At 38.5% G+C, this 59,033-nt stretch overlaps 2 protein-coding genes across 4 annotated transcripts; one reads left to right on the top strand and one right to left on the bottom strand.

The window, feature by feature from the left end:
* Positions 1-692: 692 nt before the first annotated feature.
* KCTD18 (potassium channel tetramerization domain containing 18) lies at positions 693-7,125 on the top strand. The gene is made up of 6 exons (XM_010168157.1): positions 693-849; positions 2,123-2,334; positions 3,216-3,409; positions 4,485-4,579; positions 5,038-5,140; positions 6,591-7,125. The coding sequence occupies exons 1-6, from the start codon at positions 693-695 to the stop codon at positions 7,123-7,125; spliced, it is 1,296 nt and encodes a 431-aa protein (XP_010166459.1).
* Positions 7,126-10,707: 3,582 nt separating this feature from the next.
* SPATS2L (spermatogenesis associated serine rich 2 like) lies at positions 10,708-42,810 on the bottom strand. Of its 3 annotated transcripts, XM_010168154.2 has the most exons (11): positions 42,705-42,810; positions 38,870-38,919; positions 37,647-37,887; positions 35,904-35,912; positions 33,438-33,632; positions 32,914-33,049; positions 20,603-20,661; positions 17,108-17,217; positions 16,478-16,580; positions 13,133-13,353; positions 10,708-11,962 (listed from the first exon to the last, which is right to left on the bottom strand). In XM_010168154.2, the coding sequence occupies exons 1-11, from the start codon at positions 42,709-42,711 to the stop codon at positions 11,564-11,566; spliced, it is 1,530 nt and encodes a 509-aa protein (XP_010166456.1). In that variant the 5' UTR covers positions 42,712-42,810; the 3' UTR covers positions 10,708-11,563. The 3 variants fall into 3 exon arrangements, with proteins under 3 accessions (XP_010166456.1, XP_010166457.1, XP_010166458.1); XM_010168155.2 differs by lacking the exon at positions 35,904-35,912 and having other exon boundaries at positions 33,438-33,638; XM_010168156.2 differs by lacking the exons at positions 33,438-33,632; positions 35,904-35,912.
* Between the last annotated feature and the right edge of the window lie 16,223 nt (positions 42,811-59,033).

Here is a 59,033-nt window from a genome sequence, read left to right as displayed (position 1 = left end):
CGAGTTCAGCAGTTAATTCTGGTGAAACAACAGCCGGTGCCCGGGCACAAGGCGCGTAGTGGGAGTTAGTGCCCCTCAAAGGGCGTGCTCTAAAAAAACCCCGCAAAAAAACCCCCCAAAACCAACCCCAAAACCTCAAAACGTTTTGAATATTTTCTTCTGCTTCTTGGGCCAATTTCAAGGCAGACACAATTAAGAGTATTTATTTGCAACTTGGCATTAATGATGTGACAGCTTCAACAACTAGTTAAAGCAGCTGTAATTAAAGATCACATTTTAGAGAAGCCAAGTTGTTGTTAGTACAAAATTACTGCAGTTTTAGTGCATTATACTATGCTCAAAGCAAGATTTCCTAGAACATCCTTCTAGTGCTCTGCTCGCACATACTGACCGCAGAATTCTGCTTACCCATTTGTCTCAGAAGTGTAACCTCTGAGTTTCCTAACAAAGTAAAATGCCATAGTTTTTTATATTAAAGCTGTAGAATATTTGGCTATTTTAATATGCACTAATATGTCTCCAGAACTGTTTTCAAAGCTGATTTACAGTCTTGTACAACAAACATGTAGGAGCTGAGGTAATGCTTAGGTCTTATATACAGTAAATTCAGTCTTAACTGGCATTAGATTTACTTCTGTTTGTATGTTACAGGTTTGAATAGCTCGTAATTAACATAATCATTTGCAAGTGTAATGGAAGAGGGCAAGGCTGAAGATATCCAGGGTATTCTACGACTTAACGTGCGAGGATGTTTATACACTGCCAGGCGCGAGTCTTTGTGCCGCTTTAAGGATTCAATGCTAGCTTCTATGTTTAGTGGACGCTTTCCTCTAAAAGTGGATGAGTCAGGTACGTATGTTCAAGCTGTAAATATGACGTTCTGATCAGGGAGCTTTGTGGCAAATACATGCTTTTATATATATATATCTATGCATTATATAGTATATCTCTCTCCCCAATCTGCTGAGCATCAGTTGGCTTCTTTAATTCCAGGATGTAAAACAATTATGCATGCATGATTTTATACTTATGAGTAATTAATCTGAATTCCACAAGACTACTCATGTTTGCAAATATACATTTTTGTACATTGCTTAGCCCCGTCTCGTCCCAGTCCAAACTGAGGCTTTGGAATACACTTCATCATGAATATGAAAATAGATAAAATAGATAAAATTGAAGGCGTATTTGGCATTTAACTTGGATCCTGCTTATGACCCCCTAAATTCTCCAGAGGCATCTCATTCTCTTTGTTCATTACATAAGGAGATTTGGGTCTAATCTTTTTTTCAGAATACTTCATTACCCAGTGAAGATTGCATTTTTGACTACCATGGCTTGATATTAAAGCTAGAATAAAAGTATTAATGGGTCAAATTTCACACTTGCTTGTGACTTGGAAATCCTGCCAAAGTATGTCCAGTTTAAAGATATGATGGATAGAGAATAGTAATGCCTTGTTGTACACTTTTGACTGTTTAAAATATCTGAAATGTTTGTAAAACATTTGTATGGGCAGGGCTTTGCTACCATCTTTCAGTTGCATTGAACAGCCTATTGTATAGAGATGTGTATTCTTTGGGCAGTTTCCATAGTTGTCCTTGAGCCCAGCAGGCAGAGGAGAGAAAAAGATACAAAAAAATACCGTAAAACTTGAACAATATTCAGGGAAGATTAGACTAGATACGTACTGAAGCTGATGCTACTTTTAACTCTTTTAAATTGCCAAGATCCAAAATTGAAAAAATCTGTGCAATAGCAAGAAAAGATGTATCTGCAATCAGAATTAGAAATGCATCTAGGATTAGATTTTAGTGTTGTAAGTGGAGTGCGGTACAGATGAGGTTGTATGTTGGCATGGTCCTATGCAGACTAGTGATTTCACTGAAATTCCAAATAAATGTTTACTGCACTAAGAATTTTATCTTCAAATAACAAATATTCCAGGGAAACAAAACAGTACTTTTAAAAGAATTGAGACAGTGTACTTACTACTCCTATTTAAGTAAAACTAGTACAGAAGTTTTACAGAAAGGCTTTTCTCGATGTTTCGGTAGAATGTGACAAGTCTGTCTTTGGTTGCTGGAAGCAGTATTTTAAATAATTTTATTTATGTTTTCAGGAGCATGTCTAATTGATCGAGATGGAAGCCTGTTTAAATATCTTTTGGATTATCTTCATGGAGAAGTTCGGATTCCTGAAGATGAACAAATTCGAATTGCACTGCAGGAGGAAGCAGATTATTTTGGCATCCCTTATCCATACACTCTGTCTGACCATTTGGCCAATGAAATGGAGACATATTCTTTAAGGTCAAATACAGAGCTTAAAAAGGTCTTGACATTTCTTACATTTTTGAAGATGCATATCATTCATTAGCATCAGATACTAAAACTATAGTATATGCAAGTTAGTGCTTTTTAATCATCGCGTTAAACCACCAGTAAATTCAAGAGTTGCAGGTTAAAGAATCCTAGAGTTGATAATGTAGTCACAGTAGTTAAGGCTATCAGCTTTTCCCATCATTGTGATACAGAAACAGTTTAAATTTGACTCTGTTTTACATGCAAGTCTTCTAGAAGACTCGCACAGTAGGAATGACATTGTTTAGTTCTCTATTTGGCTTCAAATTTTACTTGAGATTGGATTCAATACCTTCAGGATGTTTGGGGTTGTTTTTTCAGTTTTACAAATCCATCCTAAAACTTGAAAGATAAAATGTACTTTGCCATTTTTTTAGAACAAGAAAGGAGAAAATAAAATTAATGTATTATTTAAAATCCTAAGGTTTGTCTACTTTAGAGTACTGTAACTTAAAAGCTAATTCTAATTAACTGATTGAAATTAACTCTTATTACCAGGCATGGCTGTGTTAGCCCTGACACTCATCTATCTTCTTTAAGTAAGCTATCGTTCCATACATTTCACATTCTCCCTTACTTATTTCCTTTTGAAAAGCAAAAAACATTTCCAGACCTTTCAGTTTCACTTCATATTAGGGATTTACCACACCTTTCTGTGAATTTCTTCTAGTTTTACAATATTATCTCTTAACATCAGATAAGAAATACTGCACAATTATAGATAAACTACATCCCTGATTTACTTAAAAAAGCTCACCAGTACAGTTAAAACTTAAATATGAAAGCTTATTCAACTAAAAATATTGTATTCTTACTATGTATTATATATTTTGTGTTTCACGTTTTTTCCAGGCTTTGTTAGATTTCTGCGATTCTTATGATTTAGTTTGTACCAAGCCTACAGTTTGGGTCCTCCACTATCTCAACACCTCTGGAGCAAGCTGTGAAAGTAAAATTATTGGTGTGTATGCAACAAGAGCTGATGGGACTGCTGCAATTAATAAGGAGCTAGGAACAAAAATTCATAGTAAAAGCATTTACAAACGGTAAGATAACTGTCAAACACATGAAAGCTCTATGAAGTGACAATGAACACTTACATATTATAATAGTACCTAAATATTATTATATGTAGCATAATAGAGCATTATTGTACTATAAATCTGTGGAAGGAACCAGCTTCAAAAGCAGCTGGCTAATACAATGGTCACATTAAACAAACAAATGAAAAAAGATAAAAACTAAGCATGGAGTACAAGAATTTGAAAGAGTCCACAAAGGTGGCTAGCATGCAGTTGCTGCAAGTTCTTACTATGTTTTACTTGCTATTTTAAAAATGTCTCAACCATTTAAAATTATTTTCTAATTTAGGACAATGTTTACACTAAATACAGTGAATGAATCCCCACCCAGAAAAAGTTCCAGACATATTCACAAAGTTGGTTGTGATTCATGCAATTGTATTGGCAGTCTTCTAAGACAGCTGAAGGATATATTTAACACTGAAAAGAACTGAAGATGAAAGGAAGTAGTTTTAATTCTTTAAAGGACACTTCCATCTCTACTACACTATTAATGTTTTTTTTATTACAGTAATTATAAGTTATTGGTAGACCTGTTCCAGCCCTGAGTGTCTGGAAGCAATTTGTCTTTCTGTTGGTCCCACAGTATAGTATAAGAAGTATGTTTCACTGTGTACCTTTTGAAACAATTATAAGATAGAGCTTTTGATGTTTTATTAGCTGTACAATTAAGATGCTTATTTTCCTAAATTTAGGCTGGGAACATTACACTTATTCCAACAGTATTTGGACACATAGTATCAGGTATCTGTCCTCCTATTGTGTGTTCTCTTTGAATAAATGATTGAGATTTAGAAGAATAGATTTTACTCCATTAATTGTGTAATTATTCTTTTATGAACATCTGTTCTTTCCTGAATACCCATTTTTAGCAACACAGACATGTAGATCATAGGAATATGGCTATTTACAAAACATTTACTATTAAGTCCTTATAGTTTCGATTTGGTAAAAAGAATGATACATTTAATCAGTGTTACATTTCAAGGACTCAGCTAGATTTACCACATAACTGTTACCTTTAAAACAATATTTCTAGAGAAGCTGGAAATAATGTCCAATACATCTGGAGCTATTACTCAGTAGATGAATTGAAAAAGATGATGGATGCTTTCGATGCCTGGGAAGGGAGAGGTAGAGTATTAATTTTTTTTCTTTTATTTCAGTAGCACTATGTTTTTACAGAAAAATAAGAAAAATATTTGCCAATTAACTATAATAAAAAGTCTGCATACATTTTCATTCTTTCAGTAAGTAACACATAAAATATCCCATAGTAGTGGCTATTTTGAGGGGAGAGGGGAGTGGGGCAGAGAAAAAGAGTCTTAAGGGATGCTCCAGCAAAGTGACAAGAGTTGACAGAAATGAGATGTTGTGAGAGACACCACATGCAAGCAGTGACACCCTGCTAGCATTGGGCGCTCTGGTGGAACCCCTAGAAGCGCGTTGGCTGTAAGCAACATTCATGTCAGGATAGTTTCAAAGCTGAAATTCTACATAATTAAATACATGCATTCATTTAGTCAGGTGTATACACATAATATTGACTAAGTTCTCGTAGCTCATCAGTACAACCTCCCTTTGAAATGCAGGTGTCAGCTACTGGAGAGTGCCTCAGGAGCTGATTGAATGTTGGACTCTTGAAGAATGCCCTTTGAAAGGAAGTTTGCATCATATGCCTCCAGTTCATAAAAGGTATGCCGATTTGCATGGGTGGCTTAAAATGAAGCAGAAATACAGCACAATCTTTTTATTTTTTTATAATTTCAAGTTCTTTGAATAGCTATGAATATTGAGTTTTGTTTTTTCTATTTACATTTTTATAAAATGTCTTGTAATCAGAGAGCTTAATTGCAGAACTGAACTTGCTAGAAACAAGTTACCGTTCTTAGACTGCTGAAACTTCTCTATTCTACTTCTTCAGCCTTTAAAACACCACTGTAGAGTGGGAAGGAGTAATTTCAAAAAGTAGAGAGCAGTATTAATTAAATGGACTGCTAAAAAAATTTTAACTGAAAAACTGAAAAGGTTAACTGATCTTCATAGCTGTGAGATGCCTTCTTTTTAGAAGGAATTTCTAGGATTTCTTCTTTGCAGTTTTACAGTGATACTTTTGACTACACCTCTATTCTCAACACATTACCTAAAAGCAGACTTTGCAGGTGCAGCTACACAGTTGATCTGAGCCACCCTACAGCCATTTTGCAGCCAGAGAGAAGAGGATCCTCCTGACCTTCCTTGTCCTTGTCCCTGGCCACAGTCATTTCAGCAGCAGCCACAGAGCCACAGAGCCACACCAGCACAATGATCCAACTGAAATCCCCTATCTCACCATCCCCACCCCCCCTTTTTTTGTTCCTTCCTAACGTCCTGTTCAGCTGTCTTAGCGTGACCTGATTCTATGGCATCATTTATTACTTCCTTAAGGAATTCAAATATTCTAGCTGTCCGTCCATTTTAATTTGCCAAGACTGAGAAACGTCATTTGTATACTTTAAAACTGCTCTCTACTTGTACCAATTAGAGTTGCTATGAGACTCCACAGGCTTTCCTAGATAGGGTTTTTTTTTTTTTTTTAAAATTTTCACTTGAAAGATTATCCATAATCATTTGTATTGAAAATAAATGTGAGAGGGAGAAAGAAGCAGTATCTTTCTTCTTCTTTTCTCAAATTACATAGTTTGGAACTCTGTTTTTGTTTATATGCAGTTGGATCTTACATTTTTTGTAGATAACAGTTTGGAACTCTGTTTTTGTTTATATGCAGTCGGATCTTACATTTAAAACACATCAGGCTAGTATTTAGTACTTGATGGAATCAATTTTAACATTTTCTTTCTGTAACTCCTCCAGCCTACTTTCTCATTTATTTTCACTTAGCAGTTTGTGCAGCATATCTCTTACAGTTTTTAATGTCTAATATTACTTACACAGGTAGAAGAGATTGATGGTGCTATTCATATAAATGCAAGCCTGATTGCAGTGATGAACAGTTGAGAACCACAGATTATACTGTTAACAAGCAAAAATTAAAAGAACTTCAGATTTGTGGATGGCTGTCGCAGGTTGTCTGTTTCGTAATAACGTTATAAAAATAGTTTATGTACACAGCTTGTTTCTTTAACTGAAGTTCTTTGTTTCACAGACGATTATTCGACTTTACTGAAGAGGAAGACTATTTACCATGTAAAGTGGGTCCCAAGCCAATTAGATTCTCAGGTCCCTCAACAAGTACCCACATCAAAGTCAAGAATTCAGCTGCATTAAAGGTAGCTGCTTGCAATGCTTCACGTTCTGCAGTGACTCTTAAACGACCCAATAGTGAAAGTTTGATGCTGCACAAAGTAGCTTCTGAAACTGTATCCACAACATCTACATTGGTGCCCAGCAATTCCCAGGTGCCCTGTGGAAGGCAGAGTGCTGACAGTGGCACCCCATGTCAAATGACATTCAAGATCGCAGTGTCTAGGAAGCCCGGAAGCAACCGTGTAGTAAAGCTGAAGCGAACTCCACTTTTTCTTGTGTCACCATCTCAGCCATCTTCTTCCGTGTCCAGTAAAACAAGTGAACAGGACAGTACTGCAGTTGAAATTCCTACTACTTCTGTGGCACTAAACAAGAAAGAACCAGCTGTATTAGCAGAGAGTATTAAGCTCAAGAACGATAAAGTGGATGCATAATGTTTGACTTAGCCTGACAGACTGGATAACCTTGCATCATCTGGTCAAAGTGATCATCATTTCACATGCAAAGATTTAATAGAAAATTATGATCAAAAAGTTTGTGAAAATCATAGGGAGAAATTGTTTTAAGTAAGCAATGAAGTGTGTTTTCTGCTTTATTTCTAAATATTTTTTAGATGTTGGGAAGGGAGGAAGAAAAATGGATTAAAAAAAACCTCCTCAAACACAAATCATGTGCAGTCTAATGTAACAGTATCTCACATTTGTATTTCTGTCAGGCTGTAATATTACAACTGACCTTTTTAAAAGGAGTACTTGCACAACATAAAAGACTTCTTTATCAACTTAACTACAGTTAACATTAACTAGAGTTAATTTCCTTAATCTGTATCTTTAACGTGGGGAAAACCAGATAACAATAAGTAGCTTTTATTAGATACAAAAGATTAGAATCTTTAAGGTAGTGGTTTTTCTTAAAAATAAACCTAAAGAGCAACAATTCTAAGGCTCTTCCTATCCCAACAGAAAAAGTTTCACTGAAAAAAGGACAAGGCAGAAATTATGGAAAGATACTATCATAATAAAATCTCCTGTTCTTTGAGCACACATTTCATCATTGACACTAAGTTCTTCCCAATCCACAAAGGACAAATTCTCACCTGATAAAAACAGGAGGCCAGTTACGCCATCAAAAACTTGGGAGTGAAGCTGTGTGTCCTTTAACTGTCCCAGTTACAGAGTCAGAGTGTAGTTAGAAGTAAAACTCTCTAAATACTCTGTGGTAATAAAGCCCCACAAAAACCTAGATTCATTTTGGGCAACAGCTTTTATTAAAAAGATCTTAAGCAGAAGAAACAGTTAAGCCTAACGTTACAGACCTTTCCTGCTTTCTGAGCTTTTTGGCTATCTCTCCTTACAGAATTTTCTTCTTGCCAAAAAACTCCGGCTGTTTATACCAGAATTGATCACTCTTGGCTGAAAAATACTTTGCAAATTCATGGGGTCACGTGATCAGCTGTGTAGCGTGCCCAGAGTTTGCATCAAGGATTTGTCCCTTTTCAACGTTGCCCCTTTCCTATATATATTTATCTTTTCACACATTCTAGTCTCTGGTACAACACACATGAACATTTTAGTAGTTTGTTTTACTAATCTGCCATAATAAAATAGCTGTATTATCTCAAATTTCTGGCAAATTTCTGTTTTATGCTCACATGGGTAATTAGTAGTGGTACTGGAACTGAGACCTCTGGATCCCATGGTGCCTCTGCTGTAGTCACAAGTATATGTACAGGATAAATCTTCATGCAGCCTTGTCACTACATGGGGAAAAAAGACTCTCAGTAAGAACTGCCAGCTGTACAAGCTCAGACAAGGTGTTCCCCTACAACAGGAAAGCGCAAGATCGATGTTTCCCTTCTAGAATTACTAGTTTCTCTTTCAGGGTGACATTTTCAAACACATTAAGTAATATTTTTTTTTTTAAACTTTTTCCCCAGACATGCCTAAATAACGCAACTTTTCCCAACAGCTTGGCTGTGTTAAGTTACCTTCTCTTTTTACTTTTCCAACTGCATGTTTGGTCCTTTATTTTGCTGTGTTCTGCCCTTACTCTGAGTTTAATCTTATACAGAAGATAAAAGGATCCAACTTGCCTTATAATCCTGCCCTTTAAGGTGTGTTTCCACTTCCAAAAGACCATGATACAAAATGCAGTGTGAATTCCATGTTTGTGTTCGAGTGATGCCAAACAGCTGTATTTGCTTTGCAAATGGAGGACACTTTTTAAAAAGATGGCTGTTCCAGAAGTCAAGCCTTGTCCTGCCCTGAATTCCCTTGCTGACCCCTGTACAAATCCCTTACGGTAAAAGGAGTATCACACGTAGCTAGCTCTGTGATTAGAAGATAAAAAACGAGTTCTGTTGAAGACAGGCCCAAAAGCTTTCAAGTACTTGGAAGCACTGTGAACAGCAAAACATTCCTAGAAATTGGCAGATAGAATTCCAAGCATACAGAGACAAAGAAATGAAAGATGAAAAGATACTGTTCTGACACAGCTACACTCCAGAGCACAGCCAAGTAACATAGTTAAAGCGTGTACAGCAATATAAGCCACACTTGGTGTGCTAAGACTACAGCATTCCCAGAACCAGCCCAACCACATCTACGCTTGCATCTCTCATCAAAGAAAATGTGTTTGCATCACAGTCTGAGGAGAAATGCTGTCTCTCACCTATTAGTCCTGGGTCTGTCACATACTGAGCCTCCAGGTTAGCTGGCACTGAAGAGCACAAGATGGTCCTGTTGTGCTGAGTTATGTTACAGATTTTATTATTTGCAGAAGCCTGCTTGTGAGAAGCTGACTTATGGAATAAAATAACTTTCAATAATCCTCTCAAGTGGAGAAGCCATTAAGGAAGGAGTAAAAGTCATTCTAGATAAGTTAGATATTCTTTTTTTAGGAGGGGTCACAAGAAGAGACATAAATACATTTCACAAATTATGTTAGGACAATATATAAGATTCCTGTGTAATATCTGCATGGAAATTATAATTACATCTCTTACAGTGAGCTTACAAACTGTATGGCAGCAGACAAATTTTGAAAAGTTACCTAGCTGATGGGTGTGTACAACACAGATTCTGGAACTTCAGCTCCATTTACTCAAAACATTCAGCTTAAAAGCTGACAGGTAATTAACAAGGGTAGAAGCAGTGCTTGCAATGCTAAGAAAGCCAGTGTTTACCCATATGTGTTTATTTTTCTTTCACTGCTCTTCCAGATGAAGATGAGTTATTTGCCTTTTAGGCAAATAATTGGTTTTACCAATATTCACATGTGGAAAACTGTACATAGATATCAAGAGAAATAAAAATAATCAAAATCACCCTTAAGAAATGTACCTCACTCTACACTTTGACATTATTTTTCAAGGGCCACAAAGGAAAAGTACAACAGTCAGTACTAAGGAAGTGTACAGTCAGCTAACAGAAATTAGGCAGGGGAAATTGGTAAAAAGCAAAAGCAAACAATAACCTAGAAATAAACTTTTAAAGATATTCAGGTGTTCTGCTGTTACTGACCTCTAGAAAATAGAAAAGAGACCTCTAGAATCTTTTACACCTTTGTGATTCTGACCTTTAGGCAGCTAGTTCACTTGATGCCAGGTCTGGATTCTGACACTTCACTATGTTAAATAATACTTTACATTAAAAGTATGTGCAGGATGGAGGTGGCTCACGTGAGAAGGTTCTGTTCTGTGCACTTGTGACATTAGAACCTAGCTAAAAGTAAAAGCCTAGTCCAATCCAAACTCAGCTGAAAGCCTCCCACTGATACCAGTTGAATTAAGCAAATACAATTTGAATAAAATCACAAAGATTAGGTACCGCAAAGCAGCAAACACCGGAATATTTTAGAAAGATTTTAATTTTTTGGAAGAAAGATGTTTTCTGAAATACAGAATTGGAACTTTAAGACTAAGTTAGATTTTTACTTTAATAGAAAACTCGGAAGGATGTAGTATCTGCTCAAATATGTATCTCCACATTCTGCTGCACGTTGCTTTAACAAACTTACTAGTCATAGCTCTTGTTACAGATAGATGGTTTCTACAGCAAAAATATAGAAAAATAATTTGGATTCAAGTCTAGAGCACCTGCAACTTTTCATATGCAAAAAAATAAATCCAACTAGTCATAGAAAAGTGGCTGATAAGGATGGAGAATAGGGCTGTGCATCTGAATAGCCATGACTATATACATTCCGAACTTAAGAAATGAGCATTTTTCTGCAGCCTCATAAAAACAGTTTGTTAATGAAAAGTATCAGTATGCAATACATTCAATACAATTTATACTTGATGTCATATTATGGAATAATAAGCTGAAATCAAATGTACTGCTTTTTCAAATGTTCTTGTATATAACAATACTCTCGGTGTATACAGTGTGCATGCATGTATGTGTATACATGCACAGAAATAAAGAAGTGTATAAAGATTTGCAGAAACATTCTACAGGATTATCTGATTTCATTGTAGTCCACAGCATACAGACTTCCTGGGGTCCTTCTAACACAGGCTGCTCTAAAAAACAATAATGTTGACTGCTATAAACACGTATCTACAACAGGTCTTTTGCTATGATGAATTTAATTATAAATTTATTTTTCCAATCTAGATTTCATTTCTCTAAGAAATAAATGCTGCTTTGGTAAGATTTTGTACTGTCATGACAAAATAACTGTGAACACATTGGGCAAAGCCTTGAAAGTATGAATTAATTTTGATAATTAGTAAGTAATAGAGATACCAACAAGTAGCAACAAATTTAAAAAGGCTATGTTCTGACTTATTTTCTTCACCAACAAGCATCTTGAGCAAGAAACTAAAACAAGAGATTAAATTTCTCTGCCTGCCATCACCGTGACATTTTAAGCCACCAAAGTCACAGCTGGCACTGAAAGAACAGTGGCATCAGCAGAGACCTCCATCCTTGCAGGGCATAAATTGCATTGTGACACCCTGCCAACTCTGCCTTGGAAAGGCCTGTGATCTGCGCCGTCTGGTGTATGATGCTTTCGTCGGGTCTTTTCTGAATGTGTCAGATTCTCTGTGGTCCTTGTAGTTGTGGATTGCTCTTGATTTCTCATAGCTCCTTTATTTTTAGATCTGAAGCTGTTATGCTGCTGTCTTCTGTGTTCAGATCTGGAACCACTCTTCATATTATTTTGATCTGCCTCATTACTGGCACCTTGTGACTTAAGACATCCATTGAGCCGGATGTTTTGGTGCTGTGGGTTGAATCTTCGTCTCTGGCTAGAAGGCCCATTCTACCCAGGAAGAAATTGGATAACTGTTAGGTTATCTGAATCCTTTGACCAGAACAAGAAATACAGCAATCAGAATTAACAAAAGTTGCAGAAAAAAAATGTCAGTGTAACCAGGAGAGGGAAAACACTATGCAGTTTTTATTATAGCTAGAGCTCTATTTCTAACACTTAAAAACTGAACTATGAGTAACACGCTACATCTGAGTAGCCTGGAAATATAGATGGCAAGTTCACCACTGATGCCAAATTAAAATCTGCCATGATTCAAGAGAATACAGAAAAGGGGATGAAATACTACACATCTCAACAGCAGCAGTTAAGAAGCACTGAAGAACTTGATACTGACCGATTTTTTCCAAAATCACAAAAATACCTTTCTTAGTAAAGCATTGTGTAAATACTGCATTAAGATTGCAGGAAGAACAGAAATTCACTTGTAAATTAAAGTTAAGAATGCACATGGTGAGAGAGCTGTCCATTGTGACATCATGCTCAGAGGAAGCCTTGATCCTCAGTGGGAAGTGGCTGAAGTGCTTTATTTGCATGACTGCTGGGGCAGCTGATTCCGTACATGCACGGACGTTATGTAATGCTCCTATGTTTCCCTTCAGGCACCTACTTGAGCCTAAAATTCCTACTGCGACAAAATTCAGACCAGCTTCAGAGGTAGCTTTACCAAAGCACAACAGCACCATGTTGTTCTGAGGTGCTTTTATAATGACATAGCTACCAATATAGCTCAATACTATAAGCTGTATTGTACAGCTAAAAGAATACGCTTTCAAACCTGTCAGGATTCCACTTTCAAAGTCTATCTAATAATCATGCTTCAACAGCCTAACAATTGATCATTTGTCAAGCATCAGGAATAAATGTTTCTCTCTCGTAGCATGTAGGGCAATTAACTATTATGGAGGGTTTTTGTTTTTCAGTCTATTAACTGCCATTAGTCACTTCTCTACACTGGACAATAGATTTGCTGGTATTTCCACCTTGTGTGTTCAAACTGCCTTGAAAATGAAGCTAGAAAATATATAATTGCATATTTTCAAAAATTATTAATTAAATATACAGATTGCAAACCAGTATTTGATTTTATATTAACAACTTTCAATGCTGCATATTTTTCTGAAATTTTTGAAATAATTTAGTTCATAACTGGTTTCTTACCTGCTTATTGATTGGGATTCCTTGGGAAGAAGATTCTGTAGGACTGGAAGGAAGATGACTTTGTACTTTAGAGTTGGCTGTTCTATTATCAGAGTTCTTGGCATTACTGAAGGACTTTCGGGTGTGCGTATTTTGCTTGCCAGTTGCTGCGTGTGAGGTCATTGAAGACAGCACTGAACTACATGGTGTTCTTGAGGAATAGTTGTTCTTTGGGTGAGAAACTGTAAAAAAAGGTATTCTGTGTTATCAGTTAAATGATCAACATAAGGCTGTACTCTTACTCTGCTTACAGTTAATTTTGGCAGCATCATTCCAGCCTTACTTTAAATAATGAAGTAGGCTAGATAACTAGAGTCAGAATTAGGCCATAGCATTTTACTTCTTTGAAACTTCCTCATCATGAAGCACTTCTGGAAATGAAAGAGCCAAAGTGGTGGAACTGTGGTAAAACTGGAAGAAGCCCAGCACAAGGCTAGGCTTTGGTCATCCAAGAAAACTTCAAAATTCCCATCGACTATTGGTTTGCTTGTGAACTTTTAACCCGTTTAGCTGAACACGTGCTGTTAGGACTGCCCCATGCACTGCTGTCCTATCAATAATGTTCCTAATGAGAGACTTCAGGCAATGAAGGAAGAAAAAAATGGGAGTGAAATGAGATGTATGCCAGTAACTCTCTCAACTGCTTGAGGCCAAAGGAAATTGTGCCCGCAGACACCACAGACTAAACTCAATTCCAAATTATTCTTTGATCATGGAAGGCTGAAGAGGCTGACATTTGCTGTCTATAACGTACTAGCTACAACACAGGTAACAGCCATGAAAGCTTCCTTAGTACATTTAAATATTATTTAAGAAGGAAAAAAAACCACCTGTTGCTCATTCCTCTCTCTAAGGAGGTGGTTAACAAAGGCTCTTCTGTACCATGGATATCTATAAAAACTGTAACTGAATGCAATGCATGAATCCACTTCATGTAGATCACAGCAGTCCACACAATCAGGAATCGCTATTGCTCATCTCAGTATATTCCTGCTCCCTTCTTAGTATTTTGAGATTACCTGATTTCTTAACCACTTCCATGTCTGGATGTGAAGTCCACCAAACAAATCCTTGATTCTTACCTTTCTGCACTTCCATAAGCTCTTCAAGCTGCCTGCTTCTGTACAACGCCCCTAAGCAGTCTCAAAGAGAACTCTAAGGTTATTTAAGTAAAGCTCTTGAGGATAATTTGCTGTTCTGATTTTTCTGATCATGGATTTTTCCTGTTTCTTCTTGGTACAGATGAGAAACCAGAGGCTCACTTCAGTGAGACACCTGTGGTTTTATCTAAGAGGTACATCTATTTTCCCAATTTTAGTACAGAGAAAGAAGATGCGGAATAATTTTAGCAACTGAGCATCATCTCTCACTTACAGCAACACCAGTTATTTCTCCCACTAGGTGTCCTCTTCAGAAAAACAATGCAATGATCTGCACAATGAACTGAATTTTCTGTCCTAAGTTCAGCGGAATTTGTCTCTCACTGAATTCTACTGCTCTTTCTTGTCTAAAACAGACTGCTGCACATGGAAGCCTATATAAAAATCCAGGTGCTTGTCACAAAAATGATTTTTTAACAAAAAGCTGTACAAGGAAGGGGTACAACCCACCACTGGGCATTCTGGATATGTATCAGTCCAATTATTTTTGTTTTCTTTCTGTCCTCCACTGTAAGTGTATGCTGTCTATCCTCTCCTCATGCTAGAACATGCTTTCCTTTGCACAAACTCTGTGGTTTTGGTTATTGCTTTTCTTAAGCCCTCAACAGTGGCTGTTCTTAGCTATAGGCCTGGTATAATCTCTGTTTAAGGGGTACTTGCAGCTCCTTGCAGGGCGTGGGCCTCATTGTGAGATGCTCCAAACAGAAACATCTTTTGCACTGAAGAGCTCTTACTAAAGACTTGGCAACAGCATGAGTTGCTCATCTAAGGTCACTAAGGGCAGATTAGAGCTAAGTTCTTCAGACAGCCAGTGCACTATCACTCACTGATAAGATGGCACTGCTTCCCTGCTAATAGCTGTTCTTTTGACTTCACTGACCTGATTTCAACAGGTCTACAGCAAACTATGCTTACGTAATGCTTTACTGAAATGAGGTGTAAACAATTGACTTGCAGAATTAACTGCAGCTGCAAGTTATTTAGGAAAGTAGTTCAATGAGTTAAAAAAAGTCTATGGTTGCATCAATAGCAGCTGTGGTTATATTAGTCAGGATAATCTTTGTGTAATTTTCAATCTCTTAAGCTTCAGGGTATGAGATAGGGTCTATGAGGTGACTGAACAATTAGGTGCATTACTGGGAAGCTTATACCTTCCTTTGATATATGCTGTGTTGGCTTCAGAGACAGGATACAGGGTTAGATGGGTCTTCAAAGTGTTCTGCAAAAGCAATGTTTATGGTCTAATGAATTAAACTGGTTACACCTCAAAGGAGACAGTTCTTTAGCTGTGCAGTCAGAAGACTGCATTGGCAGACTGTGTGATATTTTCTCTTTTTTCTATTTCTAGTAACTCCTTGAAAACATTAATTATTTTTCTTCCTGAAATTGTTTTCATTCTGTCAAGATGCACTAGTTCAAGTATTGTGTAAACAGTTTTTCTCCTGAGTGATAGTACTGGTGGGATATCATACGACAGGGCATCATTTGGGACAAAGCATTGTAACATTTACTTTTTTTGAGGAAAAAAAAGCATGATAAAGATGAGAAATAGGCTATCTCATATTTTGCAACAGGGATGTGACACTTGGAGCAGAAAATAAAAATGAATTTCCAAGTGGAAGGGCAGATTATTTGGAAACATGAACAAGGACTACCTTTAGCTCCTGAAAAACGCAGTGAATACTATTATAAAGCTGGGGAGTTACTTCCTAGCAGGAGAGATCTGAATTGGTCTCATAACATTATGCTCACACAGAGAAGCTTCCAAAGTACTAGTCATTCATAAATTACTGAATTTGAGTGTTCCCCAGAGCTGTCTTTTATTTCCACTTGGAAATCCTCTTTAGATGGAAAAGTCAAATTGATCTGAGTAATACCTGGAAATCTCTGACAAAAAGGGCACTGTGCACATGCAGATGGCCTGTGTGTGCAGCACATGTACAGTGAGTCTAACATGTTGTATACTGTAAAGTTGACTTGTGTGTGTTCAGCAAGCCTGCTGCATCCAGATATACCATTCATGTCAGGCTTGCCGCACACACACTCACTGGCAGTACACATGCCATTATTTCTGCTGGCATTTCCTGAACAGCTATGTGCATGCTACATTCCGAGAACTTCAGTGTGAGAAATCACCAGCTCTTACTTTCTCCACAGAGCTGAATTTGGGTCTTCAGCTGTTCTGTATCACAGGAAAATCGGGCAGACCTACCCAGCTCTTCATCATATTTCCGTTCACTCACAAAGTGCTGCAAAAATACAGACAAATTAACAGTGATTTGCTTTCTGAGCAAAAGACTACATGGATGGTACAGAAAACAAACAATACTTTATTTAACTTCACTTTAAGGCTCAGCAAACTCTTCATCCTTCCCTGCACACAGAATCTCTATGCAGAACCAAGTATTTTCCCATCCTTACCAAGTTACATGTCTCACAGCCCAGCGATGAGTGGATCACTCCTGCACTTGGGAAGTGGGTCATTTCATCAGACTACTTGCATTTGATCACTGAACCTGAAGCTACCAGGTTTATTTGTTAACTGAGTCAGATAAATGATACACAAACAGCAAAACTCCCCAGTGCTACACTTAGGAGGGTATGGTTTACACTGCTCAGAGGTGCTCTAATACTTTAAGAAGGTATGCTTTCCCCATGGAAAGCTGGTTACCCTTGCCCATAACAGGAAAGAACAGCCTGGACATGTGAACATGACAGCTTTTTCACGGCATTTATGCAAACAGCTAAAATACTCAAGCAGAAGTTAATGCCTAACCTTAATTTCAGCCCTGAGTTCAGACAGTTGTGCTTCAGCCATCTGACTGGCTAGGTCCGTCAGTCTCTTCAGCTCCTCAGCTTTCTTCTGCCGAGCAGTCAGGATTTCCACTGCCAAATACCAATAGTCAATAATTTATCCTAAGAAGGTAAGTTACTCTGTAATTCATTACTCTTTGGGAATTAACACGGCACATCACACGTGAGACACACACATATGGAACCCCCAACTTCAACTGGACTTCCAATATGCTGCTTGCACAGATTAAGTCAATCACTGAACTGCCTGATGTTGAAAAAGATCTGAAAATGGGATAGTCATCAGAAAAATCAGCGTTAAAACAATCATTCAACATTTAGGCAAACAGGGGCAGAGATATGTTGTTTTGACTTTTACAGTGCTTTATTTTTAAGCACAAAATCAGGGAGTCTTCCATGGAGACATGGAAAGAAGCACTACATTGAGTCAACAGCCTGTTTCTGAAGACACACTGTATTTTATTTACACAGGGGCATTTCAGTTTCTCTGAAAAAAATCTGTTCATATATTGTTTATGTTAAAACCACCAGCATTACAATTTTGCTTTCAAGTATAGAATATACACAGTTGCCATTTCTACAGCAAAGCAGTATTACAAAGGCCAACAGTCTTTATGAAAAAATACTAAATATTCACTACTGCCCATCTTGTGTATTTTACATATGGAAGGGGTAAATAGATACGTTCCTATAGGAAAAAAATCATCAGGAACCACAAAGCAACGGTCCACTTACATGCAGGATAATATGACATTACAATTTTGGTGGAAAATTAAATGTATTCAAACTCTATTACCTACACGGTGACTCAAGGTAAAAGCAAAAACTTATTAGTGGCTGGTGGGATCAGCACTTGTGGCAGAAGAGGAAAGACAGCATCTCAATATAAAATAATAGCAACCACAGTCTTTTGTCTAGAGCTTATGCCTACAGTCAGGGTGAGTGGTAGTTGCTGTAAACTATCCTAAGGCCACAGACTTGTGTAGCTGTGGAGATTCTGGCTTCTTTGCCTTCTTTTGGTACAAATTTCAAGAGCAGACTTGGCAAGTCACCTAACAAGCTCATACTTTGTAATACCATTTCTTAGGTGAGAATTAATGATATTTCACAGAGATTTTGTTTCTCAACCCATTATTATTTATCTAATCAGATGGCAACTTCTTTTGAAAGTATCATAGAATGGTTTGTGTTGGAAGGGACCTTTAAAGATCATCTAGTCCAACTCCCCTGCAGTGAGCAGGGACACCTTCAACTAGATCAGGCTGCTCGGAGCCCTGTCCTGCCTGACCTTGAACATTTCCAGGGATGGGGCTTTTACCACCAATCTGGGCAACCTGTGCCAGTGTTTCATCAAGTACAGCATGGTCCAGCAGGCACAGGGAGACAGAGCTGTGGCTGTACAGCTGTGTGGGAGCAACCAAACCATACAATAGAGGAGTGTGTGCCACACAGGGCAGGGAAGACAGGGAGTGGCTACAGTTCCTTTAGCCCTGTTGCTAAATCTGTGCCTACATTATGAGGCGTGTATCTATCTGATCCTTTAATTTCATTTTTGTGGAATATGGTCTACAAGTCTGAGCAACTTTTACCAGATTAAATGAACAGTTTACTAGTTGTTTTTCTTTGTCCAATATTTCAGCTTTATTACTTATTCTAGGTAATGCTAATATTGTTTTTCCCTGAGGCCAAGTGACTGCCCAGACCATATAATCTCAACTCATATACCGGCTCTTATCTCCATATGAGATGCCAGCCAAATACCCATTTTTAAAAAAACCTGAAATTATCACATTTGAAAATTTTCCCAGTATTGACAGTAAGAGTAAGATTATTCATTGTAAAATAGCCCTCCAGTGTAGCAGAGATGTGAAAATAAAGACAGACGTAAATCTTGGTTAGCATGTTACAGTCATATAACAACTTTCTGCCTCAAGTTTTGAAGGCACTTCATAAGCTTACAACAGCCTTGAGAAACAGTAGAAACTACACAGTTAAGACAGGTATAGGGGCCATCCGGTGTCATGTGTCGGCATGAAAGCAGGGAAGCAGAACCTGCCATGTGCAAACACAGCACTTCGCATCCCTGTAGATAAGAATTAGGTTGACTTTCCACAAAAATTACTACTATACCTGGCCAGGATTAATGAAGGGGCCCTATGATACCGTCAGCCCTAGATGGTGAATTTCCAAAATGTGTTTTGGTTTACGCACTTAGGACTTAGATCCATGTCTGCTGATATCAATGGGAATTTTACCATTGGTTTTCCTGGGAGTGAGTGCATGCTCTGTAGCTGATTATGGCTATCTGGTCTCTGCAGGTAACCAAAAAGCTGATGATATGTTTCCATCCACAACTCCTCCCCAGAATAACACAGAACTCCAAATCCACATCTATTTCATGTTAATACTACAAAAGTTGGCATACAAAATTCCAAGCACAAACTAGTGCCAATCTTTGCTGTAAGAACTCATACCTTTTAGTTGCTACACATATACAACTGGAAGAGACGTAGCTAGTAAAAGAGGATTTAGATTTTTTTTTCAATAAAAATTGAACTAGTATACGTTTGTGAACTAAGAGTTCCAAATGCAAATGAAACATTCAAAAATGTTACTTATATTTCTGAGCCTCCTTGGAAGGACTTTAAATTTGCAAATCAATAAAAGGATTGCATGCATACATAGCAGTGGTATTTTCTTCTGCCAGGCAACGTATCATTCTAACAACACTTTACTCTTCAAGTTTCTTAGTTAGTACGCTCTGTTGAAACATATCCCCTTGATTACTGGGCCATGAATACTCTATCTCAGATGGAGTATAAGGCAGATACTGCGGTATTCTAACACGTCTCATTTTTTTTTTTTCTTCCCCCAAACTAGAATATATATACCCTACCTATGCAAAAAACAGATGACATGAAAGCCTGGACTCAGATCAACTCCCACAGATTATTAAGAAAACAGATTCCAGTAAACATCTGGTTTTTATTTTTTTGTTGCTCTAATTCATAAGTTTGATCACTATCCCTTAAAGCTACGCGAGGCCACCCAATAACCTATTCCCCAATTATTTTCTAGTATTCTAACTCATATATGTAACATAAGCAAGCAAACAATGATTAAGAAATGGAAATTAAGTAACTGACAAACCAGAAAGAAAACAGTTTTCAAAAAGATTGGATAAGTAAGCAGAAGGAATAAATAATTTAAATCTAACTTCATATGAACTTTTGGCTTACCTTGATTTCATAATACTGAAATTTTGACGCAAAACCCTTATAGAAACTTTACAGAAACTATCCCGGAACATCAAAGACTTATTTGACTGTATACATACATGATGAAAGATGCTGGAATGCTGCTAACCAGATTTATGTACTGTGTAATTTTCTGCCAAACAAAACAAATGTTTCCATGGCTATTCCCAAAGTTCTCTGTGTATTTTTTTTTTACTTACTGGCTTCTTCTTTAACTTTATCAATTTCTGCCATTAATGACACTTCTTTGTCTACGATGCTAAAAAAAAAAAAAAAAAAAAAAAAAAAGAAAACACAACACAATTTAGTCCATGCTAGAACTCCATTAAAATCAAAAGCTATAACTACACAAAGATTTCAGACCTTAGATATGGGCAGTTTCAAAATTAATAAGACTTAAAAAATGGAAGCTGAAAAAACAGCTAGGCAAACTGACTACAAAAAATTAGCGATAATCGGTGTAGCTGACTTACACAAATATCCCACTGGCCTATTGATGCGTCTGCATGGAAGTCACTCTGGTTTACCTCTTCAGCACTGCCTGGGCATAGCAGTCCTCAAATGACTAAACAGTCTCCTTCCTCATTAAGCCAGATATACCACTGCTGCTATGCAAGTTAATACAGCTTAGCTCTCAGTGCAATATTAAGAATAAACCAGAATTAAAGCCATGTGGAAAGAGGTCATGCTTTTCCTTAGAGATACTCTTGCAAAATATGTCAGGGTATACAAGAAACTGGTTTGTGATGTTTACATTAACCTATTTCTGTAATAGAGGTCAGCTTCCTTGTGTCCCATTCTCTCCAGGACTGGGAAGGTGTGGTTCCACATTTACCTTGCTTTCCTAAAGGTCTCATGTGCCTCTCCTTTCACAAATCTCTGATGCACAATCCCTGGCAGTGCTTGTAAGCTGTCAAAGTGCAAACTGATCAAGTGGGTCTACTGAGAGCAGACAGTGGGCCTAGTAAATTGTTCACATCATTAACCCAGTGCCATTGTTCAGTGAAATAACACCACTGCAGAATGCTCTCCAGTGGATAGTGCTCTGGTGTGCCACTCCAGTTTCTCCTCACTAGATTATTTTTAGTCATGTTCATGTTTAATAAACACAACCAGTGTTAATGTTTCTGTTTGCCTAAGTGAGTAAACTGAAGCAGCCGCAGAAATCACAAAAGTAGGTCAAACACCAGAAGTAAATCCAGGCATGCACTCAAGGGAAGAATGGAGTTTTCAACCCTTTCAGTAAAATAATCTTTAAAAGTAAAGTTTTGTACCTAGTGAAGACACTGAACTATCTGTGAACTAGCTTCCATCAGAAGGAAGACGCTACAGAAAACTCAAGAACAAAACATTTGTCTAGAATGCCCTTAGCAAGAAACCACAGAACCTACAGAGCTCAGTGGGCAGCAAAGACAGAAGACTCACCAGAGGAGAGGACTGGTGGGTTGTTAACTAAAACAAGGAAAGATTAGGGAGCAGGCAGTATGGGGAACACAGGGTAAATACACAGTTACCCAACCAGAAATTTACCAGCTAGAACGTGTTGAAGTGCCATAGAGCCTCCCTGAAATCTTCCCATAAATGAACCAAGCTCATACAGGAGGTTTGCAACAGAAGTTCTGCAGTGCTACGCTCAGGTTTTGCCAATCAGCCATGCCACCTTTAGAGGAGGAGAGGCTACTACCTTCACACTGCCTCCCAATAGCCAACAAGAGGGACAGAAGCAGGTTGGCTGATGGCAAAGGATGCAGCAAGACAATGAAATTGCAGTGTAACATATTTTTCTGTTTCATAGATATAAACAAGACTTGTTTTGGCCTCTCAGATCAATTTAGTGTGATCTACACATGAGAGAAATAAAACAGCAGGGTTTTTTACAGTAGAGCAAATCAGTTAAGAGGCATACACTCACAATGACAGGACACACTTGTTCCAGTTGGCCCTCAGTATTCTCCATGCATCAGCATTAAGCTTGGACTCCAAATAGGCAGGTGATGATTCCAGCTTGTTAATCTAAATAGCAATAGCTTTTCAGAAGTAATCTATTTTCAATTAGCTTTTATAACTACATGGTATAATAAACTTCCTTGGCTTTCACAGCAGGTGGCTGAAATGAGTCTTGTGACTTCTTAGCTGTTTCTCCCCTCCACAAAAAAAGATATTTTAATGGTCTTTAGTACTTTCCCCTAAATTTTAAAAATCTGCACATTTTTGCTTTTGCTGTCTCTGTTACACACGTGCCTCCCTAGTGTACTACGCAGGTTATATAAACATAAACTTTTGGTTGGAAAAAGTATTCAAGCAACAAGCTCACAACAGCAGAGCTCATCAGAACTGTGTTTTGGCCCAGTTCATTCCGTAACTGTCCTCTCCCCACTCCAACAACAGATCCTTGCTAAACTGCTTGGTCCTTAACATTTTATTTTGATGTGAAATAAAAGCACTTTTAATAACAGAATAAGAACAAGGCCATAGAAGTCCTACGTTTATCATATTTTATAGTCAGATCTCATCTGCTACTAGACAGTTTTCCACTCCTAATGTTTTAGTGTGGTTTCTGATGAACATCTCAGGAAAGCATTTGGTTGTTGTAATAGTAGAGGCCATGACTGATGAATTTGATGGAGAACAGGCATCTGAGTACTTCCCTTCTAGCTACAAACTAACATTGGGAAAACTAAAGAATGAAATGAGAAAAAGTGTTTGGTGCCCCTGTCAATGTGAGGCTAGTTAATGTTACAAACTAAGTAGCTTTAATGGACAGATCTTCATGGGACTGCCCTGCCCTGAAGACAATGCAGCTGTACTAAGTTATACCAGCTGAGGATATGGACCCTCTCTCTCTCTGTTGACAAAAAGGAAAGGAATATAGTAATTCTCATCTGGAAGTGTACAGCCACATTTCTCAGCTTGGAAATCATGAACAATCATATGGTCTGGAATAATGGGAGAAGTTAACTTTTTTCTAGAAATGACATAGGCCAACAAGTGCTAGGAAAAGCTACGTTTCTTCTTAGTTCGCATAAGGGTCAATTATTAAGGAAATGGAGTAGGAATAAATCCTCCTCCATCAAGAACTTGCCAAGTTATAAAGAAATGAAAATGACAGAGAAAGCTGGAAAACTGGATTGGAATAAAAAGACAAAAAACAAAACAAATAGAAAAAGAAAACTAAATGCTAACAGATATAAAAGGAAAAAGGACAAGAACAGTATGAAAAAATGAATGGATCAAATCTTGCCTCTTTTTCTCCTAAGATCTCACTGTTTTCACATGAAGTTCAGAGTCCCACTTAAGATGAACACTGTTAACTTATGAGAAGTTTAACTGGTTTTAATGTATTTTCTGGAATAATGCTCTACTCAGCCTCAAGAGCATCACAGAATCACAGAATGTCAGGGATTGGAAGGGACCTCGAAAGATCATTTAGTCCAATCCCCCTGCTGGAGCAGGATAATCATGATCAGACCACAGTGCTAGCATTATTGAGAACTGCTCAAAGTTTGGCTCAGCAATACCTGCTGGGAATGCATTTTCTTTCAATGCTTCTTAGTGTCCACTTGATACCAAAATGTTACATCAAGCTGGTACACTCCAGTGCACAGCCTGCAGCCATTGGTGGAGAACCGGATACTGGGTGCTATAGAAACTTTCTGCACACCCACTTATCACCAGGTTTGGGCTCCAGCAGAGCGAGGAACAGAACGCATTTCAGATCTAAAGACACCTCAGGGAAGACATTCTGATAACTCCTTCCTCTCTAGTTACACTGTTCCTCTTGGATCTTCTATAGATGTTAGGAACCAGGGTTAAAATAATAAATGTGCTGCTTTAACTGAGGTTCTGGAGAGGTCACACCTTTGTTAATTTTTTTCTGATTACTCCCTGCACTAGCATTCTATCAGGCTTCAGCCATTCCTTCTTCCCTCCAACATCAGCACTTGAGTACGTTCCATATACTATTCAAGACTCCTGTGACAAACACACAGCTCTGCGTCACCATTTCCCTCTCAAGAAGTACCTGAATCCACGCCCTAATCACCAGTCCGTAGGATCCCCTGCTGTAGTAGTATTTGTCAGTTCTGCTGTAGGTGTTCAGTTTTTTATGACACATTTATAACACTCACTGGAACAAACAATGGGACTCAAATCCCCTCTCCCATTGATGAGGCTCAAGGACAAACCTGAATCAAGTGAGTCTTATACTCCATGACTAATGCTGGAGCCTCCTTCTGAAAGGACTGATTCTGGTCTTCTCTTACCCCTCACTTTTTCCGAATCAGGGCCAGGGTACCAAACTAGCTATCAGCATCATATCATTGTTCACCTCAGGTGAATATCTGTAGTTTGGAGCACAGGATTCAGCACTGTTTCATTTTAATATCCAGATGAAATTTTGAGGTGGGGTTCAGGAAGGAGAAAATTTTGTTGAAGGAACACAGCAAGGCAGAGGCTTAACATAGATGACATGCAAATGGAGCCAGGACACAGCCAGTGCTCGTGTTGTAGAGATATGAGATGCAGCAGGAGAGAGGGCAGCTCTCTAGGATTCATTTTGCTGAAGTGATTGTGAAGGCAAGAGCATAAGTGTCCTATTCCTGGTCAAATGGACAGTACTCATGCCCTGGACTTATGCAGGCTGGCAAAATTCACACTAGTATACAAAGGCAGAAGAGCTGCAACTGCCAAACTGCAATGAGTTGCCAGCACAGCAATGATGGGGCAAATTATGCTGACAGCTGCCTGATTTCACAGTTTCATACTCAGAACAAATTCAGAATTTGTTCTGACATTAGTGAAACAAATTAATCTTTCTCTAGTTTACCATATGAAATTTAGTGCTTGCACAATGAAAAAGAAAATATATTTTCAGTCAGCTGCAATACCTCAAAATCCCACTAACATTATTAAAGTTATTAGTGCCTCTTCAGAAAAGCTGATTCAGATTGCGAGGCTGGCTGATTTATAGCTTTTACTGATGACAATCACAAGGATTCCAGATGACCAGGATCTTCTCTTTTCTTTTGCCTCTTCTAGGCATTATGATAAACATATTGTGCCTGAAGAGAGGAGGAAATAAAAAGACCAAGCTGACATGGAGGCAAACATGCTGACAATCTGAGTCCTTTTTTCATGAGAAAAGGAGTTAGTTGTGGAATACTGCTGGAATTCGACAGCTTAGGCTTAAAAAAAATACAACACAGCATTCTCCAGTGGCTTTGCTCTGTCAACAGGCTTTGGAACAGAACCCAGTAGCTCCTTAAAGGTGCACTGGTTAACAATCTGCTGACAAACTTAAGGAATTTTAAGGGATGTTAGTACTGTCACTGACTCTGCTATATCTGAGCTAAGATTACATGCAAATTCATGGGATAGTCCTGATAAATTCAGCATCGGTCTTTAAGTGTCATGCCTTATTTCCTGCACACATTTCCCTTCTAGCATGAACATACTTGAACACAGGTGGGGTGAAAAGACAGCTGATAAGAACCTCTAAGCCAATTGTGTATTTCACAAAAGAATCCTCCTACCTCAATCCAAAAACCAGAACTGTGCCTGTCAAACTTTCAGCAAAAGGAACTAGATTGATGTGATGAGAATGTAAATATAAAGCCCAATCACCTGTAATGGGTGATTACAAGCTTTACAGGATTACTGAACAGCCATGCTATTTTGTAATTGGAGAAATGTTACTTCAAGTTTTCTTTATACTAATAAACCTGTAGGAAAAGCTGCTGTTACGTTACATATTTACCAATGTCTCAGTAAATTATATTTTTCCAGTATTAGCTCAATAGTATTTAACATTCATGGTGCTTGGAGATTGTTATTTGATCACTGTATTAGCACATGTACCATGTTTACACAGCAAACCAGATTACATGAATTTTCATTATGACCACAAATACAGTCTGACAATAAGCAGATAAACAAAAGACAGAATAAATGAATTTCACTGAGATCCTTCCCTCTTACTTTTACCAGATGATACAGTGCAAAGTGCCCAAAGGTTTTTAGTTATTTAAGTTTATTTTGTGTTATTCTTTATCTACCTTCAGTAATATTGTTCTCTGTAGCAGCCAGCTAGCACAGTGGGGTCTGGTAAAGCCATCATCATTAAAGGTCTATTTGCATTTTTCTTTTAAAATCTCTTTACAAACAATTAGAAATTCATTGTCTGATCATAAAAACTTGTTTAAGCTGAAAACTGTCATGGAAAACTTCTTCCTGAAAGAACACTTCTACATTTTATTTATTTAGAAATGAAGGCACCACCTCAGGATTTGGCAGTTTTAACAACTGACAGTATGAGTTGTACCGTGGCTTGTTAGCATTCTGCACATTTTACATAAATGTGTAAAGTATTTTTTTCCTATTTGAGTCTCAGTTCTGATTCAACTACTAAGGTATCTGAGTATCTTACTGGTTTTATATATTTTAGCCTAACTACACTCTGGCAAGGCAGAAGACTGTGGTCCCTGTTGTTGAGCTCCTGCTACAGAAGAGAGGTAACTTTCCCAAAAGCACCCTGGAAAGTAGCCACAAAGAAAGGAGAAGAACCTGGCTCTTCAGTCTAATACTTGCTGACATTTTTTGAGATAATTATTCCATATATGTGTTTAGTAAGTTTTAGTAAGGTTTCTCCTTAGCCTGACAATGAGAATGGAATGGATATATTTATTTTTCATCCACAATGACATGCACAAAAGCAACAATCTCCTGCATGGCCCCAAAAAGCACATATGCTTGTGTTTTACTGAGGATGACAAACACACTTCTGAATGACTTGGGAGGGAAAAGGGGAGAGACAAAGCTGTAAAGTATGAGCAACAGGCTAAGAGACAGTGTAATCCACCTTTGGATTTCACCTCTTCAATATGTCTTTGCAAATTTAGTAAAAAATACACGGATGAAGCAAGTATCTGTAGAAGACAAAGAGGCCAGAAGGGAAACTGAAACCTAACCCCTCCCAATTTCATGAGCTCCATCTGTTCTCTCCACTAACACACAGCAAGGGTAATCCCCAACTGCTGGAGGTCGCAAGGAGAGCACAAGCCACTCTTCTGGTGCTGCAGCTCTGCAGGCAGGTAGCCAGCCTGAGGCCAGAGCTGTTGGATCAGGTCCTCCTAGACCCCCAGGCAGTAGGGGCAGGGGCCCAGGGGTCTCAGTAAAAGCACTGGTCTTTGAAGGTACCTGAACACCCAGCTGGGCCCGAGGAAACCTAAATGCTTGGGAGACGGTTTTTTCCTTCTCTGCTCTGGCAAGGTTATGGACTGGTTTACGTGACCGATGGGCAAAGAACCAAGTGCAAGAGGATTTGAAAATCTGTTCTTTAGAGGCATAAGGACTACCAAAAGTCAGCTGGCAGACAGACACAGACAGAGAGCTAATGAGGACTGCCTGGAAACAGAGAGAAACAGCCCAGGAACTCTGTTCAGTGTAAAGCAATACTAGTCCTGGTCTTTCCAGCCATATGCCCATGCTCTAGACTACCACACTGCTAACATAAACAGGCAGTTTCATCTGGTGCCACTGATTCTGGGCTACTGGCAACAGAAAAGCATAATCTTTATAGTTTGCCAAGTAGGGGTCCCAGAAAGGGAATGATTGTGTTCAGCCACTGCTCTGCAACTGTGAACACAGGCAGCATTGCTCATTACCCAGCACTGAATTAGTACAGACACAACTATGTTCTTTTAAACTACTTCTTCTCCCATTCAACCACTCCTCTGCTTTGATTTTAACTCAGAAAACAACAGAAAAACTGCTTTATCTTCCCCAAACATAAAGTACTTGCTTTCTAATTGTTCCCTGAATGTATCTGAATATATTTTTAAGTTGTAAGCACTGCCAAACTCAATTTTTCTAGCATTATGTCAGAGTCAATTTTTTATCAAGCCCATGGTGGAACTTTCAAGTGCTTTATGTTCACTCAGAAAATCACCGACTGTGTTGGTTTTCATGTTCTTTATAAAGTGTTGGACATACCAATGTGTTTGAGATGCAGAGAGTAGAGGAAGCTTGTCTGTCTTTGGTCCAGTTCTACATGCAGTGTAACTAAACCTGGCCCTTACTATTTTCTACCGACTATTTTCCATTTGTTGGAAGCACACTGTATGGCCAAGTAGCAGATGTTTCCTTTTAGTTCTCAATACGACTGTGTGGATACCCAATATGTGAAAATGATTTTCTGGCAAGAGGTGTTATGGGGAACTGTGGCTCCTTTTGTGCTCTACACATTTCATTCAGATTTCCTGGGGCTCTCTTTTTATCCCCAAGATCATTATTCAATCTCTTGGTGGAAAAGTGAGAACACAATTATAGCATACAGGTTTTAACCTTGGCAACAAATGTCTCAAGCGCACTCTACTGAGAGGGGAGTTCACCTAGCTTTTCTCATCTTCCCCTGCAACTTAAGCAGTATTGAGTATTCTTCTTTTCCTTGCCCTACAGTGAGACATGGCTACGCTCTGACATGCTTTACATCCAAGCAGCAAGTGGAGCAGCTTATGTTCTCACTCACACAAAGGTATTCCTGAAAACCATACACCAAAGCTGGAAGCAAAGAGGAGAAATACTGGCTCCAGGAGTACTGTTAGAAGGATCTTCCTCATAACACTCAGGTACATATGTGAGTCTGCAAAACAGTGCCCTTCAGCTTGCTCTGACCAGTGCTCCCATACCCTTGGAGAAAGCAATGTCATAGAAAGCCTTGCAAGAGCAGAGGTGGCGAGAATGCTAGATCACAGCAGAAGCACAATCCACATGAGACTGCAAAAGACTTCTCACAGAGTGGAACAAAGAGCCCTGCCTGGTCCAACCAATGGCCTGTAAAATGCTCTGGTGTCTTCTGGCATGAAGAGCACTGTATAAAAGCAAGTCATTATCACTCGTTCAGAGCATGCAGAGAATTACTCCAGTTGGCAGGCACTCCTGGGAGGCTCTTTAAGACAGTGATCCTACTGTTGTATTTTTAAATAAACATCTTTCTAGGATTTTTTTTTTTTGCCTCATTTCATTAAAAAGTTAAATCTGGAAGAAAGCACTGTATTTTTTTTTTTTTCCCAAGCATTTACAGGTGTTCACAGCACACCATCTCCATACCACTCCTTTTTCAGATTGTGGGAGGGTGGTATGCACTGTTTTGCTAGATAGGTGAATTTTTAAATAGCAGCACAGTACTGACTGACTATGTTCAGGAGTAACTTCCCTTCATCAGTTAGGTCAAGCTGCGAAATACTGAGTCAGAGACAGACATGGACTTCCACTGGCAACTATCATCCAATAGTTTATTCTGCTAAAAGGAAAAGTTCTTGTAAATCTTTCTGCTGAAAGCTTTCAGGACATCTTAGGTCACATGTGCTATCAGTCTATCTCTAGAATAATGGTTTCATATGCTATCCGGAAGAAGGAGGAAGATGTATGATGTTACCTTTGCACTTCTTCATCCTTCCTGCGATTGGTAAAATCATGACAAAATTAAAAAAAAAAAAATTATTACAAAGTCCAAAAGATTACTGACTCTTGAAATGCACTTTTGATTCTGACCTTGATAGTAAATGCAAAGAGAAGGACACAAAAAAGGTCTTTTATCCTATTGCCAAAGGAAGAAAAAGAAAAACAAACCCAAGAGAGACAAGAGAGAGTAGTATGTGTTTCAGCATTCAGCTGCAATACAAGATTAAAGCTTCTAACTTCATTTAGCTTCACTGAAGCCCCTCAGGTGGTGACAGCTGTGTGTAACAGGAACCAGTTAAGCTCCCATCTAGGTTACAGTACTGAGTCCCTTCAAGTATTTCCTGCAGTTCTGACCACAGACAGCACTTAATGTTTATCTATTGTACATCTCAAACAGTCCACACTCCAGCAGCAACTGGGAGAAGAACTTGAAAAAAAACATTGGAATCACTATCACAAAGGAGACCAGGTATCATTGTCATGCCCTTGCTTTTGGTTACTCCATAGCTTTCTGGGAGAAACAGTTTAGTTGAATTGCTTCATTTTCCCTTGACAGACAAGCTGTGCCACAGTGAAACTCCCATGCCCAAGGAGGGTGATAAATATGCAAGAGGCTGAGCGCTCACTTAGTTACCTTATCCTCCTGCTACCACTAGCGATGCTTTGTTCAACTTTGAAGCAAGGAAACTGCCATGTAAATACCACAAACTAAAACGCTGAGCCCAGGAATATGATGTGTTGATTGTATGAGGTGTGAAGCTGTATGTATTACTGGTGGTTCTGGTGATTTCTACTCAAATTCAGTGAATCTATAGCAGCTGGCAGCAAGTTTTTGTAAATGAAAGACTAAAGACTGCTCTTCCCATCTTTTTCAGAGTTTAAGCCACAAGGTCATATGAAATATCCCCGAACTCTTTTTAATTTAGCAAAGAAGGTGTTAAGTCATCATGACAAAATTATGAACCAAATTTTCCCGTTTGAACCAAATTTTCCCTTCACTCATTTGAAGAAAAACCTAAATATTAGGCTGATGAGCTGCCAAAAGGAATGTAGCCCACACTGAGATTTCCATAAACATGTCTTGACAATACCTGTTGCAATGTTACGCTACATGCATTAAATTGCTTTGTGAGGCCTGAATATTCAGATCACCGATCTGTTACATTAAAGAGCTTCCAGCAGACTCCACTCCAACAATTTAGGCACTGAAGATGTTAGGAGGTAAAATTAAATGAAGTCTATTTGAAAGTTTTCCAGGCTATTTTTCATCACTTTAAGTCTACTTGGATTTACATACTCTTTTGGGGTCATTTAATCTTTTCCTCTATTAAGCTTACCTATTAGGTAACAAATTTTAAGCATTAGGCAATACACTTTAGTGCTTTTCAAGTGAAAACATGACTACATGAAAAATGAATAATTTCAGTTCTGAATTTACTAACATAGCCTTCCCCTGCATTCTTAGATCATGATAAAGTTCTAAGCCTGTTCTATAACCACAGTGACTATCACTTAAAGACTGAATTGACTGTGACTTCCAGCAAACAATATTAGACATGTAAGTGACATTATACATTTTTAACACTTTTACAAAAAAAATCTGAAGGAGAACTACACAGCAAATGAGATTCAACTAGGAGTTTCCTCAGAGAAAAGGTCAGAGCTTTCTTAGCAGAAACCATAAACATTTTAGAAGTTTTCTAAAATCATATGAAAACACCTCTAAGAACTACCAAAAAAAAGGTGCAAGGGGTTGATGAACTTTACTTAATTTTTCTGTACCAACAATAAAATTACTGCGTTTTAGTTCATAAGCAAACATCACTATACTGGCTCCAGAGCACTCCTCACAAAAATACATGATTTAGTACAACTGGTTACCACAGCCCACGGTCACTGGAGTACAGAGACAGAAACAAAGCTTTTCCTGCTAGACATTAAGGCAGTCTAGCATCTCAGTGCAACAGAATGTTCCACAAAATCAGCTTAGTAGCACTTGGACTTTCCACCCATACAGAAGTGGAGTCTCAGTGGCACTGAGATCACCTTAGATTAAGACAATGAATGCACCACTGAAGTCCAGAGTTAAAACTCTGCGAATACTACACTACTTTCATAAGATATGCTCATAAAAATACTGACAAATAGTGTGGACAAATTAAGGGTGAACTGTTTTCGTACTCTTCTGTGATTTGTAATCGAATCTCGTACGTTTTAATACCATTTTTTTCTATTTACTGCAACACTGTATAACACACAGGTTTTATATGGCATCTATCCTTAACAAAATGCCAAGTAAAACTCAAACCAGAAAGTATTTTTCTATGACAAGTATATACAAAATATGCAACTTGCTACTAGAGCAATTATTTAAGCTGAAAATTTTCAAAGGGTGTAGACATATGTGCTGAAGATCAGGAATAACCAAAATTATAATGGAAAAAAAATAGAAAAAAGGAAGACATAAGAGAACATGGAAAAAGAATGAACTAGAGATGAGAAATGGAAATGAAGTGATGGATGGGAAAGTTAGAAGAAACTATGAGGGTAAGAAAATAAAGGATGGTGGGATAAGAAGCAAAGATGATGGGAAATGAAGAGACAGTAAAGGACTGGCTACCAAAGAAGATAAGACCAAAGAAGTATAATAAGAAGAGATTTAAAGAAGGTAAAAGAGACTTCAGAAAACTTCATAGGTAGGATTTTTGGAAAAGCTTTCATTTGCTCAGATATGCTACCACTGAACTTGATGCAAAAGAATTAGGTCAGGATGGATGACATGGGAGGGGGGGGGAAAACTACAGTGAGGTTTTTTTTCAAACAGCTGTAGTTTTATCCCCCTTTAACTTTATGTATGTATGTAAACATACACATGCATATATTACTTCCTAGTTGGCAAGGAGTTACTTAATGGCACCATGTATTTTTTTAATGAAACTAAATACTGCAAACAAACAGGGTGTAAGTGATCCCTCCCCACCAATGCCAGTGCCCTGATTAGCCTCTCTTTCCACAGATGGTGCTGATGGATCTCTCATGTTGATCTACCTACCAGCTGTGTAATTCTGCAAAAGCAGCTTTGATCTTCTTCACTGAATTATCCACTTCCTCCTTGATCATCATACGATATCTAGTTAGAGAAACAGTGCAACGCTGCAAGTCTTTTACTGATTTTTCAATATTTGGCCCTAAAATAGAAAACAAAAATTGTACAAAAGTCAGAAAACATATTTGGTTCTTCAGAATGAGGGAGCAGGAACAGTTCAATGTGTTATTTGTCCAGATTAGGATGAAGTGGTTATCCTACCAAAGTCCATAAATCCAACTTTTCTAAATGTTTGTTCAAACTCATTCCCCAAATCAAATAAATGTTAAAACAGCACTATTAATTAAAATAATTTACTTGAAATTTCAATTAATAAATAGACCATAAATTGTTCTACTCATCTTTATGTTGAACATGATTCTGCTCTCTCTTTCAAACACATCTCTTCTCCATGTATGTGCTTTTTTTTTTCCCCAGAGGCCTTAGCTGTCTGATCACCTCAGCACACGGCAACCAGAGATCCAATTTACCTCTTTTTTTGACTGAATCATCAGTCTTTGTTTCAGGTTGGGTTGTAGCATTGGATGATTTAGCTGAGGAAGATTTTGACTTTGGCCTGCTTAGGTTACACTGGAGTTGAACTGATGACTGAAGAGACTCATGCTGTTCTACTCCATTCATAGTCTTTGGTTTTAATTCCACAGATACTCTCCGGTGTTCTCGTTCTTTGTCTGCAATAAAACATTAAGACAGAAAACAGGGAGTTATAAGATTAAGATAGATATGAAGCCTTATTGTTGAGTCTGAATGACTTTATGTTTATACACTGGAAAAATCAACGTTTTTTTTCACTGGCATGCAATCTATAGAACCTCAGAAAGCAATGACAGAACAGAAACAACATGGTTTTGGTTATTAAACACTAATCTGAACACATCTATGTTTCAACAGTCTAAGAAGAAAAACTCATTAAAAAAATCAACTCTTCCATGCTGATTTGAAAAAATAATTCATAACATAGAAAGCATACTACCAATTGTACCCTTAACCCAAATATTAGAGAACAGAACTTGAGAGGAAGTCTGCTCTGGAAAGCATGAGACTTTATATATCTATCTATCTATAGATATATATATATCTATCTATAGATATATATATATCTATCTATCTCACTCAAAAACTGTTCATCACTTAATCAGCATTTTAAAAGCACTAATTAAACATTCCTACCTGAAATACTTACTTTGCCTGACTATAGATTTCTATCAAAAGCAGCTGCTAAGAGGGACCAAGCAGGAAATGAAACAATGTCAAAGATAAGGCTCCTGTGTTCAACAACTTCAGAGGTATAAAATAAAAATGCCTGAGCCTGTTTGGCTGCCACAAGATGACCTGGTTTACTCTCTCTGAGACTCCAAAGGGATTCAAGATATCAGCATCATGACAGAGGGGCAAGCGGACAAAGAATGGCTATGAGGACTGACAGTTAAGGCCAGCTATTACTGCCACTGTGAATTTTAGTTAAGGAAACATGCATAGAAAATGATTTCTTGTGTTAACCCACTTTTCTAATCTTTGTACTCTGATGAATGAATGAATAATAGTTTGTTCTGAAGATGCTCTTTAGGCATCACTTTATTCACCTGATGTTGTGTGGTGTCTGGAGAAAAGGGCTTGTCAGATTCACAGCTGGATTACAGCCCCCAGGTTTAACACTGCTGGGACTGAGGGATACCACCAGGACAGCTCCAGGAAATCAACTAGTGGCTTTTTTTGTGCCCTGGCTGGGCACTAGGATGCGTGTAAAGTACATCTTGGTAAGTTTCCATGGCATTCACATAATGCCAGAGGAACAGGGAGGAAACATCAATGCCCACATTTCTCAAACAGCTTTTGTTTATGGGCTTTAAAAGGTGAGTCTGCAAACAGAAAAAGTATCTTACATAAAACAGCATATAAGAAAATAGCTAAAGAAGTTAAAGAAATCTGTGTATCTGTGAAAGCAAGAAACAACAGGTATGCAGCACTCTATGTATCACAGGTTCAAAACAAATACCAGTCTCACACACAGCCAGGAACTCTGTTCTGAGATAACTGCCATTAATTTCGTGCAACCCTGGCTGCATCTCACACTAATGCAGATAGCTTTGATTTATAAAGAATCTTCTTTCTGTGGTCAGTTGAAGCTGATCTTGCTAAATAATTCCAACAGATAGTTAGAAACAAGCATCCTATCAGCTAAGCTAAAGAGAAAGGCCAGGGATATTTGGTTCTGTCCCCAAGAGGAGATTTTTGAAAATTTGTTATTAAAGTGTAAAATTGTTATTTACTGCATTTATTAGCAGTGTTGGTATGCTTGTAAAGAGGAATGATAAACTGATAGCTTTTTGCCTAAAGAAAGTAATCTCGAACAAAGGTTATACTCAAGAACTTTTTAATCATCTTTTGTCTGCAATATACTTCAATACTGTTTCTTCCAAAATGACTTCGAAACCCAGCAGCAACACGACCAACATAGTCTAGCAAACAATACCTTCATATGCTGCAACTGAATTCTCAGATCTGACTGAGGAGAATCAATACAATTAAAAATAGATTGAGAAAGTCTGCATCAAATCTCTGAAGACTTGAGCCAGCTAAGAAACACATATAACAAAATCTAGGGACAAAGTCTCTCTCAAATACTTGAAAGGGAAGACAAAGGTTTGGTAGCTACAAGTAAACTGTTGTGGGGTTAAGTACATGGCGGCTTGGAACTTCAGCACTAGTCTAATGCTGTATTAGCCATCCAGTGTTACCAGACCTGCCAGGAACGGCAGCAGCCCAAATCACAAGGCCACAGTTGCTGGTCCCTGAGGGACCCTGATCACCCTTCTGTTTAGTTCTGTGTACTTCAGTACAAATTTAACAATGTACATAGGTGGCTTTTGTCCTTTAAGAAAGTAGCTATTATACTGGTTGCAAAGACCAGGATTCTAGTGCAACTGAAAGTTGACTCTTTCCTTCTCTGTATTAAACAAATTGCCAAGAACTTATTTTACTATGCAAGGAGAACTTGAATATTGAAGTTTCAGGTTTTCTTTTCTCTCTATTTCCTTTCCTTTCTTTTCCACCTTTCTCTTTTATTTTCTCCCTCTCTTCCTCTGTTTTTGAAAGGGATAGTTACTAGATTTAGGATGTGTGTAAAAGTTAATAAAAATTGTAAAGTTATGGTAATCTCATTTGTCACTTGTAAAAGCAAAGAAAGATTCTGAGATACTTTTTGTCCTTGGTACGTACAACTCTGCACTGTATAATGTCAAATAGAAAAAAGGACTCAATCCCAATGCCACAGAAAAAGATCACTAAGAGCATGGGGTACTGTTCAGGTCTGTTACTCCCTAGAAAACACTCCCCATGCATGGACAATTCAGTCTATGTATCTTTATTCATGCATGTATTGTTTCAAAAAAAGCAACTCTAAGAAGTTTGACATGGGAGCCTGACATACACTGATACCACAAATGTTTACATCTTGGAGAATAAGTGGCAAGAATGACTTTTATTATTATGGAAATGCTGAATTTTCTCGCTTATGGCATATTCTATCCAACATAAGTGGGAGTCTAGCAAAGATGGGAAGAGTATCCCTGATCCTTTGCAAGGCACCAAATTCTTAGGACGAAATTTCTTGATAAGTAGTTTGTCTGTTTGGCTGTTCTATGTTGCAGAGTCTTCATTTAACTGACCAGACATTGGCACCATCAAAGTCATCTGAAGCAGCAGAGAATTCATTTCAGGACAATTATCCATTTGACACATTCCTTTAAAATGAGGTTTGAGGGCTGTATTTGCAATCATGGAAAAAGGGATTTCAAGGAAAGTTCTTTTAATACAGTCTTACATACTGCTTAAGACACAGGAAGAAAATACTAACAGCAGCAATAATCTAGGGCTGTCAGAAATCTGAAACGCAAAGAGCTAAAAAACATTACCAGTACTGAGAGCAATATGAGCTTTATGAAAGGATACTTGAAGGCAAAAGCTCTCACAGAGCTTCTCCCCTATCAGAAAAGGTTTGTGTCCATTGACGCTGCTATAACCACAACTCCGTATCTACTACAACCTGGTGAGAAGAGTTTTCTGTGTTACTTTGTCCCCCAGAGATCGACAATCAGTATCTAGACCCTAGCAGAAACGTGTGTGTACTAAGAAGCTATCAGACTGCCTTCCCTCAACACAAAAGCCCTCCCTTCCCTTGTGAGGGAAAGCCAGTGGATATCTACTGCGACTAGCCTATTCAGGGAAGATGAAAAAAGAAAAAATGGACTAGTCTGGACTAGGCAATAAATAAATCCTGTAATATGCCACAAGCTCACACTGCTCAGGTGACTTTGCTCTTGATGAAAGACTTCACTTCTGTCACCATTTTACACTCAAGCCATTTTCTAACCCTGCATTCTTCTGTATTGATAGTTGTAATATTTTGTATCAGCTGGGCCTCTAATTATAGTTTGATCCTTTTGTCTCTAGAAAAAAAAAGACATGTTTCAAGGAAACATATTGCAGTGTGAATTGTGCCCAGAGACAGATCTACTTGCATGACTTTGGTAGCAGTGTGTATTATTTTGCACAGACAACTCTCTCCAACTTCTTTTTATTACATTCTACTTCATGGCAATAAAAATACCATGATCTTTATGTAAATAGAGGCTTGGAAATTGCCACCTATAAAGGTGTCTTGTGCCAAATGAACTGACCTGTGATTTCTGGACAGACTGGTGCTGACTCCACAAATCCTGAGCCTTTGTTCTCAAGAGAAGTGGCTTCCAGTTTCTGATTGGCAGAACCACTGCAAGAGTTGTCCTTGGAACATCCATTCGGCTGGCAGCCATGCATTCCTTGGGGCTCTTGAGATGCCTTCTCAGGTCCACCATTCTTATTTTTAGGATCTTTATTGCCCTGGTGCTGTTTGGATTTGCTTCTTTTTCTCCTATTGTTCTAAATGAAGAAATATTGCAAGAACAGAGACATCACTCAGTGCAACTCATACAGACTCAAAATATAATCAATACCATGCTCTTAAAATGCTGTACAAGTGACATTAGTGTAATGCAATTTACAGTCCATGCTGGGCTATACAACACATTGCATCTGTTCAATTGAATATATAAACTGTTTCAAATAAAACCTAAAGCTCCAAACTGGTTTTCCCCTTCCTTCCACAAAAAATACTTGCATTGCAAAATGGTAACAGAGCTTCTGCTAAGATGCTGCTCAAAATGCTGGCAGTCACTTAGGACAAGTAGTTCCTAACCATTCAGGGACATCCACACAGTAACATGGGCAAACCCTTAAGACATGACTCTGATCAGGCAGAAAGTGATCACAGAGGTCATAGGTTGGCCACTGCTACTGTAGCTATCCCAACCATACAGAGGAGCCTCCATCACAGTGACTCACAGGGCAGCCTCCTGGTACAGCTCTGGCTTGGAGATACATAAGCATGAAGGTCATATCCCAAGTATATACTTCAAGTATCTGACTTTATAGTGTCACTAATGCACAACTCCTAATGGATGACTCCTATGCACACATTATTTTTACACCTGGCAGCAAAAAACCTAGCACTATAAGTGGCTGTGACTATACAGGATACAATTGCTTATTAAAAGTGTTTCTGCACATGGGCTGTTATGGGATTCGTTCTGTACATGTCCAGGGTCTGGCTCCAACACAAATGTACACACATCGGCTGTCCCAGAAATTCTCTCAGAACACTGGGCTAGAGAGATAGCAACAGGTGAACAGGATTAAAAATAATACACATATTTGCTTTCAAGTATTCTGACTACAGGTGTGAATGAAGTCACCTATGTTAGCAAAGGCAGACAAAGTACTGGCCAAAACAGAAGTACTACATTCAACTACAGACAGCTGATAAATGGTTGGAATGTTTTGATTCTCAAGAGCAAGTTCTTACCTTCTTTTTCCCTGTCATATTCCATTCCTTTAGAACCTGAGTTGCACTGCCTAGAGAAAGGAAAGATAAAATATTTCAACAGAAGTTCAGCTATGAAAAAGAACAAGTGTGTTCAAGAACAGTTTCTAGTTTCCTAGCTGGGGAGCACCTCCATTTGTTGTTACAAATTCTTTTACGTGGGGAGAACAAAATGAGAACTGACATCTTTCTCCTTTTTAGTTACCCATTTTATTAGATTACACTATGTACAGTGGATGGGCTACATGGCACTACTGCTTTTTATGGCCTTCATTCCACAAAGTGATTAAGTGGGTGCTGTGATAGTTTCACTGGACTAGCCCTTGGCTAGCAGTCAACACAGCTGTTCACCCACTTCCCCCCCACCCCCAGGGGAGAGGGTTGGGACAAGGATTAGGAGGCTTGTAGACTGAGATAAAAGCAGTTTAATAACAGAAATAAAAGAAAACTTTAAAAAAACCCTAAACAACTAATATTAAAATAGTAGTGATAATGATAATAGTAACAAGATATGCAAATAAGTGATAACCCAGTGCTTACAACCCACTGATAAGCCCAGCCCATTCCCGGATAATGATCCTGAAGGAGCAACAATCCTGAAAAGAGCGAGAACCCGAGAGAAAACCCATGTGAAATCCACCCCCCTTTCCGGTCACCCCGGATAATACACTAAACATGACAGGATATGATGGAATATCTCACTGGCACATCCAAATGCCAGTTTGAGGTTTGCTATTCACTGCGCTTCTCCCTCCCAGTCCTAATGCAGCTGTGAACAGCCAAACACGGTGGCCTTGAGCTCCAGCAGCAACTAATAACATCAGTACTTTTATCAATGATGTTCTCAAAGCAAGTCTGAACTGAAACCAAAACACGGCTCTTCTAACTACTGAGAAGAAAATTAACTCTATCCTAGCAAAACCAGGACAGGTGTCTAACTCAAATCTCTTGCCTGAAAAGGGAAGCATCTCGGCACATTGAAAAATAATTACAATTTTGTACACTTGAAATTCTGTCTGCCAGCTCTAACGAGTTGGTTAGATAAACGGTAAGCACGCAATCTGAATGGTCATCCAAACTACTATGACAGTATCTGCCACAATAATCCTTTTAATCACAATCAGGTTAAAGGCTGAATTTAAGAATCACTTTAGCATCACTGCAGAATTCTAGCAAATGCTCATTTACTATCCTTTCCAAATGGGTTTCACACTCAGCCATTCTTCTCACTCATTTCAGTGAACTCTTGATGATAGTAGTGTTAAGCAGTAATACAGTTTTCAGACCAACTTGAGTTGTCAACTTGTATTCAGCCAAAGATGTGTGAGGTTTTCAGATGTACCCAAATTATTTTTCTATCACAATAATCCAGATCCAAGATTATCTGGCAAGTCTATCACGCACATTAGATGAGATTATGTGTCTTGCTAGCAGTGCTAAGTTTAATTTGTTAAATTGTGAAAAAATGCATATGGAATCCATCAAAGCCATATTTTGTTCCTTAGATGACATGACAATGCAGACAGAAGGCTAAGAAAACCTCTATTACATGTATAACTATACATATACCTATAGTTATACACACACATACTTATGTACATATAAATAGAACCCCTTCTCCTAAAGGTATGCTATCTTTTGACAGACACCATGTTTCAGTATGAAGAAATAAATCCAGACATTGGCTGCCTATTTTATTCCATGCTGCTGAAAATAGGTGATTTCACTTGAAAACTTTGTTAAGTGTTTTCATAATGTTGTCCAACAGTCTTTTTGTGTTGGCTGGTGTTGTTTTAGCTTTGCTTCCCTCAGCTTCCCTGGGGATACCATGCATGGTGAAGGTCATTTTAGGGATTTGCCTTACTAACCCTGCTTTCCTCCTGTTGGAAATGTACTAAATGTGCAAGTCCCAAAGCCCTCACTTGAACCCACCAGCATATTTTCTTGAATACATCTACAAAGCAGCTGAACAGACCTTCTGATTATGTTTAATTAGGTAAACAGTAACATAGCAAATAAAACATGTGAACAGCCATTTTATTTAACTCATTTCACATATAGAAGTAAATTCATAACAGAGACATCACCTATAAGCTACTCCAGAAATGAAGCAAGATGGGAGCTGATCTCAGGAAACTAAATTTGAACATTTATTGATTCAGAACGCAGCACTTCTGAGAGAAGCATTAAATGTAGGTGCTCAGCCTTTTCACTCAGCATGACCATCCTCATGTTTTTCATTGCATACGGCAATGCGTTCTCTGTGATTGTGATATCTTAAAAATTTTTGTCATTCATGTGAAAAGATACTCAAAGTGCTAGATTCATTCTATCCACAGTGACAGCTGAATGGACATGTCTTTTCTCATGCTGTTTCCAGACAGTAACAAATATTGGCTGTTTTCAAATGCTCACCTGCAAAGACTTCTGAACTCAAGGAACAATGGTCATGAACCAGGGAAGTTCAAACAAAGATCATTTGAACACAGGTTCCAGCAGCTTCCTTTTCTTCAAGCCTTTGTTGCAAGGCTTGCTTTTGCCCTGTTTCTTCTTCGTAGAAGACGACGACACATGGCTATGAAAGCACTTCCCCTTTAGAGGAGCCATTCAAAACAACTCTACAGACTACAAGCGAGCAATGGTAACTTAAGACAAAATAAACTGAATGAAAAGAACTTACTAAATTAACCATGGAGCAACCCTTCACTACTTTCCCCAGGACTTACCTTACAGGAAAACAGAATTATTGTTAATTATATGCATCGCATTTTCCTTTTTCTGTGTGTGTGCACAAACAAACTCTGATTTCCATACATCTATCAGAATATGTGTAAGAAGATGCCCAAATCAAGAGGCATCATACAGATCTGATGGAAGAATTCCAATGCATTTATAAATAGTCCACTTTGTTTGCATCTACTTTTTCCATATTGGTAAGTAATTCTTAGTACATCATGACACTTTTTGGCCGATACGTTTTAGTAAATGAATCCAAACCAACCTCAAAACTATTATGAAGTAATATAGGTAAGAAATAAGCAACTTGGTGAGATGGCAAATCAACACTATGAGGCATTTTTAAGACATACAAGGTTTTTGAGCCCACTGAACTTCTAGTATCTTTTAAGCAGCCCCAAGCTACAAAGATTTTGAGAGAATTTGCTCATGGTATGCTATTATTCCTGCAAAGGGTTTCTTACAGACTTTGGTAAAAGTTCAAAATACTTGCCATTATATTTTTATCAGAAAAGTGTTATTTAAATACAAGTGACCTTTCATTAGAGGTGGTCTCATGACACAAAATACAAACTCAGATCCAGATATAGAATGGCCTGAACTTTCAATGGAGTCTTGGTTCAGTCATGATAAATGTCAAGGCTATTTGCAAAATGCAGATTGAGGTTTGAATGTCAATGTATGCATCAAGTTCAGGGGCTTAGGGGCCTGGTTATCTGCTTCAGAACTATCCCAAGTTCTTATTAGTTACTGTATCTTCAATAGTAAATCACATTTTGACATATTTACTTTAAAGAGCAATAACTTTCATGCAGAATAGAAAAGGTCTGCAACAAGAATGGGACCAAAAATTGGCAAAGTCAGGTAGAACAGATAAAAAGCCATGTCAAACTCATACTGTGAAGAGGCAAAGATGCACATGGGATGATCAATTATAAAAAAAACCCTAAACTTTCTAAGTGTCACAGTCATCTGAATTTCAGCAGAACAACAGAGTATCTTTTGAGCCCCGAGAGACAATGAATACCTCAGCATGCAGTTGAATCCTTCATGCCGTAGTGGAAAGGCACACTGTACTCACCATCCATGAAAGCTTGAACAGCCTTGTCTACATTGTTATCAAACTGCTGCAACACCAGAACTATCTCATTATTGCTTTTGTTCGGAACGATTGATCGGATTGCATTGATCTGAAAGGAAAAAAAAGGAAGACTAATGTATGGGTTTATCATACTCCTTTGGACAACACGGTACCTTTGTGCCAGTGCCTGTTCGTATAAATGCATGTCATACATGATGCACTTACAAGTATACAACAACGTACCTGTATGAAGTAATATCCATCCTCTCCTCACCTGGCCCATGCAAATAATGAAAACTATTTCTTCAAGAGACCAAGTCACAGAACTGTTAGCCAGTGAGCCTGGAACCAAATGGTACCCTCAGTCATAGCAGAACTACTTTAGCTAGTTCTGACAGAACTTGGCCTCACACTTCTTTCCTAAATGTTTTATTTGCTGACATGTGACTTGACAAGACATATCACCTACACAAACTTATGGAGTACACGACTGCTTCAACAAGGCTGCTGCAAGACCTTGCTACATCAAAGTTATGATTGGTGATTTTTTGATATCTGGAAAACAGTCATACACATGATAGTAGTCACAGGCTAAAAGAAAAGAGTATAATTTTGATATACAATCACAGAATGTTCTGAGTTGGAAGGGACCTACAAGGATCATAGAGTCCAACTCTTACCCTAGCATAGGACAAGCCAGATTTAGACCATGTGTCTGAGGGCCTTGTTCAAATTTTTCTTGAATATTGTCAGGCTTGGTGCCATGACTGCCTCCCTGAGGAGCCTGTTCCAAAGCTCCACCACCCTCTGGGTGAAGAACCTTTTCCTAATGTCCAGCCTAACCCTCCCCTGGCACATCTTCCTGCCATTTCCTCCTGTCCTATCATTGGTCACCAGAGAGAAGAGATCAGCACCTGCCCCTCCTCTTCCCCTTGTGAGGAAGTTACAGACTGCGATGACATCTCCTCTCAGTCTTCTCTTCTCCAGGCTGAACAATCCAAGCAACCTCAGCCTCCCCTCGTATGGCTTCCCCTCTAAGCCCTTCACCAATTTAGTGTCCCTTCTCTGGACACTCTCCAGTAGCTTTATACCCTTTTTATACTGTGGTGCCCAAAACTGCACACAGTACTCGAGGTGAGGCCACACCAGTGTGGAGCAGAGCGGGATGATCACCTCCCTCGCCCTGGGCTCTGGGGGTTCCTGAGCCCTCCTTGGTGTTGAAGACCAAGGTGAAGAAGGCATTGAATGTCTCTGCTTTGCCTGTGTCCCTGTTTGTGAGGTGATTGTGCTCATCAAGTAATGGGCCAATGTTATTCCTGGTCTGCCTTTTACTATTAACATATTTTAAAAAGCCCTTTTTTATTATCTCTCACAGTACTACTCAGCTTTAACTCTATTTGAGCTTTGGCCACATGGATTTCCTCCCTGCAGTGGCGAACAGCTTCTCTGTAGTCCTCCCATGTTGCCTGACCTTGCTTCCACTGGCCATACATTGTCTTTTTCTGCCTAAGTTCTAGAAGAAGATTGGTGCTCAGCCAAGGCAGCTTCCTGCCTCACCTGCTTGACTTGCAGCATTTTGGGATTGCCTGCTCCTACGCTCTTAGCTGGTACTTAAAAAGTGACCAGCACAGCTGGACGCCAGCACCTTCAAAAGTTTTTTTTGTGTTTGTTTGTTTGGGGTTTTTTTTAAAAAGCTTTTTCAAAAGCTCTAGTAGCTGCTCAGCATAATTTCAGTTTGCTGTTCCATATATACGTGACCAGGAAGCTTGTGTAACAAAATCCTGAACAAAGGATATGGGAAGCCAAATGCTTCCTCCAGGAAACTCTGCTGATGGACGAGGTGCTACACCCACAGATTATTCTGGCATGCTATGTTTCAATTCCACAGCATTTGCTATTGCTGTATTGTCTTTAGTATCCATTTGTAACAAATGGTAATTCAACACACTATTTTTGAAATAAAATATTCCTACTGGAATGATGTTGATGATTTACTTTCTCATGCCCACGTAATACAGCTGAAAGCAAACAGTTACATAAAACTTAATTACTACAATGTTTTTAATGCTAGACAAGTTTTACTAGGTAGTACCAAAATAAAAATACTTGGTTAAACACAATTAGCAAACGAAAGTCTATGCTAGTACTCTGAAAAAAAACCCCAAGAGAATCAGTGCCAAAATCACTCTAGGTTCCAAATCAGCTTTTTGAGCTTCTGTGACAAGCTATCCAGCACGTATTTATTATTAGAAACTTACTGCACTGCAAATGTTTATCTGGCACCCTTCTTTGCCATCTTTCTGGGGGAACACATCCTTGATTAGGGTGTATTTTATTTACTGCATCACAATGTTGACATGCTAATTTCTGACTGTAAAGCACTGGTGGCATTTTTATTGTACTGTGAAATACAATTGTAAAAAATATACTGGGTTTGCATGGCAAGGTTTTTGATTGCAGGGGGCTGGACATAGGGGTGGCTTCTGTGAGAAGCTGCCAGAAGCTTCCCCCATGTGTGACAGAGCCAATGCCAGTTGGCTCCAAGACGACCCCGACACTGGCCAAGGTCGAGCCCATCAGTAACGATGGTAATGCCTCTGTGAGAGCGTAATTAAGAAGGGAAATAGAAAAAACTGCACATTTTTCAGCTGGAGAAAGAAGTGAGAATACGTGAGAGAAACAATCCATGCAGATGCCAAGGTCAGGGAAGAAGGGGGGGGAGGAGGTGCTCAGGCACATGAGCAGAGATTCCCCTGCAGCCTGTGGTGAAGACCATGGTGAGGTAGGCTGTCCCCCTGCAGCCCATGGAGGTCCATGGTGGAGCAGATGACCACCTGTAGCCCATGGAGGACCCCACACCAGAGGAGGTGGATGCCTGAAGGAGGCTGTGACCCTGTGGGAAGCCCGTGCTGGAGCAAGTTCCTGTCAGGACCTGTAGCCCATGGAGAGAGAAGCCCACACCGGAGCAGGTTTGCTGGCAGAACTTGTGACCCCATGGGGGACCACGCTGGAGCAGTCCCTTCCTGAAGGACTGCACCCCATGGAAAGGACACATGCTGAAGCAGTTAATGAAGAACTGTTGTTCATGGGAAGGACTCACACTGGAGAAGTCCGTGGAGGACTGTCTCCTGTGAGAGGTACACCATGCTGCTGTGGGGGAAGAGTGTGAGGAATCCTCCCCCTGAGGAGGAAGGAGTGGCAGAAATTATGTGTGATGAACTGACCATAACTCCCGTTCCCTGTCCGCCTGTGTCGCTGAGGGGAGGAGGTGGAAATCGAGAGTGAAGTTAAGCTCGGGAAGAAGGGAGGGATCGGGGGGAAGTTGTTTTTAAGATTCAGCTCTATTTCTCATTATCCTCCTCTGATTTCTTTGGTAATAAATTAAATTTATTTTTTGTCAAGTCTGTTTCGCCCATGCCCATAACTGGTGTCTCTCTGTCCTTATCTTGACCTACAAGCCTTTTGTTATATTTTCTCTCCCCTGTCCAGTTGAGGAGGAGGAGTGATAGAGCAGGCTTTGGTAGGCTTCTGGCATCCAGCCAGCATCAACCAACCACAAAAATAATATATGAAGATAGATCTGTTTAAGGGAACTAGGCTGACTTACATAGTGAGAGCATTCACACTACCCTGTCCTATCTGTCTGTTTAAAGCTGAAGAACAATTGTTCTAGATTCCCTGTATAGCGTCTCCATCACTGGAGATAGCAGAAGGTGATTCGAAACATGTAAGTGCTCACATTTATGACCAAAAAAATCTTATTTTGCTGTAGTATGTTCACTCCACTCCTTAACCACTGTACTTCCCTGTCCCATACACTAACATAAGCCATGACTCATTTCACATTCTGTTAATGCACAACAGCCAACGGCTCTGATTCACAATGCCTGCTGGACTTAGCTTCAGCACCGCAAAAGGTTGATACTTGCTTCAGCTAAACCCACACAGGATCAAAATTTCTGGAGGATGCTTTCTACATGAGCTCATCTCTTTCACTATGTAAGGAAGGCCACTTTCTCATTTCGGCACACAACTTTAGTATGTCTACTTAGTACGATTTACTCTGCTCCTGTCCATTATCCTATCACACATCCCTTTGCAGCTTCTCATTTGCCCACAACTTATTTCAAGTAGAAAGTCTAGCCTTGGACAACTCAGACCACAACCATAATTCAAAGAGCAGTGGAGTTAAATTGCTTGTCTGCTTCCCAAGGACCCTTTCCAAAGGCCTACCTAATCATTTGTCTAATGTTGCCATCCTATGACTGGGCAAGGCTTGCCCACAAGCTAGGTCCCAACCCAAAAGCTAGCTGCTTTGAGGTCTCTAGTAAACACAGGTAACTTTATGCTGGAAGTTCAGGTAGGCTAGGTTATCAACTTTAATTTGAACCACAGGCTGTTGTCCAGAAACTATCTATAAAAATCTGCCTGCTCAAGCTTATCTCTTCAGCTGATGTATATATATGGGGAGGGAAGGAGCAAGTACAGCGCTCTATACACTGCAAGCATTCCAGTGAAAACAACCCCAATGAACACGATGTGCAGAGAAAGCCCTAGAAAAAAGGAGTTTTATTCATCTTCTGATTGTGGGCACAGGCATGTTATTTACTGATAAAGCTGCAACAAGTATGAACTGAGCTGGCTCCATAACAATAAAAGTTGGCAAAGACATTAGGGTAGAGCGGGCCACAAGCTGCAGTCCATTTTATGTTCAAGCTGGTAGTTGCCAAACATTTCCACCATGTGGATTACATCTTCATATTCTCACAAAAACCTCCCTTCTTTCACAATCATATGGATCATCTCTCTGCCTACTCAGAATTGCATAATCTCCTTGTGGCAACTGCTTACAGGAAAAATAGTAAAAGGAAATATCTAGTGTATTCTAACCATCTTTAAATATAAGCATGGGAATTTCATATGGCTTCAAGGTCCTTCTTTGCTATGAAAGGTCTGGAAGCCTCAAGAAGCATCTGGAAACAACAAAGTGAGGTCAAGACCACAGGATGGATCAGGCAACTTGCCACACACTGCAGATTGGAAACTTCTTAAAGACATTAAGAATAACATCTGTGGGGTGGAGGACGCTGACACACAAGAACTCGACCAGGCAGACTATGTTTTAGACTACAGAATCTACTGATGACTTTCTGTTTGCACTGTATGGTCTTTGTTGAGAAATTTTTGATTAACAGAACAAAACAGAACTAAAAGCTAAACTGTGCTTCATCCGACTAGTATTATGATTGAAAACAAAAAGGTTATTAAAACATTCTAGTTGTGGACATTAACCAGGAAAAGCAAGACAATGATCTTCGGAAGAATACTCACCAATACAAAGAAAAGAAATTAAGCATATGACCAACACTGTGGACACAGTTCTGTTTTAGTTGAGACTATATAAAAATTAAATTTAGGGAACATTAATGTACTGCAGAGCTCAACAGTTCTACTGCCAAAACCCAACCATATCCTTTGTCATCTGTTGTAGAAAATATACATTTGTTTATCTTTCCATTTAGAAAATCAAAAAGTAAAGAAGTTTAATGAAAAAAATTCTCAGGAAAAGAATATCAGATTGCAAAGGAAAGCCTCCGGGACTTAGGAAATTCCAAATCAGAAGTTGCTTACACTTTTATTATCTGCTTCTCTTGTGTATGTATGCTATGATACCCAGGATACTTACAAGTTGTTAGCATTTCTGCTTTCCAAATTTCTGCAGTAACTTATGTAGGATAAGATAGATGAAAACTAAAATTTGCAACCATCAGGATTTGTCAATATGAAGAAAAAAAAAATACATATATACACTGCTCTGTTCAGAAACAACAAAAGCACATATAAACCCAGAATTCCAACAGATGAAAAATCCCAAAAGATTTTGTTATGAAACAAAATATTTTATCTTAAACTTTTTTAGGAGCAAAATGGAATAATGTTACCATATTTTTTTCCTGGAATTTCAAAGATAGACATATCTGTGTGCCAGAAATCGGGTCTCCAACATACGCACTGCTTGACTGATGTTTTCATACAGAATACACTGGAACTATTGTACACAGGCAATGAAAAGGTCAGTGATTTCTTGATATCCAGAAATTATTGACAAATGGCTAGAGATCTCAAACTGTGACCTGACAGTGTATCTGGAAGGAGGACATGGCATGTTAAGGGAGACGAGGTCATATGGCAGCCTTAGCCTAGAAATGCAAATTTCAAGGTCAGGTCAGATGAGGCTTTGAGCAGCCTTGTCTAGTGGAAGGTGTCCCTGCTCATGGCAGGTGGGTTTGAACTAGATGATCTTTAAGGTCTCTTCCAACCCAGACCATTCTATGATTCTGTAAAGGTCCCTGGTATCCCACCTCTTAGTTCTTTCACCCTGGTTTCAAGAATATGCATAGATTTCTATGTTTGAAGCTCAGGTCTGTCTCCACATGCAAAATGTGTCCCATGTATTTCTGGAAAGGGAAACAGCGATACCTAGTCAACTATTTTAATGATTTAGTGAATCATTCTGTCTCTTTATCCAGTGTATATTCCCAGTGAATTCTGTCATCATCTGGATGCTAAACAAGCATTCTGTGACACTACAAGAATTTGGTACCATACCTTCTGAATGGCAGCATTAGTTGAGAGGCTGTCATTGACAGCAGTTAAATTATTGGGTTTTCCCTCCTGTAGCCTGACTGGAAAGCGTATTTCTTTGTTTACTACCAAGATGACTTGCTCGGAATATCATCTTACAAAAGCTACTGCAAAGTACACACAGATCTAAAATATCAGGCTGCTATCTTGAAAATAACTGTATGCTCAAAAACATGGAAGGTAGAACCCACATCCACCTCCATTCAAACCCACGATCCACAGACTTATCTCTCAAGCATGCTTTTAATTCCTGTCGACCTAGCTACTCTTCTGGATAAGGCTAAAGTTAGTTCAACGTTTAGAAGACTTCTAATCGCTTTTCTGAGCTGAAGTCTTAAGGACCACTTATCTTGAAATGCTTGCTCAAGCTCTGTTAAAGCTGCTGCAACTTGAGCCAGGTTGCATTTCATTGGGATTAGAATTCCACAGTCATGAGGCCATTTTTATCAGTCTCTTATACAAATTGCTGAGGACTGTGCAGAAATGATATAAAAATTTGAAAAAGTTTCCAAGTCCCCTCAGATAAGCTGTTTCTTCCTCAAAATAAAATCCCCAAGGTCTGGTCAGATATACTTGCCTATTTTTCTGAGGATTACTGTTAAACTATAGGCGATCTCACTTGCAGCAAATTTTTGACTCACCTAAAAAAATAAATTAAGTAACAGGTTATTTCTGAGGAGCACGGTACACAGGAGAGGAGGACACTGAAATTCTAACCTCTCATGGTATCTTACTCAATGTCCTCATGAACACCCATCTCATGAGACTTTCCTGATAAGTCAAGCTCAAAAAGAAATATGGTCTGTCAGAAAATTGTGAGAGCAGATTACCCGTGCTGAACTCAGAACCAAGCTGATACCGCTGTGTATTCATCCAGGTCCTTTGGGTTCTCTGTTAAGTTTCAAATGGTTCCCAGGCAACTGTAACAACATGGAATCAATCGCCGCCTGTTTGCTGCTCTACTCCATCTGCTCCCCCTTGGCATCATCTCAAAGAGGATGTTTCTGGTGAATAAGTAACATATCCGGTGTTCAGAGAATTTGTTTATATATATCTGACACAGTGACCAATTAAACTTCTTTGCTGACAGCTCACGGCTGTTCAGAAACCCCTGAACACAGCTGCTCTAATCCCCTTGAAGTTTCTGTTATGGTCACCTATTCAGTTCGAAATATTCTTACTTACGCTTGGTTAGGAACACTAACACAGATCCACCTTCACTTTGTACTAAACATTAAGATCAACAGATTTTCTCTAAGTTAGGAGCTAAATTCATTTAGAAGTATGGTTATCAACAAATACACAGACATTTTCCTACTTTATTTTTACCGCATGTTAGTAATAAATCTTTACATACACACATACACCAGATATAGCCACTGCAACTAAGGACAGGTAGTGCTGTAGGCCATGTTCAACTGGATTACACCTCCAATTGGGGTTGACTCAAATTCTGTGAGAGAAGCACGGAAGGAGGGCTGTCTGCAGAACTCTGCTGGTTTCTATAATCTAGGAATTCAGCATTAGCAGATGTCCTGGTTACATTAAGCAAGAAAATGTATTTTAAAAACACTTCATGGCAGAATTTAAGGTTTTGGAAACTCCTACACAAACATATTTCATAAATACAATTTGACTTTGCTGCATTAAGAGCCTATTTCCTATGTCTGAGACAGTTTTCCAGAAGCCTTACAGAGTTCATCATGACACACTAAACAAGCGTTGTTAATATTCCTTTTGAGTAAAATAACAGCTTTGATCAGGTCTGCACCTCTCTTTATGATCTGTTTATCACACTGATACTTTCAGATCATTTATCCCAATAAGGATAAAACAAATTCTACTTGCTGCAGTAAACTACTTTAGGCAATCATCATGGATTTACTATGTTGCCCCGTCCCCCAAATTTTAATCTAATGAAATGGAAAAACCAGACATTTCAGGAATGCGGAAAGAACTTCTTAAAAAGTTTGGCTCAGAAAGAACTGTTCTGCTTGAATAATGACAGCACTATTTAGAGACTTGACTCTATAATATCCTTAACCCAAATTAAATGGCTCAACAAGTGACACAAGTGCATTTTGATCAACTTTGCTGGTCTTTGGACTAAGTTCATCTGCTTCAACACATGGGCAAGAACAGCTGCAAAGGAGACCTAGTGAAATCATACATTGGAAATGATCTGCTTTTGTAATGTATGATTTTAAGCTTATGTACTACTTCCATTCCTTCCACTATGAATTCTACTCTTTCCTTGCATACTGACAATTGCTTATAAAAACCACAGTTATAGTGAAAAAAAACCTGTGAAACACCCCAAAACACATCTGAATAAAATTTTCTTCTTGCAGTTTATGGAACAAACCTGCTCGTCTGCTCCTACAGCTCTGACACTTGAAATGACAAATGAAAAAGCAAGCCTTTCAGCAGAACTTCAGCAAAACTTCACTCCTAACAGAATCCCAAGAGAAGAATTTTCATCTGAATGAGTATTTTGCTAATTCCAACTGACACCAGATCTCCCTTGTTCAAACATGTTTAGACACATAATTTAAACAAGTAAACAAAAGAGATATGCTCAACAGCAAGTCCTGAGGTTTGAACAATTCCCAATACTTCTTTGTATCAAAGCCAAAATCACGTGCCAGTGCTGAATGCCTATCCTGGGGAGTGCCTGATATTCACTCACCTCCTGTTAAACTAAGAGGGTCTAATTGTTGCAGGAGACAATATATCACTTGTATTCCTCACTTCAATTACTTTTTCTTTGGTGGCTTTGTCATTCAGAACCTCAGCACCTTTTCTGGTGATGTACTAGGTTAATGCTTGAATACATGTGTTCATTTTATGGAATTATTTTGGACTTAAGCCAATGAATTTGGCCTGTTTTATCCCTTAATCCAGTGAACTTGTGTGCATATGATCTGAACTACATATAACTCTCAGTCTCTGAAAATCCTGATAATAGAAAACAAGTCCTCAGTTATACTGAATTTTCAGGCATGGAGATGAGTATAATCAGAGGCAAGAGGGAGAGCGGTATAGTGAAAGAAGACTATAGGAAGGGTCAGGACAGAGGGAACTATTCCGAGACAGCTCCTGATGGTAAATTTCTCCTTGTACCAGGTATACAGGCATGTAATCACCCTTGTGGCTGCTGAAATGCAGAACTTGTGTTATTCCAGAAAATCTGTGGGTTATATGCATGAAAATATGGTAATCAGAACAGTCCTGGCTCCTCAGTATCACAGCTGCAGGAGCCTCTGCCAACTATGGAAACTTCCATTAGCCTTCCTGACACTGCAGGCCAACATTTATGTAAATCTTTCTTGAAGGAGGAAAAAAAAAAAAAAAAAAGGAATGTTTAACCTATTGACTTTATGAACTACTTCAGCTGAAATGCCAAGAATGAATTATACAAGTATCAGTACTACAGTACCATTCTCTTATGACTCAAATCAGGGGTAGGATCTTAGAGAGCCTGCGTGTCAGCCTAATGCCCAAAATGTCTGCCTCAGCCTCACATCATCTTTAAAACAGTGGTAGAGGTCTTATTTCCTTGAATAACTAGAAGCTGATTATGGAGAGAATATTGGGAAAAGCCATCATTAAAAACAAACAAAGTAAATATTATGCCAAAACTTCATGGGCTCTGTACTACATACTGGCCGCAGATTTAAGGAGAAATGTGTGTTCTACTTTTGCAGAAACTTATAAGATTAAGTATTTGTGTGCAGATATACAGCTCCTTTGGCTTCGAGTCTTAGCAGGATCAAAGTCTTAAATATATTACAATGTGCAAGCACTGAGGTAGAAGAAAGGGAGAACTGGGAAGGAATTGTATTTTATTCTGTTCCTTTTAACAAGACCCGCTTATATTTGTGTTAATGGCAATGGATTTGTGGAGCTCAGCAGAAGTATTAAAGTTCATAAATCTTTGGGTTTGTTTCCCAGAAATACTCCCCCCAAAAAGCTAGATAAAAGTAAACATTAAACTCACTGCTTCAGTGCTGTGTAGCATGACCATGTCTTGCTCTAACTTTTGTAAGTGAGAAAAAAAAAAGTCAACTCAGCAGGACATATCTGTTGAGCCCTTTCCTCATATTTTTTCATATTACTCCGAGGGTTCTAAAGCTACAGTTGCTTCAGAGTTACTCAGTTTGTTGCTGACAGAAAAAGCCACCATACTTGTAAATCAAATATCAGATGCCAAATGGAGGTTCTGTGCTGCGGCAATCTCATTTTAAAACAAGACAGACCTGTCCTGGTGAAATGGCAAACTGAGCATGCTAGCTCCTCAACTGATGTATGTATGGTTCATGAGGTTTATGCTGTTCAGTCACTAAGCCTTTATTTAGTAGGTTATTAGTCTATGTTTCCCAGAATAAAAACCATCAATTTTGCATTAAAATGTTAATTGCTGTTAACCTAGGTTTTCACTTAGGCATAGGGATTTAGTGGCACTAAATACTAACAGAAGATACAGGAATAGAGAGGAACAATTTATAACAGAGTGTATTGATCCAATTATTTCCCTGCCTTAAAATGTATATGCTTATAAACATTTGATTTTAGATACTCCCAGCAGATATCAGACTTGGAATAGCAGATATGTAGCGTGAACAAAAGTCCTGTTGCAGTTCTTCGTTCTTAAACTAGCAAAAGACAAACAGATGATTTGTAAAATCCTGCACTTGTAAAACTGACTATATTAATAAAAAAAATCCAAGCTACACAGTAAACAGGCAGAACTTCAACTGACTTACTGAGCTGCATTTTGAGAGTTACTGTAATTTACCTTCCAGCATTCTGGCACTAGGCAATAGGATTTGATGACATTACTTTCTATTTCAAAATCCATCATGCTGCTCAGCATTTAAGCCCTGTGCTGTTACTAAGGTCTATGGAAGATACTTATCACCAAGACTCAGGTTAACACACAAATCCTCAAGCACAGTGATTCAAGAGGTAGCAACGAATATGTGGAAAAACTACTCAAAAAGCCGGTATCTGGGCAGCACATCAGGTAAGGAATTGTTTCCCATCGGGGGATATAAAAGGTTCTATGTCCTTTTGAAAGCAAAGAAAGTGAGTAAGCACCAAAAGATGGACACAACAGTCTGAACATGAACTTATTCCCACCTAAACTACTTAGTATAAATCATCACTTGCTATGCTGTTTCCTCAGCAGCTTCATTCACATGTTGGTGGGCAGATAACTGTAACTGTTCTTTCAGGAAACATCATTAGCAATCTGAAACTTGAGGAAACCTCGTTTCAGGCTCAGTAGTTGTCATGGTTCACCAAATCTTTATAACCAAATGTGATATTTAAACCATTAACTAATAAGTCATGATCAGTTCTGAGAAATACATTACCTGACTGAAAAGTTCCATTATCTGTGAACTGAGAAGCAAAATAGCAAGTTAACTAAAAATGTGACTACTGACCTCTAGTTCAAGTCTATTTCTTTTCTCAGTCATGCTGTGGTGTCTTATATTACATCTTAATTCTCTATCACTTCTTGGGACTTTTCTGGATTGGAAAGCCACATTTACAGTATTTTGCATACACTCCTCATGCCAAATGATTTTTTCCTTGTTATCAGTCCACCTAATTGCAAAACTGAAGTTAGGCAAATCTTTTCTGCTTAATAACTTTTTCCATCAGCTCAGGAAAAGAGTAAATCCAAGGAATCAAACACAAATGTTTATTCTTTTCCTTTCCATTGAAAGGCTTAGAGAGAAGAGAATATTTCACATGCCTGCTACCCTGCAGGATGTGTAACGTGCCACAGATGGGTCTCAAGATACAACAGAAGATGACCATATTTCTCAGTTTCACATTGACCTCACTGTTCTGTATTTTCTTGATATTTAATCAGTCTCGATCCTTTCTCCTTTTATCAAACTGCCTTAAAATCTGTATCAGAGAATCACACTTGGCATAATGAAGCTGCAAATCAAGGAACCTATTAGCCTTTTCTGAACTTCCTAATGCAAAGCTCCATCTCTCTTCCCAAACATGAAATAGAACAAAACCTGATTTTATTAAAGAGAATGATTCAGGAGAATTCTCAAATTCTTGGCTTCTTTTAAAATACAACCCTATCACGTTATACTCCTACAGTCTTCGCACTTCCCTCTCTCTTTTCCTATTCTTTGACAAATGTTCTGGTTTCCTACTTATGTTGGTGAGGAATACCTATGGGTTAGATTGTGTCTTCACAATTTGCCTGCTGGGAGTCACAAAAGATCTCCTGACCTACCTCACATTTGTATACGAATTAGCTTTAGGTCCTTTACTGCTCCTGAAAAGGTCATGAGACTCTAGCCCTAGCCAGGATACAGAAAGGACATACTCAAGCACACAGAATGCAGTTAAAAGCAGAGCTCCTCACACAGGAAAACAAATTCTATTCTTCAGGCCCTGTAATTTTAGGAATTGCCTTTAAGTATTACAGGTATGACATTTTTGGTCAGAAAAATTATTTTCTAAAGGGAGTGTTTCTTCAAAGGTTGTATTTTGTACAGAAGTAACCATCACAAAAGGCTATTCTCCACAGCATCAGCAAGCACAGTAGTCACAAAGGAACAAGATAAGTCTATCTGACAAAATATTGTCTCTTTGCAGAAAAGCAAAAACATTTCTCAGCAACCAAGATTAATATACTAACCCTATCAATATCTGCCTGTGTACTTAACTTTATGCACAGAGTCAATGCATATTAAAGTTAAATATGTGAACACTGTTTGAAGGATCAGGGATGAAATATGTATGCAAATGTCATTTTTGTTTGCACTGTACTGTTACTTGAACCTACCTTTTCCTTGATATTTACAGGAGAATTGACTTCTGCCATCTCTGTTCAAGTGAGAATATTGTCTGCGAAAGGAGAAAAAAGTAAAAAAAAAAAAAAGATTAGTTTGAAGGTTTTAATTCCAACCTGTCAAAGCTACACCTATAAAGACTAATTGAATGTGCTTACTTATAAGCATTAGAGAAACATGAGAACATTTAATGTCCTGCACAGCAGTGCTCAATCTTGTCAAAAAGCAAAGCAAGTCCAAATTTCATACTTTCCTCAGATTAGTTTTGCAAAAACATTTTAAAAATGCCTCATAGTTACGAATCTGGATAGAAGAGGTATCATGCTTCTTCTAGTCATGTCTCTTGGACACTATGCTTTATTACTTGATACCTTTGACACTTTAAAGTGGAGAAATACCTTAGATGAACTCAACAGTCCCTGTTTTTTTCATTCACCAGCAACCTCAATTTTTGACAGAAAATTTGTCTGAAAACCCTGTCTTAAACTGAAAGTAGTTAAACGTGTCAGGAGGTTAGGCTGACACGTGCTGCACGGCTTTCCCCCGCCTCCCGCCAAACTATTACAGGGGATTTAGCCACACAGCTCCTATCGAAACTAACAGGGTCTGCATAGTTAAATCTCCAAGTCTTTTCTGAAAACTTGGGCACGTGAATGGAATCTGCATGTGATTAAGAAACTGCAATACTATTGCTTTCTATTTCCAGTTATGTGGCTGGGTAAGTGAGCAATACTGTAACACATGATGAAGAATTAATATAGGGAAGGGAGTCCAGTTGCCTAATCCTGCTTCCATCAAAAGCAACCGCCTTAGATTTCAGTAAGAAACAGGATTGAATCTTCACATTTTAAAATAAAGTCACACACAAAGAATTACAGCAAAGACTAAGTCAAAAAGGAATAAAAGCTTGGTTTGGTCACCAAGTTTAACTCTATTGTATGCTCACAAGAAGGCATAGATGTACATAAATGAGGATGAAATATTAGTTCTTTCCAAATTTTTAAGTTGAAACACTTCCTCCTTTTCCCCATTTGAGGCCTATGTGGACTGATATAAGAGTTTCCATAATTCTTCTAAATCTCTTTTAATGCACTTAAACGATCCTTCCTTAACTCTTGCTTGGAAACATAGCACTTCAGTGGCATTCAAACTTCAGAAACTAAGTGTTTCCATTACTGATATCATTTACATCTTGTTATTAATTTTTGTATGCATCCATTTCCTAATTAAAGAGATGAGATTCAAGAAAGCACATTTTCTTTGTGGTAAATGCAGAAAAGACAATGGGAAGAAGAAAAAGTAACCAATTTTTGAGTTTTGGTCTGATGAAGAGCAGACACTGAATTGCAGAGACCCTCAAAAAGAAGTTGCCAGAGGAAAAACATAACCCTTTCTATTGCCCATTATTAAGAAAGTGCTTGAAATGTGTAAGGTTCCTCCTGCATCTCTATTTTACTGTACCATGAACAGATGAACTCTCTATTAAAACTCGTATCTTATATCTGTCTTTAGTCAGTGGCTCAAACACTTTGCCAAGACAACTGAGCTGGAGTCTCACTATGTCTTATCAGACTGGCAACTGGGCCACTCTGTCACTCTGAATGCCTTTTACTGTCTGCTAGTACCTCAGATCAGAAGGTTCCTCCCCTCATCCCTCCTTAAATCAGGGAGGAAAGAACTCAAATTAGTTTCTTTGTCAAACCCACCCAATGGCTAAAACCAGAGCTCTAAAATGTCTGGACAGATCAGGCAGGAAGATCACACAGAATATGAGCTTGGGGCAACTCAATTTCCAGTATTTAGTGTGTTCCAACAACTAAATTAATGTGTTGAGAAATTATTGTAGTTTGTAGTTTCTATATAGCATTTTTTTAATGTAGTACTTGTCTTTTTGCTGTCAGCTATTTCTTATGTGAAGTGGGAGAGAACATGAGATACAGGTCATCAAATTTCTCATGCAGACTGGGAAACTTAGCTCTAAAATTACTCTAAGTCATCTTCTCCCTTATTGCTTTTCAGAAAAGCATGCTGTGCCTTCTACCTAGTAACATCAAAACCATGCTGGACTGGTATTATTCTGTTTAATAGATAATCATATGTTAAGGAATAGTTATTTGAATAGCTTGCCCTTATCTCTACTACCTAGCAGCTTTTCTAATGTTGCAGACAACTGATGGAAGCCAGCCCTCTTGCATTGTCAACTTAAATACACTTAATCTGAACACCTTGCAGTAACATTAACAGAAAAATAGGAAAAAACGGTTCTTAAGGAACCAACACATAGCATAGAAACAAGTACAATAAGGACTATAGCTAACAAACTCTTCTGGCCCTAAAAGTCTATTAATCTATATAAAACAATAAATAATGGGTAAAGATCTTTGTCACCCAAAATCTTCAGGTCCTGCTTTTCCAGTATATACTTCACTAATTTTGGACCAAAACTGTACATTTTAAACCTGCATCTTATATAAAGCAAATTAAACCCAACAATCAGTTTGTGAAAGCCCCACATCTCTCAATTTATGTTGCTTCAAAGATACTAGCTAAATAATTATTCAAACTTAAATGCAATTTACTGATTAAACCCTACTACAGCAGTTAGCCAAATTTAATCTTTGTAGCAATGTTCTGACTCCGTTTAAAACCAGACATAAAAACCTCATACAAGACCCTGGAGATTTGACTCATCTATTTTTTGCCGAACACTCCAGGTATTACTATGATTATAGCCTTCCACTGACGGATGTGCTGCTGATACAGCAAACTTGCAGCTGCAAGCTGTTTCAAGAAGACTTGGCAAGTCACACAACACACCCTCGATTTCTCTCTTTCTTCCTCTCTTTTTTTTTTT

The sequence above is a fragment of the Antrostomus carolinensis genome, unplaced genomic scaffold (genome assembly GCF_000700745.2).
Source record: "Antrostomus carolinensis isolate BGI_N321 unplaced genomic scaffold, ASM70074v2 scaffold20965, whole genome shotgun sequence".
NCBI classification, from domain to species: domain Eukaryota; kingdom Metazoa; phylum Chordata; class Aves; order Caprimulgiformes; family Caprimulgidae; genus Antrostomus; species Antrostomus carolinensis.
This window is presented reverse-complemented; position numbering and strand designations above follow the sequence as displayed.

Bases quoted from the DNA above. Each gene is read 5' to 3' on its own strand.
- KCTD18 (XM_010168157.1), top strand. From the start codon at position 693: ATGGAAGAGGGCAAGGCTGAAGATATCCAGGGTATTCTACGACTTAAC. The intron at 850-2,122 runs GTACGTATGTTC...TTATGTTTTCAG, and splicing joins TCTAAAAGTGGATGAGTCAG to GAGCATGTCTAATTGATCGA. The intron at 2,335-3,215 runs GTCTTGACATTT...CGTTTTTTCCAG, and splicing joins CAAATACAGAGCTTAAAAAG to GCTTTGTTAGATTTCTGCGA.
- SPATS2L (XM_010168154.2), bottom strand. The intron at 16,581-17,107 runs GTTAGGCATTAA...GTATTTTTGCAG, and splicing joins AACTCAGGGCTGAAATTAAG to CACTTTGTGAGTGAACGGAA. The intron at 11,963-13,132 runs GTAAGAAACCAG...CTTCCTGGGTAG, and splicing joins GAATCCCAATCAATAAGCAG to AATGGGCCTTCTAGCCAGAG.